Source organism: Hylobates moloch, unplaced genomic scaffold, assembly GCF_009828535.3.
Source record: "Hylobates moloch isolate HMO894 unplaced genomic scaffold, HMol_V3 SCAFFOLD_15, whole genome shotgun sequence".
Taxonomy (NCBI): domain Eukaryota; kingdom Metazoa; phylum Chordata; class Mammalia; order Primates; family Hylobatidae; genus Hylobates; species Hylobates moloch.
Genome location: NW_026652290.1, coordinates 32,986,016 through 33,057,998, shown reverse-complemented (window position 1 = coordinate 33,057,998; position 71,983 = coordinate 32,986,016). Strand labels below are relative to the sequence as shown.

General features: G+C 35.1%; 1 protein-coding gene across 2 annotated transcripts; it reads right to left on the bottom strand.

Annotated features, from left to right (window-relative positions):
* Nucleotides 1-12,038: 12,038 nt before the first annotated feature.
* LOC116483407 (ankyrin repeat domain-containing protein 36B-like) lies at nucleotides 12,039-36,594 on the bottom strand. Of its 2 annotated transcripts, XR_009210019.1 has the most exons (12): nucleotides 36,421-36,594; nucleotides 36,258-36,330; nucleotides 32,277-32,350; nucleotides 29,481-29,622; nucleotides 21,711-21,924; nucleotides 19,415-19,598; nucleotides 17,370-18,287; nucleotides 15,805-15,957; nucleotides 14,232-14,302; nucleotides 13,799-13,893; nucleotides 13,271-13,300; nucleotides 12,039-12,067 (listed from the first exon to the last, which is right to left on the bottom strand). XR_009210019.1 is itself a non-coding variant. In XM_058428753.1 (8 exons), exons 2-8 carry the CDS (start codon nucleotides 36,283-36,285, stop codon nucleotides 15,907-15,909), a joined length of 1,611 nt encoding a protein of 536 aa, XP_058284736.1. In that variant the 5' UTR covers nucleotides 36,286-36,330; nucleotides 36,421-36,594; the 3' UTR covers nucleotides 15,722-15,906. The 2 variants fall into 2 exon arrangements, 1 of the variants encoding a protein (XP_058284736.1); XM_058428753.1 differs by lacking the exons at nucleotides 12,039-12,067; nucleotides 13,271-13,300; nucleotides 13,799-13,893; nucleotides 14,232-14,302 and having other exon boundaries at nucleotides 15,722-15,957.
* Between the last annotated feature and the right edge of the window lie 35,389 nt (nucleotides 36,595-71,983).

Genomic DNA, 71,983 nt, shown 5'->3' with positions numbered 1-71,983 from the left:
AGACCTTAACAAGTACCTCACCAAGTAAATTACACAAATGGAAAATAAGCATATGTAATGAGGCTACACATAATATTTCCTCAGAGAAATGCAACCATTAGATGCCACTGCACATGTCTTAGAATAACCAAAATCTAGAACCACTGACAACATCAAATGCTGGCGAGGATGTGGAGCAAGGGGAAACTTCATTCATTGCTTGTGGGAATGCAAAATGGCACAGCCACTTCTTGAAAGTTGTATTCTATGTACCTCAACAGCATGGCCTTCACTGTTCATATTCCTGTTATCATTTTGGTCGACCACTTAACCAAGGTCTAATAAGTTCCACAAGTTTCCTCATCTTCCTGTCTTCTTTGCCTATTACCCAGTTCCAAAGCAAATTCTGCATTATCAGGTATTTTTATAGCAAAACCCCACTCCTTGGTACTAATTTCTGTGTTGGCAACACAGAATAACACAGAAAAGAGCAACATGGAAGAGCACAAATTTTTGTGTTGCTATAAAAAAATACCTGCGACTAGGTAATTTATAAGGAACAGAAATTTGTTTGGCTCACAGTTTTGCAGGCTGTAGAAGAAGCATGGCAGTGGCATCTGTGCAGCTTCTGGTCAGGGACCCAGAAGGCTTTTACTTGTGGCTAAAGGTGAAGAGACAACAGGTATGTCACACATGGCTAGAGAGGTAGGAAGAGAGGGGAGAGGTGCCACACTGTTTTAAACAACCATCTTTCATGTAATGCAGTGAGAACTCACTCATTAGTCAAAAGAGGGCAAAAAGCTATTCAGGAGAGATCAACCACCATGACCCAAACACCTCCCACTAGGTCCCACCTCCAACATTGGGGATCAAATCTCGACACAATATTTGGAGGGTACAAATTTGCAAACAGTATCACTCTCTTTTTGTCTTTAACTTTGGACAATTTGATTATAGTGTATCTTGTTGTGAGTCCCTGGATTCACCTTATTTGGTTTCCTTTGGGCTTTCTGGATCAGGCTTTCTGTTTTCTTCCCCATACTTGATAAATTCTCTGTCATTATTCCTTTAAACATTTTTCTGTTCCTTTCTTCCTCTCTTCTCCTTCAGGCATGCCACTAATGTGTGAGTGGTCCTGCTTGATGATGTCCCATAACTCTCTAAAGTTGTCTTCACTCCGTTTGCATTATCTTTTTTTCTGATCCTCAGATTAGACAATTTCCAGTGACCAGTCTTAAAGTTCACTGATAGATTCTATTAATGGACACCTCTATTAAATTTTTTCAGTTCAGTTACAGTACACTTTAGATCTATGATTTGTTTGACATTATTGTATAACGTTTTTCCTTGAAGTTCTCAGCTTGTTCTTGCAAAGCTGTCTTGACCTCAGTGATTATTGTTATGACCATTATTTGGAAATCTCTATCAGATAAATTGCATATCTGTACTTCACTCAGGTGCTGGAGATTTATCTTGTTTTCTTACTTTGAATATATTTCCCTGTTTGTTCATTTTTCCTCGACTCTCTCTGTTGGCTCCTGTGCATTTGATAAGACTGGCCTCATGTAGGAAAAGGATCTCACCAAACTTTCCAGCCAGAGATCTTCGGGCACCTCTAAAATCCTTGTGTGCTATAGTGTTGTCTGTTTTTGGTGGCTCCCTGGAACTTAGGATGTGCCACGCCTTGTCAGTAACCAGAAACTGGTTAAGGTAGGAGCCAGACAATCCAGATGTAGCTAAAAAGTTAGAAGGCTGGATGAGTGTTTCAGTTCTTTCTAGCTACATGATGAAGATTAGTATGGACATTTATCTCTCACTCTGTCTCCATTAAGCTTGGGAGAGGATCTGTGACAAACACACGTATGCACACTCTGGATGCAGCCTCTGATCCTGAGGAGATAGCTTCTGAATGTGGGCCCATTGTATGCTTACTTCTTTGTTTTCTACGGTCTAAATACATTCAAAAATACAAAATCCTGTCGACTCACAGAGCAAAGTTGTTAAGAAAACAGTTCCTTGGGCACTAACTATAGAGATTGTGGAATTTGATGCATAATCAAGCTCCTTCTGGGAAGAATGGGTAGGCTTGGATTTATTACTGGGTTGAGCCCGACATAAGACTGGTAGTGTCAAACTATGGTTCCATCTGCCAGATGAATTATACTTTGTATGCCACATTAGGCCCCACGATGCCAGTATTTAAATACAAAACTAGAAATGATTAATAGAGTGAGAAAAGAATGTTGAAAGCTCAGATAGGCTGAAAGCTAGGCAACTTACATTAAACAGTAAACTAAGGTGTGAATGCAAAAAAAAGTTCTTAAAGGAAATTAAACAGGCTACTCCAGTGAATGCACAAATGATAAGTACAATGGTATTACTGCTGATGTGAAGAAAGTTTTAGTGGTCTGAATAGAAAATCAAATGAGCCACAACATTTCATTAAGTCAAAGCTGAATCCAGAGGTAAGCCCTAACATTCTTTAATTCTATGAAATCTGAGACAGGTGAGGAGGGTGGAGAAGACAAGTTTAAAGTTAGCAGAGGTTGGTTCATGAGGTTTAAGAAAAGACTCTTCATAACATAAAAGTGCAAGGTGAAGCAGCCAGTGCTGATAGAGAAGCCACAGCAAGTTATCTAGAAGATCTAGCTAAGATCATTGATGAGGGCAGTTATGCTAAATAACAGATTTTCAATGTAGACAAAACAGCATTATACTGGAAGAAGAGGATACCTAAAACTTTCACAGCTATAGAGGAGAAGTCAATGCCTGGCTTCTAATCTTCAGAGGACAGGCTGACTCTCTATGTACTGGCTAATGCAGCTGGTTACATTAAAACATTAAAGGCAGTACTCATTTACCATTCTGCTACATTTTTAAGTTCTTCTAAACCTATGCTACCTATACTCTATATATGAAACAACAAAGCCTCGATGAAAACACATCTGTTTACAGTATGGTTTACCAAATATCTTAAGCACACTGTTGAGACCTATTGTCCAGAAAACATGTGTGTGTTTTGTATACGTGTGTGTGTATACATGTATATGTGTGTGTGTGTGTGTGTGTGTGTGTGTGTATCTTTTAAAATATCACTGCTCGTTGACAATGTACTCATAACCCAAGAGCTCTGATGGAGTTGTACAAATAGATTAATGTTGTTTTCATACCTGCTAACACAATATTCATTCTGAAGCCCATGGATCAAGGACATTTTATTATTTAAGAATACATTTTGTAAGCCTCTAGCTGCCATAGACAATGATTCTTCCGTGTATCTGCACAAGGCAAATTAAAAATCATCTGGATTTTTTTTAGAAAGCAATCACTATTCTAGATGAAATTAAAGATATTTGTGATTCCTTGGAGGAGGTCAAAATATGAAGTTTGGAAGAAGTTGATTTCAGCCCTCATAGATAGCTTGGAAGGTTTCAAGACTTCAGTGGAAGAAGTAACTGTGAGTGTGGTGGAACTAGCGAGAGAACTAAAAGTAAAATTGGAGCCTGAGCCTGTGACTGAATTTCTGCAGTTTCATGATCAAACTTGAATGTACTAAAAGTTGTTTCTTATAGCCCATCCATCTGAGATGGAATCTATTCCTTGTGAAGATACTGTAAACACTGTTGAAATGACAAAAAAAAAACAACAAAAACAAACCTATCTTATTATACAAACTGACTTGATAAAGCAGTGGCAGCATTAGATAGGATCGACTCTCATTTTGAAAAGTGTTCTACTGTGAGGTAAAATGCTATCCAACAGCATGGCACACTACAGATAAATCTTTCATCAAAGGAGTCAATTGATGCAGCAAACTTTACTGTTGTCTTATTTTAAGAAATTGCCACAGCCACCTCAGTCTGCAGCAACCACCACTTAATCATTCAGCAGCCATCAACACAGAGGAAAGGCTCTTTATCAGCAGAAATTAAAATTCACTGAAGGCTCAGATGATCATTTGCATCTTTAGCAATAAAGTAGTTTTTAAAGTATGTAATTGTAGACATTAGGTTATTGCACACTTTATAGACTATGGTATAGTATAAAAAACTTTTATATGCAGTGTAAAACCAAAAATTCAAGTTCTTGTTTTATTGTGGTTGCCTGGAACCATACCTGCAATATCCCTGAAGTATGCCTGTACAAGAAAATATGGATAACATACTAAAATAAATTTGGGAAACAACTCATTAACAGAATGATAGTTCTGAAGTAGAAATAGATATTATAACAAAAACAAATAGAAATTCTAGATACAGAGAATACAACAAACTAAAAATTTCATACAATGCTTCAGCGGCTGATTTTATTGGCAGAAAAAAAGAATCAGTGAGCTTAAAGAAAAAACATTTGAAATGATTCCATCAGGGGAAAAACAACAACAACAACAAAAGAGTAACAAATGCATATGGCAATTATGGGACTCAATCAAACAACCCAACTTTCATATAATATCAGTTTCTGAAGGAGAAGAAAAAGAAAAAGGCCTAGAAAGCATATTTAATGAAATAATAACTAAAAATTTCCCAAACATGAAGAATGATGACAACATCGAGGTATGAAAACTGCAGAGGTCATGAATCCATTTCAATCCAAGAGGAGTTTGTCAACACACATCACAATGAAGTTATTAAAAATGAAAAACAAAGAATACTGAAAACAGCAAAAAAAACAAGAAATATATCACATTCAAGGGAGCTTCAATATGGTTTTCAGTGGATTTCTCTGCAGAAAACCCTACGGTCCACAAGAGAGAGGGATGATATATTCAAAATGCTAAAGCAAACAAACAAAAATGCCAATCAACAATACTGTGCCCGGCTGGGTGAAGTGGCTCATACCTGCAATCCCAGCACTTTGGGAGGTCGAGGCAGGTGGATCAGGAGGTCAGGAGTTCAAGACCAGCCTGGCCAACATGATGAAACCCCATCTCTACTAAAAATACAAAAATTAGCTAGGCATGGTGGCATGGGCCTGTAATCCCAACTACTTGGGAGACTGAGGCAGGAGAATTGCTTGAACCTGGCAGGCGGAGATTGCAGTGAGCAAGCTTGAACCGGGGAGGCGAGATCACACCACTGCACTCCAACCTGGGTGACAGAGCAAGACTCCATCTTGAAAAAAAAATGCTGTGCCTAGCAAAGCTGTCCTGTAGAAATGAGGGAGAGGGAGATATAAAAACCTTTCTATACAAAAAAAACTAAAAAAGTTTATAATCAATATCCCTGATTGATCAGAATTACTAAAGGAAGAGCCTTACATTGAAATAAAAGCCTAAATAGTAAGAAAAAAACATATAAAAATAAAAAGCTTCAATGCTATCAGTAACAAACAGTCATGCTCAAAATGCTCTAATATTCTAAGGGTGGTTTGTAAAACAATTTTATCCCTATTAGTAGGGTTAGCGGACAAAGCTACTGAAAATAACTGTAGCTACAATAAATTGTTAAGGTATATAAATATGAAATAAAAGTGTAAATTTTGACATAAAATTGCACAATTGTATGGGAGAGAGAATGAAAATGTAGACTCTTGGATGCAATTAAAGAGAAGTTGTTATCAGAAGTTGTTAGAGTAGCTTGTTATAAGAATATGATATTTTATGTAAGTTTCATGATAACCACAAAACAAAACCTATAGTAACTGCACAAAATAAAAAAGTTTATTTTGCAATTTATCCAAAATTTTAAAGCATACCACTACAGAAAGCCATCAAGCTATAAAAGAGTTCAGCAAGAGAGGAAAAGGGAACAAAGAACTTATAAAACAATCAGAAAAAAAATTACAAAGTGGCAGTAACAAGTCCTTCCCTATAAATAATTACCTTGATAGTAAGTGCATTACATTGTCAAATAAAAGGACATAGAACATCTCAATGGATAGAATAAAAAACAAGATTCAATCATGTGCTGCCTACAAGAGACCCACTTTACTAGTCAAGACATATATAGGCTGAAATTGAAAAGATGAAAAAAGATATTCCATACAAATGGAAACTAAAATAGAGCAGGGGGAGCTATACTTATTATCAAAAGAAATAAACTAAGTCAAAACCTATAAAAGAGATAGGGTTCACTGCATAATGATAAAGGAGTTAATTCATCATGAAGACATACATAATACTTGTAAATATATATGCACTCAAGGTCAGAAGACCTAAATTCATAAAGCAATTATTAAATAATCTGATGAGAAAAATATACTGCAATACTATAATAGTAGGAGATCTCAATACCCCAATTTCAACCATGGAAAGATCATTTAGAAAGACAATAAATTAAGAAACATTAGATTTGAATTACACTTTGGAGCAACTAGATCTAACAGACACACCCAGAACATCCTATCCAACAGCAGAAGTGTGCATGTTCTTCTGAAATGTGGGTGGACCATTCTCCAGTGTATATCATATGTTAGGCCACAAAACAGATCTTAACAAATATTAGAGAATTGAATTACAGAAAGAAAATTTTTGCATCCCAAGGGCATAAAGCTAGAAATCAGTAACAGAAGAAATCTTGAAAAATACATAAAATGGCAAAATTTAACATATTCATAAATGGCCCATGAGTTACAGAAAAAATAAAAAACATATTTTAAGACACACAAAAGTGAAAACACAACATACCAAAACTTATAGAATGCAGTTAAATCAATCATTATACCTCAATGAACTAGATGAGAAACAAAGCCAAGAATTAGCAGAAATAAGAAAATAGCAAAGATTAAAGTGGAAATAAAGAAAATAGATATGAGAAACCCAATGGAAAGAATTAATACTGAATTTTTTTAAGGCGATAAACAAAATCAACCAATCCGTATCTAGACTAACTAGAAAAAAGACTATTCCAACAAATAAGATCAGAAACGAAATAGGAGAAATTACAACTTTTAACTCTAAAATACAAAGGATTACAATTGTTCATATAATGAACATTTGTATGCCAACAACTTGGATAACACAGAAGAAATAAAAACATTTCCACAAATATACAACTTACTAAGACTGAATCAAGAAGAAACAGAAAATCTGAATGGACTAATAAATAATAAAGAAATTGAAGCAGAATTTTTTTTTTTTTTTTGAAGCAGAGTTTCGCTTTTGTTGCCCAGGGTGGAATGCAATGGCACAATCTCGGCTAACTGCAGCCTCTGCCTCCCAGGTTCAAGCAATTCTCCTACCTCAGCCTCCCAAGTAGCTGGGATTACAGGCATCCACCACCACGCCCAGCTGATTTTTTGTATTTTTAGTAGAGACAGGGTTTCACTATGTTGGCCAGGCTGGTCTCGAACTCCAGACCTCAGGCAATCCACCTGCCTCAGCCTCCCAAAGTGCTAGGATTACAGGTGTGAGCCACCACGCCCAGCCTGAAGCAGAAATTAAAAGCCTCCCATGAAAGAAAAGCATAGGACCAGAAGGCTTCACTGATAAATTCTGACAAACCTTTAAAGAACTAATACTAATTATTCTCAAACTCTTTCAAAAAAGTGAAATAGAGGAAATACTTCCAAACTCATTTTATTAGGCTACCATCATTCTGATACCAAAGACAGACAAGGACACTACAAGAGACAAATATACTAGGCCAATGTCAGTAATGAACCCTGATGCAAAAATCTTCAACAAAATATTAGAAACCAAATTTAAGAATATATGAATGGAATCATTCACCATGATCAAGTGGGATTTATCTTTTGGATGCTAGGTGGTTTCAACATATGCATATGAATACATGTGATAAAATGCACGAACAAAGTCAAAGACAAAAATCATATGATTCTCTCAATACATGCAGAAAAAGCACATGACAAAATTTAAAACCCTTTCATGATGAAAGCTCTCAACAAATTAAGTGTAGAGAAAATGTATCTCGACACAAAAAAGAACCATGTATGACAAGCTCTTAGCTAACCTTATTCTCAACAGTGAAAAGTTGAAAGCTTTTCTCCATGTTCAGGGACAAGACAATGATGACCACTCTCACCACTTCTTTTCATCGTTAGCAGTGGAATTCCTAGGCAGAACAATTAGACAAAAGAAAATAAAAGCATCCTACTCAGAAAAAAAATAAGCGAAATTATCTCTAATTGCAGACAACATGATCCTGTATACAGAAAACCCTAAATATTCCACCAAAAACTGTTAGAACTGATGCATGAATTCAATAAGGTTTCAGGATATAAAATAAACTAACAAAGATCAGAAGTGTTTCTGTATACAAATAACAAACTACCTGAAGAAATTAAAAAAAAAATCCCAAGTACGATAGCAACATAAATTAAATACTTAGGTGTAAATTTAAGCAAAAAATTAAAAGTCCTGTATATGAAAAACTATAAAACACCAATGAACAAACATTTAAAAACACAAGTAAATGAAAAAAAAATTCATGCTTGTGGATGGGATGAATTAATATTGTGAAAATGAACAAAATACCAAAAGCAACATATTTGATGCAATCACTATCAAAATTCCAACGCCATTCTTTTACAGAAATGGAAAAAAAATCTTGACATTTGTATTGAACAGACCTAAAATAGACAAAATAATCTTGAGCAAAAAGAACAAAGCTAGAGACAGCATGCTACCTAATTTTTTTACATATTGTAAAACAATTGTAATCCAAATAGCATGGTAGTGGCATATAAATGGACAAATTGGCTAAACAAAATGGAAAACCCAGAAATAAACCCACACACAGTCAACTTATTTTTGACAAAGGTGCCAAGGACGTACAATGGTTAAAGGATAGTCTGTTCTACAAATGGTGTTGAGAAAACTGAATATCCACAGGAACAATAAAGTTAGTCCCTTAACTTACACCACATACTAATATCAACTCCAAATGAAGATTTAAATAGAAGGCCTGAACTGTAAAATTACTAGAAGAAAATATAGAGTTAAAGCTCCACAACACTGGTCTCAGCAATACTGTTCTTGATGTAACCCTGATAGCAGTCAACAAAAGCAGAAATAGACAAATTTGTTGTGGCTTAGTTTTGAATTTCTGGTCATTTACTCAATCTGGTCATTACTTTCCCACACTTCATGGTTACAAGTACCAGCCACGAGGTGGATCCACCTTCCTACTGCAGTATCTGAAAATCACTGTCTGTTCTATCCTCTGCCTGACCCTCTCTGGCATTCTTGGGATCTACATTTTGATGGAAATACAATGCTCTGGAACCCTAGGCATATATGAACCAGAAACATGCATGCAGACTCTACTTACAGACAGCAACATAGTTGGAAATATAGTAATCACAGTTGGATAGGAACAAATATTTTATATCTGTTTCTTAGAGATCTGGATTCCACTAAAATGGATTCATGGGTGTCAGGGCATTAGGGGTGTGGGCTGATAACAAACCTCTCCATTTTCAGTGCCAAACCAACTTAGAAATAAAAACAAGAGGTCAGATCAATATCCAAATACATTATTCCTTGTAAAGCTGATTTAGAAACTATGGCTTAATGTTGACCAAAAAAGACTTCTAATATTTTCCCCTAGCCTTGACTTTAGAACCTGAACAAAAAAAAGTTCATCTGAAGAACAGTCAGTTACCCACCCAGTGTAGGGAGGGTCTTCGCCTGCCTTCCACTTCTCCTGTTCAGAATCCAGAGGAGAAAGAGAGACTAGATGTACTCATTGATCACTGAGTAAGTTTGCCTTACTAATAGGCAAACGTGGACCAATGGATCTGATGGGACCAATGGATAAGATTCCCCATCCACCAAATAAGTCACATCTTCTCCTGGCTCTGGGAATGAGACAGATAAAGGTAAAGAGTTGGCAGTGTTTCTACTCAATATTTGTGAGAAGACTGAAGGTGTTGTCAATGGGTAGATAGAAATGGAATGAGGTGGGAAAGTTTTACTCATTACCAGCTTCTTTTCATTCATGTAGTATATGCTGAAGGTAGCCGCTGGAAGAATTGACTTCTGGAAAGATGATTCCCCTCACAATTGCTTGATCTTGAGTATTTTTATTTTTGTGTTAAAGAACTGATGTTGGTTTGTGTACACTGAAATAATGGGGGGAAGCTCTGTATGGAAGGAAAAGCAAGTTTCCTTTCTTCTCTAGAGCCTTCTGTTCAGGTTATCTGAGTCTCCTTATTCGTGGGATGAGTGTCCACAACAAACTCCACAATCCTGTGTCTGATCATTGAAGGTATATATCAGAGTGACACTTGGAAGCATGGTATAAAGAGGAAATATGCATTTGTCAAATGAAAAATTAAAGTGTAAAAAAAGAGTTTTAAAGGGAAAAACAGAATGAGAAGGGCAGGGACTTGATTAGAATTTTGTCAACTGAGACAAACATTGCAGTTTTAGCCAAATATTTGCCATCTTTGTAGTGGAAGACTTTGACATGTAAGTTCTAGATGATACTTTCATTTATAAATAACTGTGTAGCTTAATGAGATGGCCCCTGTTAGTATCTTAGGCCATCTATTGAAGGTTTACTAAATTCTTCCAAGGCATGTAAGTCAGTGCTCCTAAGCAAAGCAGTGACAAACCTGCTTTTCCCTGGTTTCCCAAACTGTGTAAAACCTTATTAAAGAATTCCTGAACAATATAAAGTTCCCTCAGCAAGACAGAACTTCCCAAGCTCTTGTCTCAGGAGAGAATGTGGATTATAGAAAGATTGTGGGTGTGAGTGGAGTGGGAAGTTACTTAGGTAATAAGATTTTCAGGCTCGGTGCAGTGGCTCGCGCCTGTAATCTCAGCACTTTGGGTGGCCAAGGCGAGCAGATCACAAGGTCAGGAGATGGAGACCATCCTGGCTAACACGAAGAAACCCCATCTCTACTAAAAATACAAAAAAAAACCAGCCAGATGCCTGTAGTCGCAGCTACTCAGGAGGCTGAGGCAGGAGAATTGTGTGAACCCAGAAGGCGGAGCTTGCAGTGAGCCAAGATCACGCCACTGCACTCCAGCCTGGGCGACAGAGCCAGACTCCGTCTCAAAAAAAAAGTAATAGAAAAATAAAAAGTTAAAGAGGCCAAGAAACATCATTTAAAACACAATATAAATTTTCATCAGATATAAAAGATACAAAAATATTTTCATTTAATAAACATCTTTGCATGTCACACATTTAATGGGAAACAAAATATCATGTTAACAGCCTAGTAATACAATTTTATTATCTTTTAGATTTTTTTGTCAGCACGTATTCTGTTTTGTTTTGCGTTTGAGATGGAGTCACTCTGTCGCTCAGGCTGGAGTGCAGTGGCACGATCTTGGCTCACTGAAACCTCTGCCTCCCGGATTCAAGTGATTCTCCCACCTCAGCCTCCCAAGTAGCTGAGACTATAGGCATGTACCACCACACCCAGCTAATTTTTGTATTTTTAGTAGAGACAGGATTTCACCATATTGGCCAGGCTGGTCTTGAACTCCTGACCGCAAGTGATCCACCCGCACTGGCCTCCCAAAGTGCTGAGAATACAGGCATGAGCCACTGCAGCCAGCCAGCACATATTCTTGTTATGCTTTTAAAACTAGTTATTGATTTAGATTTTACTCATTAGTAGATTCTAGTGCAGAAGCTGTAGAGCAGCAGTCCCCAGCCTTTTTGGCACCAGGCACCAGTTTTGTGAAAGATAATTTTTCCACAGATGGGGGTTTGGGGATGGTCTCAGGATGATGATTCAAGCGTATTACATCTATTGTGCACTTTATTTTTATTATTACTATATTGTAACACATAATGAAATAATTACACAACTCATCATAATGTAGAATCAATGGGAGTCCTGGGCTTGTTTTTCTGTAACTAGATGATCCCATCGTGAAGAGATAGGAGACAGTGACATATCATCAGGCATTAGAGTCTCATAAGGAGCATGTGACCTAGATCCCTTGAACGTGCAGTTCACAATAGGATTTTCACGCCTATGAGAATCTAATGCCTTTGCTGATCTGACAGGAGGCAGAGCTCAGGTGATAATGTGAGCAACGGGGAGTGGCTGGAAATACAGATGAAGCTTCACTCGCTTGCCTGCCACTCACCTCCTGCAGTGCAGCCTGGTTCCTAAGAGGTCATGGACCTGTCTGTGGCCTGGGGGTTGGAGACCCCTGCTATAGAGGATTCAGATTTAAATTCAGAAGTTAGAATGAAAAAGAATTATATTCTTTATCTAAATGATTTCACAGTTAGCTAAGAGAAAGTCAGTATAAGTTGAAAAGTTTATCAGTGTTAATAAGAATGAAAAATATGTACAATATGCAATTACTATTAAATATAATTTGCCCATAGTTGCACACTGAATTCATTATCATGGCAGTTAAGTATCAGAGCTTCTGGTTTCTCACTCTTCATTCATGTATTCAGCAACCATGTGCTAAGGTACTAGGACAAGCACTGGAATAACAAGATAAAGATACGGTCCACCCCTCAACAACTGTATGCTATAATCTGAAAAAACAAAGAGGCAATTCCCATACAGAGTCATACATACAATGACAGGCATAAGACAGCACTTATTGGAAGACATAGAAGGGATACTAGCTCAGGTTTGTGTCAATATTGTAGGCTTTTTGGTAGAGGCAATTCATAGGTTGATATCTGAAGGGGAAGGAAAACACACGTAGGCTAGAGGGAAGAAGTAAATGCAAAGAGCTGGAGGTGAAGACGATCACTGTGGAGCTCCATGTAGTCTAGTTTGGCTGGATGCTAGAACAAAGGGGCAGAGTATGGCAAGTGGTGAAAGATAAGGCTGAATAACCTGATAAGAACCACACTGATGTGAGAGTTTTGATTCCATGCTAAGAAATTTTCAACTTTTCCCAGGGGCAAAAGTAAACCAATGACAAAGTCAATGACTAGAGATTTAAAATGTCACTGGTCAAGTGACTGCTTGTGACCTGTAGTTGCTTAACTAATTATTATCACATGAGTGTGGGGTCTGTTAGCCTTAAATCACTACCTTAACCTTGAGAAGCTGATGATGCCTTTGTTTTCTGAGAACAGTTTCAGTGTGCAGGCTGACAGTTCTACAGGGGTGGCAGAAGAAAAGTGGAGGGCCAGAAAAAAAGGGATTCACAGACTTCTAGTGATTTTTTTAAAGCTATGGAACATGATAAATTAACAAAGCACAAGTATACTCTTCACTATGAATGTTTATGTTTTCACATCTTTCACTAGATGTGTGTAAGAAAAAATATTTAATGTAGCATTTATTAACCAAGCAATTGAGAGGAATACCGTTCACTACTTAGAGTTTATTTCAGAAATCAATGATTTGAATTTTTGAATTTAATTCATAAATTTTGGCAACATACCTTCATCTAGCTCTTGAACACCTGCCGCATCTGAAATAAATTCAATATTACTTATAATGTTTCAGTCAAACAAGAGACATTATCATGTAAACCCACTGTAAGTCAAGGAGCATCTGTACTGTAGATTGATCATCCCTAATCTAAAAATCTGAAATCCAAAATGCTCTACAATCTGAAACTTTTTGAGCACGGACATGACACCACAACTGCAACGTTCCACACCTGACCTCATGTGACAGGCTCTGGTGAAAACAGTAAAAACTTTGTTATCTGCAAAAAATTACTGTAAAACATTGTAGAGAATTACCTTCAGGCTATGTGCATAAGGTATACATGAAACATAAACGAATTTCATGTTTAGACTCAGGTACCATCCCCAAGATATTTCATTAGGTATATACAAATATTCCAAAATCTGAAAAAAATCTACTTTTGGTCCCAAGCATTTTGGACAAAGGATATTTAACCCGTCCTACTGGAAAAATAAAATTCCTTTTCAGTATGACAGAAATTAAGAGATCAGCTTACCAAACTTAAATGCTGCAGGATTTTCTCAAGCCGCTCAATTTGGTCATCCTGTTTTTTTAATAGTTTTTCTCATCATGGCATTTTCTACTTCAAGCCTAAAATGTGCATTTTAAAATAATTACTCTCACACATCATTTTTTTTAAATCATGTAAATTCTAAACAAACTTCTGAAGGTATAATTACACAAATTCTTAGCGATTGCAAAAGTAGATGATTGGGCTACTGTGTCATTTTTCTACCTGTGTTTTGTTGATAATATGCAAAATTTAGGAATAATGTAGAAAAATGATGTATTTCAATATAGCTTACAGATGAAACTTTTTTGGCTTCACAAAGACACACTTATTATCATAACTGATACAATTTTCATACTATAGTGCTCTTTTGCTTTATAAATACTCAAGTTATTTTGTGTGCTGCTTCAAATTTTACTTTTGTGCGTCGCCTTCCATCTCCTCAGTACATCTCATAGTAGCTATAAGTTGATCCTGTATTTCTTGAAACTAAAACAAAGAATTAAAAAAAATTACATTTGGAAATGACCTAAATGTCCATCAGTAGATGAATGAATCAACAAAATATATATAAAATATTTTAGACTATCACAATCTTTTTTTATTTAAAAAAGGTCATAATCTAGGAGAAATCATCTCATTACCTGTTTTTTGTAATTAATTTTAGTGGGACACTGCTATACCCCTTCAATCTGCATATTGTTCATGGCTACTTTTGTGCTATAACTGCAGGGCTGAATTATTGCAACAACGATCTTATGGCTCACAAAGCCTTAAATAATACTATCTGATCCTTTACAGAAAAGCTCACAGACCCCTGATCTAGGACTAAAACACAACATTTTTCTTGCTTTTGAATTACATTTTATCAGTTAAATACTCAAACTTACAAACTGGTAAAATGTGGAAAGACTAAGCATTTATATTTTGAATTCCAAACACTACCACATCAACTATAATTTTATTTTTTGTATGTATGCATTTAGTTTTATTATAGCAAAGCAGTTTGCACATTTTTAAATATTTAAAACTAAGCGTCATCTTTCCTTTCTAGGGAAACAACAAGAAAATTTAAAAACAAGCAGTAACAAAATTAAAATCGACAAAGTCAGTTCCAAATAAGATCCTACAGGATCTTATTGACTCTCCCATTGAATAGCAGGACTCAAGTCATCATCAGGAGAGAACTAATTTAAAAGCATCATCTTAAACTGCAAAGATGTCCATTAAACAGGCCAAAGGAGAAGCCTTGTTGTCTAAATGCCCACTTAACCAACCCAAACATCTCAAACCCATCCTTTGCTGATCTTCTATAACCCCCTTTTTAGTTTAGCTTTTTCTATAAATAAGAGAAAATAGATACATGGTGGCAAATGCTAACTGTCCATATTCATATAGAGACAGAGTGTGCTCTCTGAGCCCAATACAAAGAGAGTAAGGATTTTCATCGAAATAAAAATTTATTCAGTAAAATGGCCTTTCTGAACAAGTTAACCTGAAATCTATGAAATAAGTATACACAGATTCTTTATACATTCAGAAAAGTAGAGACTAAAAATAAGATAATTTTCTGAAACATTCCATTAGACATTATCCTCTGCATTAATCTGGCTTGCCTCACCATGCCAACAGAGAAATCATTAAAAATAGACTGTTTAACAGGAAAAAAAACTCTCTCAACTTCTGTGAGAAAGGATGCATAACTGTCAACTTTCCTAAGGTTAAATATTTAAGAAAAAAATATGTGTATAAAAAATGGCAGAATGAAAGCCAGAGATTAAGATATAGGTGTGTTATAATAAAATTTTAATAAAATTAATAAGGAAAATACAAAAGAAAGCCATCCACTATAAAATTTTAATAAAATTAATTATAATAAAAATACAAAAGAAAGCCATCCACTAAAATTAGTACCCCAAAACACTTTATATTAGTTAACTAGCTACAGATTAACAGTTGTTGGCGTGCAAAATTTCATACATCATACATACTTGAGTTCTCATCTGGCCTAATTTCTTCCTTGAATCCTGCATCTCATTTTCTAAATAGATGCAGTGACGCGATGAAGCATCCAGCAAAGCTTCTGTTGCTGATTATTTGTTTAAGATATCATCTCGTTTTTGTTGAAGCTGTCTCACAGCTACCTGATAAGATGTTATTTTTGTTACTGATTTTACAAATCACCTTATTATTAAACCATTAATAATATTTAACTCTAAAGCATACACTTTGAAAAATATCACCATACAGACCGATTCACCTTCTTTTCCTCATGTGTACACATCCCTGTGTATTACTGAATCCAGTTAAGGATACAGAAGGTGTTATCTTCCTGCCAAACTGGTATTGTTATTCACACAACATATTCAGCCCACTAGTCATTCCTCCCCTGATCAATCTGCAATGCTTAAAAACCTTCTGAAGTCTCAAAAAGAAATGAATATGTGGGTGAGACTGATGGTAGGAAATTACACATTGTGGAATGATTTCCCTCTTTTTTTTTTATTAGAAACTCAAATCAACCTCAGAGTTCCTCACATTAAATCATCTGCTTAAATCCTTCCAATAGACGTCTATCTCAGAAGAAAAGTAAAATTCCAGTGGCCTTAGATCCTCTAAGTAACCTGCCCTCCACCTCCTGTCCTGACTCAGCTGCTATATTTCTCCTCCCCACTCACTCCATTCCTACTCTACGTGAATCCTGCCACTCCTCGTTAGTCTGAAATCCTCCTTAGTCTGAAAATGGGGATCCAGTGTCAAACTAATAAATCACAGATAGCTATGCCTCTCTTTGTCCTGGACAAAGTTATATCCAAATGATAGTAATTGAGCCTTGAAATAAAAATTATGAGCAAATTTTTTATTTAAAAACTGAAAAAATTATAAATGCCAGTGGGAAGATTAAATCAAAGATGATTTGGCTAAGATTTGCTGCATTTTCCCCATATTATAATATAAGTAAAATTAGATGCCTTTAAAGAATAGAATGATCATATCTATACATAATTTGAGATTGAAATGGTTTCAGATTTAAGTCAAACTGACATGAAGAAAAACAAAATTTTACCAACTAAGACATATTTAAAGCTACTGGAGAAAAGTAATTATGAAATAGGGAATACATTTCAGTTCATCTAGGAAATCTGGAATTAACTGTCAAAGTACCCCACTTAATTGAATCAATTTCAAAATACCATTCTAGGTATGAGCATTTCCATATATCTGACTTATCATGGTCTTAAAATGTTGCAACATAAATACATTAAAATTATTATTTCAGCAGTATAAGACTACATTATTAATATTAGTCTATATTAACATTTTATAACTTAAAATTTTATAAGTGACACATTGACTTTAATCAGAGGAAAGCATCTCTCAGTTCTAACTTTGACTTGCTGGAAACAAGGAATGTTTCTAAGCTGATATAGCAGATATATTTATCATATGTATCCTTTTTTATATTCAACTAGACCCAACATTCAGCTGTAACCAAATATTACTTTAAATTTTACTTCAGGAAGTTTGAAAAATACTTATTTTTCTTGATACTTACTTCTCTTTCTGCTTTCTCTTTTTCATATTGGCATTCTTGTTCTTTCAAATGATTCAATTCATTGACCAACATTTTATTGTCTTCTTCTAGTAAAAGACGGCGCTTTCTGCACTCAGCTTGAAGGTTTTGTACTCTAGCATCACCTCTGGCTTGAATATTAAGTATTGCTTTTTCTTGATTGTCAGCTTTGTTGCGAGCATCATCCAGTTGCTCTTGAAGCAACATATTTTGTTTTTTTAGTTGACAAAATCTTTCCTGCTTTTCTATGCATTTTTCCATCGTATCGTATCCACTTTTGTACATTTTTTCAATGTCCTTCATTAGACTCTGTTTTTGCCTTAGCTCACTTTGCACGTGTTCAAAAACCAAAGCCTTTTCTTTCAGAACCTCTCTTGTGTAATGGAGCTCAGTTTTGAGGACTCTGGACTTACTCTCAGCTTTAGAAATTTGCTGAGAAAGAATCAGAACACAAGAATTAAAATTGTCCAGTGAATGACACCATTTATCTACTGTGCCCTGGAAAGCAAGCTCTTGGTCTCTTTTTGATGAGTGACTTTGATCACGATCACATAGGGCAGCATTTGGTCTACAACGGTATGATTGCATTTCTGCTTCCAGTCTTTGCCTGCTGTCTCTTTGCTTCTCCAGATTGGAACGGAGTGTTGTGTTTTCATCTGTCAGAGCAGCAAGCTGTCCACTATAACAGGCTATTGTTTTTGCTAATGTTTCCTCACTCCATTTTACAGCCTTTTGAAGGTCTTCATGCTTTCTTTTCACAATTTCGAAGTCTTTTAAGTATTTCTTTTCCAGGTTTTGGTTTTTTATTGTGTCTATATCCAGCCTGAGCCTGGCAATTTCATCTTGCATCAAGCGGTTTTCATGCAGCAGGTCTTCTTCTTTTTCATCAGTTTCAGAAATCTAAGTAAAACAAAGAAAACTTGTAACTAGTATCCAACAGGATAACATACTGTGATTGCTTCTGAAATTAAATAATAACCTGTACATTTATACAATGAGAGGTTGCCATAACTGGATATCTAACTGGAAAAAAAGAAGTTGAGTCAAAACCTCAAACCTCATACAGCGTAAATTCCCCAAAGTTCAAAAGTTTATTTGAAGACAGTGAATCCATGAAAGCAAAAAAGAAACCATTAGATAATTTTTTTAAAATTCAGGATTAAAAAAAGCTTTTAATGAATTAAAACAAATTGCAAGGCATAAAGAATTAATAACTATGACCACATTAAAAAATTGGGTTTACACTCTAACATCCAAACTATACCTCTCCCTATAGTGAGAGCATTAGCTTGGCAGATATTTGGACAGATGAATGACATTTTCCAAATTCTTTAAGTTCCCTTTTTCTAAAATATTGTATAGATATTCTACTTTTCTAATATTGTTATGGTCAGTTTTAAGAATGACATTTATTGATAAATGATAAGTCTAGGCATTGTACTAAGCACTTTTACATGCACAAATCAATGAACTCATTTAGTTATAATTCTATAGCAAAAGGTTAAAAATATAAGCAAGCTGCAGGATTTTTCCCAGCTTTTCTGACTCTACTCCTAGTGCTCTTCCACCAAATCTGTAACTTCTGTGAGGTAGATATATACATACAAAAATAATCTTTTATTTCAAGACACCAAAAGTCAAGAAAATTAAATTTATAAAGCTCTTCTTAGAAAATCATGAGATTATTTGCTATTGTGATAACCTTTATTTCTTTTCCATAACATTTGAAATGTAATTAACAGGAAATAGGGAAAATATGCTGAACTATGTCACTAGGAACAAAATAGTTACAATATCATTAAGTATATATTATAGAATAGCATTGTTTTCAAAAGGCCTTTGAACTAAAATAAAGTATTTCAAGATTTATTACAAATAATTGTAGCTATAAATGCCATGATTCATTTTTAAGATGAAATAAAATTTAGGGATTGTTTAGGCCTAAATAATATACATTAAATGAAAGAGATATTATAAGTAATATTAATAAGAGTAGAAATATGAAGTTTTACCAAACATTAATTTACCTGATTTGAATTATTTCGTCCTGTCTTCAATTCCACCTCCGCTGATTTGATAGCCAGTTTCATTTGTTTTGTCACATCAGCTTCTATCCTATATTGCTCTTCTGTTATTCTTAACTTTTCCCTAACTTTTTGGTGCAACTCTTCAACATTTCTTCTTTTCTTTTTTTCTTGCTGTATGGCAAATCTGTAAATACACTTATCTTAGAATTTATCTTATCAGTGAGGACTAAGCTCTAATTTTTTATCTTGCCCAAATTCCTACCTAAGGGATCCAGGGAGTCATGCGCTACAAACCATGGATTCTCATCAGAAGGGTTTTATTTGACCCTGTATATTGTGACTTGCGTTTCAATCTGACTCTGGCATAACATTATGAGACAAGGAAGAAAATATTTAATCCAAAATATATTTCCTTGCCATGTCTTGAAACTGGACTGCAAAGTCTCTTGTGGGAAAAATCCACATTCTATAGAGAACCCCCTTTCCCCTTTGTTTTTCTTCCTTTCTATGCAGATCCAGGGGATAATCAGCTAAGAGCCAGGCACCCTTTTGGGTCCGACAAGAAACATTTTACAACCTGCTCTCTCTGAAGTCTGCTGAGAGATTCCTCTGCACAATGAAACTTGGTCCCCACAATCATTTATCTTAACCTGAACATTTATTTCCATTAATCCCAGCTCTTCAAATAAACTCAACCAATTGTCAACCAGAAAATGTTTAAATTTACCTATAGCCTGGAAGCCCCAGCTTTGAGTTGGCCTGACTTTCTGAACCAAACCAATGTATTTCTTAAATGTATTTGATTGATGTCTCATGCCTCTCTAAAATGAATAAAACCAAGCTGCGCCCGGACCACCTTGGGCACATGTTCTCAGGACCTCCTGAGGGCTGTGTCGGGGGCCACGGTCACTCATATTTGGCTCAGAATAAATCTCTTCAAATATCTTACAGAGTTTGACTCTCTTTGTTGATATTAGAAAATAAAACATTCATACGTTGGTTATTATCCTAATAAAGTTTCTATGTTCTTAAATACTGTTTTTCTTTCTAGTTCTCATGTTTTTAATTTCTCACCTCAATCTCATCCAAAGGACATGCATAAGTTGAAATGTATTGATAAAAGAACATCCTGCATAAGTTTCTGTTACTAGTAACTCTAGCAAATATTATGAAAAAGGATGTTGAAAATTATTCAGTAAAGTTACAAGATAAAAATTATCTTTTCTTCACACAGTAATTACTCCTCAATTAGGATGAATCATTTAGAGTTAATTAACATAAAGTTACTTTTTATAAACAAGTTGATACATTCACTAGAAATACATTTTCATCTTCATGAATTATTCATTTCAAGTATCCTTAAACATAATTTACATTGTAAGATAGCATTTTCGATGTCTTTATGAAACATGTATCAGCAGATTACTGTAATCCAAGACTAGGTTATCTTTTTAAGATTGTTTTTTTGGGTAACACTTTCAGTCTATCCTGTTGATTAGTATGTATTTTATAACCAATTTTAAAATCTGTTTTGGAACAACACAAGATCTAATATTTAATTAAACAATAAAGAATAATATATGTCTTCAGCATAAAACTGAATTAATTTTATCTACATAGCAGCACCTGGCTAATTTTTTGTATTTTTAGTAGAGATAGCATTTCACTATGTTGGGCAGACTGGTCTTGAACTCCTGACCTCGTGATCTGCCCACCTCGGCCTACCAAAGTGCTGGGATTACAGGCGTCAGCCACTGCACCCGGCTGATAATTTTTTAAATAATTATTCTGGGTAAAGAAAAATATCTGTTTCATACTCTGTTGGTTGAATTATAAATTAATATAAACATTCTTAAGAACAATTTAGAAATATTGATCAAAGATCTAAAACAGATCTAAAAAAGTTTCTATACTTTAACCAGAAGAATTTATCCAAAGTAAATAATTAGAAATGTAGAAAACTATGTGTATATAAAAGATGTTCCTTGTAGCATTATTACAAAAACTTTTTAAAACCTAAAATTCAATTCATCAATTAAATAATGAGATTTCCAAAGGGTAAAATTCTGTACAGCCATTAAAACTATGATTTAAAAGAATATGCATTTAATTATTAGAGAAATATTCACAATTAAGAACTTGTGATATTATATCCAATAATTTCACACTCCATAAGATTAAGAAGCTTTCTTCCCTGTTAAATCCTAGAAGGAAAGTTCGCAATTACAAAACTTCTCCTTATATGTCTTTAATATAAAACAAATAGTTCAAACATTTATTTAAAACTAGGTCATACCTGAAACTACAGAGTTCTTTTTCCAATTCAATTCCTTCATGCTCTAACTGCGATTTTATTTCTTCTTTTTCAGATAGTCGCTTTTGTAGTACACGAGCCTTATTTTTCATTTTTTGAATTTTTACTCTAAGTTGCTCACAGTGGTTATCTTTAAGTTCTATTGATCTTTTACATAAACAAAATGTATTTTTAATTTTCAATAGGCGAACACAATCTGTAACCAGGAAAAAACAAAGTAGAGATAAAATACATGAGTAGATTTTTGGATATAAAGGACCGTGCATTTTTAACATGTATTCATTCATACATTGAACAAGTATGTACATATTGAGTACCTACAAGGTGGAAGATACTATAGTAAGCTTTGCAGATAAGACAACACCTCTGCTATTGTTTTAGCTTAAAGTATAGTGAAGAACCAAGATAAAAAGGTGACAGTTATAAACTCAGATAGGTCCTGTAAAAAAAAAAACCATAGTTATGTGATTGCATAAGATAATTTGATCTATACTTCACCCAGGGAAGATTTCCCTGAGGAAGAGATGCTACACTGAGAAATGAAGGATGAGAAAGAAGCAGTTAAGCAAAGAGGAAAGCAAAGCACTCTGGCCAGTTTGCAGCATGTGCTGTGCTGAAGCTCTGCTGCAATCTGTTACTAGCTCTGATGGAGTAACAGATACTGATTTTTTGTCTTATCTGAATGAATAAAAAACAAAACAGACAAAATATATTAAACAATGATTTTCAACACAGTGGACTTCAGGCAATGAAGATGGTAGGTGATCACTGAAAGACAGAAAACAAATATAGCATGCCTTACAAATGTCCCAGCTCTTTTGAGAGAGTTTTGACAGAGGTTCAAGGCCATGACAAAGGGAGAAAATCTGACATAGAGCTGGGGTGATGAAGCTGAGAGGCTAGTAAAACCCAAGCAGATAGAGATCACAGGACAGAAAACTGGAGAGAAAAAAGCAGTACAGGAAACAAATCCTGGAGATGTACAGAGATTCCCTCTTGGGTATTTAGTGGAGTAGTGAAAAGTGCTTGTGTGCTAGGAAACTTCCTAAGAACAACGGAAAATAAAATAAAATAAAAAACAGTTAAAGAAAAGTAGCAGAAACTATGTCTAGGGTTCACACAATGACTGGAAGAGGGCCCATTCCCATGAGCCAGGCCAAAATACCACATACTTCACAGGACAATCAATATTCAGAAAGGTCTTGCCTCAGGAGTGAGGAATTACCCCAAATCTAAAAGCAAGAATGGAAAGATTATAAGTAAATCTCTGTACTCCAAATAAAACTCAAGACAATAAGTGGAGGCAGGGAAGGTTTTTTAAAAAAAAAAAAAAAAAAAAAAAACTTGTAGAGATGCAAATTACATTGTCAGAAGTAAAAACTATAGTGGATGGAAATAAACACAAATTAGAGATAACAAAGGAAAAATTCCTAAATTTGACACGATAAACTGCAAGAAACTTTCAAGCAGCTAATAGGTAACTCCCCAAATAAAAAAGAAGAGACAGAAAAAAAATTCAAGAAAATATGGCCAAAAATATTCTAACCTTAATACAAACCATAATCCCACAGATTCAGGAAGGAAGTGTCTGGGACAGAAAAAAATGAAAATGTATCATTGTCATTTTTTATACCATCTATGATGTATAATATTACTGAAGGTGAACTGTGATAAGTTAAAATTATATACTAAAAATCCTAAACACTAAGATAGCAAAACAGTTATTTCTAATAAACCCAAAAATATATATAAAATTGAATCATAAAAAACAGTTGACTAATCTAAAAGAAAGCAGGAAAAGAAGGGGAACAAAGAACAGTTGGGACTAATAGCAATCAAACAGCTACTAGACAAACATAACTATATCAGTAATCACATTATAAATGACACTTGTCTAAGAACCTCAACTATAATACAGACTGTCAGGCTCAGCAAGAAAGCAAGACCCAACTACAGGCTGCCTATAAGAAATGCACTTGAAATGTAAAGACACAAATTGGTTGTAAGGATGGAAAAAGATACATGCTAACAGTTGCCAAAGGCAGCTGAGCAGGAGTGGCTGTATTAATACCAAAGTAGATTTCATCGCAAAAAATAAATCCAGCAATAAATAACAAAAGGTCATGTCACAATAGTAAAAGGTTCAGTTAATCAACAAAACATAACAATCCTAAGTCTTTATGCCCCTAATAAAAAACTAGCCTCACAATATATGAGACCAAAGTGGATAGAACTACAAAAAGAAACAGACAATTTCTAAGTAATCTGAGGTTTCAATACCCTTTACTCAATAAGTGATAGAACAAGAAGGCAGAAAATCAGCGAGAATAGACTTGAACAACACTATGCTTTTCAAGTACCCAAGGAACACTTACCAAAATAGACCATATTTTAGGGCATACAACAACTCTCAAAGGATTGAGTCAGAAGGATTTAAGTCATACAAAGTATGTGCCCTGACCACAAATCAATCAGATTAAAGACCAATAACAAAAATAACTCTGGGAAATACTCAAATATTTGGAAACTAAGTAGCACACATCTAAATAACCCTGGGTCAAACAGGTAATGAAAATAGAAATAGAAATTAGAAAATATTCTGAACTGAATAAAAATTTGTCAACCAGAATTTGTGGAATGCAGCTACAGCTGTACTTGAATACAAATTTTTAGCACTGCCAAATGTCTATATTAGAAGAGTCTTAAATCAATGACCTTGACTTCTACCTTAAGCAACTAGACAAAACAAGAGTGAATTAAACCCAAAGCAAGCAGAGGAAAGGAAATAATAAACATCTGCTGTGGTCTGAATGTTTGTCTTCCCCAAAATTTATATGCTGAAAGCCAATCACAGATGTGACGGTATTAGGAGGGGGGATTTTTTATTATTATTATTGTACTTTAAGTTTTAGGGTACATGTGCACAATGTGCAGGTTTGTTACATATGTATCCATGTGCCATGTTGGTGTGCTGCACCCATTAACTCATCATTTAGCATTAGGTATATCTCCTAATGCTGTCCCTCCCCCTTCCCCCCACCCCACAACAGTCCCCAGTGTGTGATGTTCAGGAGGGGGGATTTTTACAGGTAGTTTGTCATGATAGCCAAGCCCTCATGAATGGGATTAGTGCTTAGTGCTCTTATACAACAGACCCCAGATCTCCTTCGCCCCTTCTGCCAAGTGAGGGCGCAGAGAAAAAGAATTCATTCATGAACAAGGACGTGTTCCCTAACCATACACCAAACACGACAGCATCTGGATCTTGGACTTTGCTGACCCCACAACTGCGAGAAATCAACTTCCATTGTTTGAACCAGTCTATGGTATTTTGTTATACTGTTGGTTCCAGAAGAAACAATAGAAAAAAATCAACAACACAAAACACCTTGAGGAGATCAATAAATGTGAAAAAGATCCATTTAGCCAGGCTGCTCAGAAAAAAAGAAACAATACAAATTACTAATTTCAGAAATAAACAATGTGACATTATTATAGATTCTACAGATACTAAAAATATAACAAGATATTATAATTTCTATGTAAGTAAACATGACAACTTAGATAAAATTAACAAATTCCTTTAAAAATGAAAATTAGCAAATCTCGATCAAGAAGCAATAGATAATGTGAATTGCCCTATATCTATAAAAGAAAGTTAAGTTATAGTTAAAAACCTTCCTAAAAGAAAACTCCAGACCCAGCTAGCTATGCTGGTGAATTCTACAAAACATTTCTGGAAGAAAATAATACAATTATACATAAACTCTCCCAAAAGAAACAGAAAGAAGGAATATATCTCAACTCAGTCTGTAATGTTAGCTTTACCCTGAACCAAAACCAGAAAATATTACCAACAAGAAAATTCCCTCATGAGCACGAATGTAAAAATTCAACCAATTTGTGATGCAACGAAGGTATCCTCCAATAGCGGAGTGAATAAACTGTGGTTACACAGCCATACAGTGGAATATCACTCTACACATAAAGAAATGAGCAATCAATTCATGAAAATATGTGAAGGAACCTTAAATGCATATTACCAAGTGACATAAGCTAATCTGAAAAGACTACTTACTGTATGATTCCAACTATATGATCAGGAAAAGGCAAAACTATGGATAAAGTAAAAGGGTGCCAAAGGGTAAGAGACAGCAGGAAAAGATACATAGGCAGAGCACAGAGGATTCTTAGGGAAGTCAAAATAATTTATATAACGTGGATACAGGTCATTGTACATTTGTCCAAATCCATATATGTACAGTACCAAGAGTGAACCCCAATGCAAATTATGGGCTTTGGGTGATTGTGATGTGTCAATTTAGGCTCATCTATCATAGCAACTACCACTATGGTGAAGGATACTGGTAATGAAGGAGGCTAAACATGTATTGGGTTGAGGGTATACAAAAAATATCTGAACCTCCCTCTCAATTTTGACAGGAACATAAAACTGGTCTAAAAAATAAAAGTCTTTATAATAAATTCTAAATGAGACTTTAGTAAATTGTATCCAACAGTATAATAAAAAGGTAATACATCATAAACAAATGGGGTTTATTCCAGAAATGGAAGGTTGGCTTACCATTGAAACATCATCATTATTTACCATAAAATGAACTAAAAGAGAAGACCCATAGGATCATCCCAACAGATACAGGCATCTGATAAAATTTACTCCTGATGTTTCAAAGAGAAAAACTCTTAGCAACATAAGAATCCAAGGGAAGTTCTTCAGCATGATAAACAACATCTATGATGAATCTACAGCTAACGTGCATCATAGTGAAAAACTGAATGCATTTCCCATAAGATGAGGAAGAACATGGGAATGTCTGCTTTCACTACTTGTTTGTTGCATTGTTCTGAAGATTCTAGTTAATGCAGTCAGGCAAGAAAAAGAAATAAGAGGCATCCAAGTTTAAAAAAAGAAATAAAATTGTCTTTATACACAACCATCACCATACAATAGGTATGGGTAAACCCCAACCTGTGGACCAGCTTCTTGTCTGATAAGCTTTTATTGGAACACAGCTGTGTTCATTAATTTATGGATGATCTATGGCTGCTCTCACACTAAAATGGCAGAGTTTATCAGCTGCAAAAGAGACCCTTTTGCCACAAGTCTAAAATATTCACTATCCTTAGTAAGAGGGTAGTTTGAGAAAGAAAGGTTTAACAACCTTTGGTCTATGAAGAAAATCTGATCAAATCTACCAACAATGTGCCAGAACTAATAAGTGAGTTTAATAAGATTGAAGGATACAAATTCAATATAGAAAAATTAACTGTATTTCTATATGCTAGCAATAAACAATCAAATGAAATTTTTAAAACTATCATTTTCTATAGTTTTATAAAAATGTATATTTGGATTAGCAATGCTCAACCTGTATAAAGAAAGTCAAATACATCTACACTAACTAAACTATCATTTACAACTTCATCAAAAATGAAATACAGATAAATTTGATAACATATGAAAACACCTATAAACTACAAACTACAAAATACTACTGAGAAAATTAAATATTACCTCTATAAAAGCAGACACTTTATTGAGTAGATTCAGTATTGTTAAGACGTCAATTCTCCCCAAATTAATCTATAAATATGACACAATCCCCACTTAATTTCCAACAAGCAAGCAGTCTTTATATTATTGATAAGCTGATTCTAAAGTTTATGTGAAAATGCAAAGGATCTAGCATAGTCAAAACAGAACAAAGAACAAAATTGGAGGATTCATTTCAAGAATTACTATAAATCAATAGTAACCAAAACAGTGTGCCATAGGTACAGGCTGAGTATCCCTTATTCAAAATGCTTCAGACTAGAAGTTTTTCAGATTTTGGATTTGGAATATTTGCATATACATGATGAGATATCTTGGGGATAGGACCCAAGTCTAAACACAAAATACATTTATTTTTCATATTTACCTTATACACAAAGACTGAAGGTAATTTTAAACAATACTTTTAATAATTTGGGGCATGAAACAATGTTTGTATACATGAGGTCGGATGTAGAATTTTTCCACTGTGGTGTCTATGTTGGCAATCAAAAAGTTTGGGGTTTTAGAGTATTTCAGATTTGGGATATTTAAATGAGCAATGCTCAACCTGTATAAAGAAAGTCAAATACAGACAATCCCCAATTTAAGGTGGTTTGACTTATTGACTTTACAGTGGGTTTACTGAAGTATTAAATTGCTTTTGACTCAAACACTGGGTTTCCCACAATTTGGGGAGCATCTGCAAATTAATAAAATTCAATAGACAGTCCAGAAATAAATAACACATATGCAACCAGCTTATGACTGACAAAGGCAGGATGGCAATGCAGTGGAGAAAGGATAGCCTTTTCAACATGTGGTGTTGGAACAATTGGCTGTCCACATCCAAAAAGTGAACTTGAATCCATACCTCACCTCACTCCATATACAAAAGGAAACTCAAAATGGAGCACAGATTTAAATGTAAGATCCAAATCTATAAAATTTCTAGAACAAAGCATAAGAAAAATCTTTGTGACCTTGTGCTAGGCAAACATTTTTTACATATGACACAAAATGCAAAATCTGTAATTCAACAATTAAATTGGGCTTCATTACGATTAAAATCTTCTGCTCTTCAAAAGATACTACAAAGCAAGTGAAAAGTCAACCCAAAAACTGGCAAAAATACCCTTGTAAAAAAGTAGCTAAAAAGTAATAGTATCCAAATACATACAGAATTAATAAAACTCAACAAGTAAGAAAACATCAACCTACTTTTTTAAATGGCAAAAGATTTGAAAAGACAGTTCAACAAAGAAGATGTACAGACGGCAGATAAACACATGGAAAGATGCTCAACATTTTAGTCATTAGGATCGTGTACATTAAACCCACAATAATATACATAATACACCCATCAGAATGACTAAAATTAAAAAAAATAAACACGGCAGTAGTGTGACAACATAGCAACTGGAATGGTCATTTACTGCTGATGAGAATAGAAAATAGTACAAATATTTTGGAAAACCATTTAGCAGCTTTTAAAAACAGGAATATAAAGGGCCATGAGGAGACGTTAGTGGGTGATGGATATATGTTGACTATCTCGATGATGGTAATAGTTCCACATGTGTATACATCTGTTAAAACTTATCAAATGGTAACTTTTACATGTGTGCACTTTATCGCATATCAATTATACCACACTAAAGCTACTGATTGTAGGAGCAAACACCTAAGGCACTGGCTGTGGCACAGAGAAGGGTAGGCAATAAAGCTCAAGGACTGAGATCCATACCTTATAGCAATAAATGGCAGCTGGGTTTTCAGCAAGCACGTAACATGATCCGGTGTGATTTTTTACAACTATATAGTTATGATTGCAGAACAGGCCGTGGTTTTGGAAGGTGGAATAGTAGGAAAGACAGTTAGAAGGTTATCACAGTATTTCAGGTGGGAGGAAATGGTAACCTGACCATGGGTAAATGGGTAATGGCATAGAAGAGAAGCAGAGTAAACTAACACATTGGGTGTGCCATTCACACTGAGAAAAGTACAGTGAAATGATCATAGCTCTTTGGCTGAGAAGGTAAAAGATACAGTTGTTTTCATTCTATTTTAACATAAGGCATATTTCTGAGATGAACATTCTTGTAACATATCAGTACTCTATGGTACAGTGCTAAGCAATGTGTGCATACATTGCTATAGGATTTTTAAAACGCCTTATATTTATGCATTGGTCCTACCTTTACACTTCATTTCATATTGATCAATGAGTAATATGACTTTCTTACAATTAGAGCAAAGCAAATCATCATCCTCTGAGGCTATTTGACATGACTGAATTATGTCATCAAGGTCATCCCTAGAATGTATTTGGTTTTTCACCTACAAAATAAATAACACTGTTTCAAAATGTCCCCAAAATATTTATAGCATATACTAAATGTACAGAAGTGGGAATTGCCCATCTGTTTATATGAGCACAAACACAGGTTCTTGTTCTGTACTTTTTTTTAAGCAATTTCCTTTATGTTGACTCTAGTTAAGAAGACCACATGGTCTATGGATAAATTAGTTTCCCAGTTCCTATGCCATTTAGAAAACTGACAGAGAGACTTGGGTTAATTAAGGAACAAAGATTAAGAGAATGTCTTTCTGAGCTTGAATTATTTTAATTGCAAAAACAATCTATTTATACATACAATTATGTATTTAGATAACCCCATTTTACACAAGAGATTTTCATACGTAAAAAATTCAAATGGATCAAATAATTGGTGAAGAGAAAAATCAGAGTAGCAGCAAGTGACCCTCTAAGTCTTTTTGAAGTTGAACTTTCTCCAAAGCCAGGAACTCTACTTTACTTGTAATATGCTAACCTCATTCTTAAATCTTTGCATATATCACTTAATTCCACTTCTAGACATACTGCTGATGTTCTGTCATCATGTGGTGGAGAATAATGCACATTTTCTAATTCAAGTTTTATGCTTTCATACTTATTTGCACTACAGCTGTCATATAACAGCTTCTGGAACACATTCTGTATTGGTTTTGTACTGTGGTGTTTTAACAACAGAAACACCATAATTTTTTTTTTTTAATCACATGCTTCATTTCTTTGGAGCAGGTAAGCCACATATCTAAAAGGCTTTTTGAATCACTAAATTGAGGCATATGTCTGATGTTTAATTTCCAATTAGTGGTGTTTTGGTTTTTTGTCATTTGCCTAACAATCTATTTGTCTTCTTTTATTTCAACCATAACTACTTCTGGGTTTCTTGCTTTCGTACTTTCTGTATCATTATAAAAATTTTCCTTGTCTGGGTTAAAAACATGTTCAGTATCTGGTTTGTTGTCATTTTCACAGTCTACTTTATTTCCATTTAAACAAAGCTCCGAAGGTGACTGGCAAGCATATTCTGGGGACCCAGAGTATGAATGAGATAGAAAGGCATTTTTGAGACTGGGTTATTTATGTTCAGGAAATATCTGGACTACTACAGAGACAGACATGCCAGATGCATCACTTTCCTGACAATCAGGTGAATCATTTGCCAAATTAGAGGGTATTTACTTAAGTTTGTTCTTCCTGTAGAATTATTATGTAGTTGCTCTTCCTTAATACAAGCAGTTTTGTAATTTTCACAAATTTCACCAAAACTGCTTTAACTTTTTTGTGATGAATTTTAAAGTTTTTTTACCCTAATTTGTCTTGTTTGATCCACATTCTCTCATATTTTTGTGCACAAGTAAGTCCTGCATATATAAAGAGGTCCTTTCTATCACAACACTTTTTCACTACTAGTTGTTGAGACATTTTTGCACATGCAAAAGTGGAAGATAAATTTGCTAGTTTTGTTTCTCAGATGTCTTTTCTGTCAGAGTACACGTTTTAAAAATAACTTTATCTTTAAATAATGAAGTGTAAAAAGAGAAAAATTTAAAAATAATTAAAGTTTAATATTAAACTTCTTAATCTATGTTTACCTACTCCCAAATCACTGGATTGTAACTAAGAAGTGAAAAATAATTTGCATTAGCCTAAAATAAGTGAAAAACATAAACCATGAAACTTTAATTTGTCACTGTTTGTTTGGACTAAACTTGACTAATTCATTATGTGTTAAATTTCCCAAAAATGAATTAGGAGATGACTTGTGGTACTATAAAGGCACTGTCACTTTAAAAGATTTTATCACTATACATACAGTGTACACTTGAGTGCTTTTTCCAAAGATTACTCACTAATGATTAGGCAAACTTTAAATTATTAGGAGCCAAAATCAACACCAGTCAGTAAGAAAAGCAAATTCTTACATTTTAATGCAAATTACATATTGTAATATGATTGACAGTGTTATATATTTATATTGATTATAGGCTTAAGTTCTAAGGTCTACTAATGACAGTGGATTTAATAAATTTAACAATATTTATAGATTTTCTATATTGAAATACATTAGGCAGTTATTGTTTGTACGTTAATACCAAAGGTGCCAATCTGCAAGGTATAATTCTCTTGATAGCCAGTTGGGTTGATTTTATGACCCATTCTCTCCCTGAACATAGAAACTGAAGCCAGAGATCAAAAGGGAAAATAAATTATTAACCTTGGTGTTAGTGACTGGCAATTAAAAAAACTGCAAAGTTTGAACCGCTAGTAATAATTACTCCTTTAATCTGAATCCAATACGGTGGTCATCATGTTAAATTGTTCATAATTTCTATTGCCTAAAATTGTAATTCAATATTTGATGTTACCTTATTATAATAGGAAGTTATAAAAATAGAAGTGCAAACAATATCAGGAACTTTTTAACTCAATTCCAAGGGTAAAGATTAGATATAAGTTGCTATAGATTCCAACACTATTTTAAGTTTTATAACTAGTTAAATGTTTTTAAAATTAAATATTAAATTATAATCAACTGATACTAAAAGGCTAATCCAAAGGTAAATTCATTTCAAATATGCTGTATTACCAAAGCAAGGAAAACAAGATTAAACCAGAAATTTGATTTTAAATTTTTACATACCTGTGGCTGGTTATTTTCATATTCTTCAAGCCTCTTTTGCTCTCCCTCTGATGCCATTTCTAAGTCTTGTTCTGCTAAAAAGATTATATATTTAGTTAAAATGAGCTACACAGAACAGCTAGATAAAAGCCACGGTCAGCCACGCGTGGTGGCTCACGCCTGTAATCCCAGCACTTTGGGAGGCCGAGGCAGGCAGATCACGAGGTCAGGAGATCGAGACCATCCTGGCTAACAAAGTGAAACTCCGTCTCTACTAAAAAATACAAAAAATTAGCTGGGCGTGGTGGTGGGCACCTGTAGTCCCAGCTAGTCAGGAGGCTGAGGCAGGAGAATGGCGTGAACCCAGGGGGCGGAGCTTGCAGTGAGCCGATATCGCACCACTGCACCTCCAGCCTGGGCAGCAGAGCGTGACTCAGTCTCAGAAAAAAAAAAAAAAAGCCATAGTCTTTCTAAAACCAGAAAATAAATGTGTTTAAACAAAGCTTAATCTTTAGTATAATATTTACTTCTTTAAGAAATGCTTTTAATCCTCCAAAACTTCAGCAAACCACTTGGGGAGGCACTAGATGTCACCAGGTTCAAGCCATGCAAACATGGTCAAAGATTCACTCACAAATTCATCCACCCAACATCAATGAACAAAACCATCAGAAATAAAACAAAATGTAAAAATCCAATAGAAACAGAAAAAGTAACAGCACACTGTTCTTTACTTCACAATAGTACCTTTGTAACAGCACATTGAGCCTGCTGTTCATTATTAATCATTTCCAAAATGACTGCTACTGTTTACACTTTCATCAATGTGCCGTCTCTTCTTTATATCTAAAAAATTTTCCTCAACTATTCTGACAAATTTCTTTCATAATTTAAGACTCAGACAGCTATGTGAAGTCTTCCTTGATTCTGGTTATCTTTCCTCAGATAAACAGTTTTATTTAATACAGGTTTTATAAAATATGTAGTTAAGGTTTCAAAAGTGAGATTATGTCTCAACTAACTGTAACTAAAATAGAAGAGTGTATCTATTCCAATGTAAACATGTTGACTGATAATGAGAAAAATGATCCTTATAAATAGCAAATCATGATCCTGAGAGAGTAAGTGTCAAAGCTGATGGGAGGATGCTATGGCCTATCTTTAATGCAATACATCAGATTCAATTACACCATTATACTACAAGCATTTATCATGTCCAACTATTTTTCCTATTATTTAGGAAGTACAAAGTTGTGAAGGCACTTCCAGTAAATATATAATTTATTTCTCATCAGAGAAACTGTTTAAAATTAATCAGCTTAGATGGACAGTTGTAGAAGAAAAATTAATAAAACTATTCATTTTTTTCATTCCTAGGTAGGCTACTGCTATGTCTACATTGCTTGTATCCTGCAGTTTGGCCCTGTCAAGAAGTTTCTGAATCCACTCATGCAAGAAGATATATAAACCACATCAAAAGTAGTGTATAGGCTGGGTGTGGTGGCTCACACCTGTAATCACAGCACTTTGGGAGGCTGAAGCAGGTGGATCACAAGGTCAGGAGTTCGAGACCAGCCTGACTAACATGGTGAAACCCCATCTCTACTGAAAATACAAAAATTAGCCGGGCATGGTGTCATGTGCCTGTAATTCCAGCTACTCAGGAGGCTGAGGCAGGGGAATCGCTTTAACCTGGGAGGTGGATGTTGCAGTGAGCCGAGATTGTGCCATTGCACTCCAGGCTGGGAGACAGAGCGAGACTTCGTCTCAAAAAAAAAAAAAAAAAAGTGTAAAATAAGCTTTCAATGTGTAAATAATTGTCAAAAATGAAAAAATTAAATTTCCACAGACTTATTAATAACATTTTATAATTCAAAATCAGTGCAATGTTCACTGATTATTTTGGTTTTGTTATTCAAAGAATGAACGCTGTAACTTTTTGTTTCTAAAATTAGTTTGATTTGATATACCATGCTAATCTCTAAGGCACTTTCATGGAACTGTGATCCTATTAAAAAAATAGGTTTCTTAGTAAAATCAGTCAAAGTTTCTTAGTTCAAATAAATTTCATTTGATTAACTAATATCAACACTTCTATATAGCTCTCATAAATTATTCCCACCACAAATAAAGAGCAAAGCCTCTTAATTTAGCAGTAGTATCTTACATGTATAATTTCTATTTCCTAAACTTGTGTTCCTTTCCCTCTGGCTAGAAACATGCTCAGAAATAGTAGCAAAATGACACTGTTATGTTTCAAACTGCTATCAGATGGCAAACAGGTGTATGGAAAGGTGCTCAACATCACTGATCGTCACAGAAATGCAAACCAAAGCTACAATGAGGTATCTTCTCACCTCAGTTAAAATGGCTTTTATCCAAATGGCAGGCATTAAGAAATGCTGGTGAGGATGTGGAGAAAGTGGAACCCTCATACACCATTGGTGGCATTGTGAATTAGTACAGTCACTATGGAGAACAGTATAGAGTCCTCAAAAAATTAAAAATACAACTACCCACATGATCCAGCAATCCCATTGCTAGGTAACTACTCGACAGCAAGAAAATCAGTATTATAAAAGAGAAATCTGCCCTGACATGTTTATTGCAGCACTTTTCACAATAGCCATAATTTGGAATCAACCTAAATGTACATCAACAGACCAATGGGTTCTAAAAATGTGATACATATACTGCTCAGCCACATGAAAGAATAAGATCCTCTCATTCGCAATGACATGGATGGAACAAGAGGACATCATGTCAAGTAAAATAATCCAGGCAAAGAAAGGAAGGATTCACATGTTGTCAGTCCTTTGTAGGTGTGAGAAATTTAAAAAATAGAGCTCATGGAGATGAAGAGAAAAATCACCATTACCACAGTCTAGGAAGGGAGTGGGGGTGGTTGGAAATGAGGATGCTTAATAAGTACAAACTATAGTTAGAAACAATGAATAAAATGTAGTATTTTATGGCACAAAAACATGACTACAGTGAGCAATAACTTGTTGTACTATTTAGCATTACTGAGGAAGTACAAATTAAAAGACAGCACAAAGAAATGGTTAATGCGTGAGGTGATGGATAACCCATTAACCATGATGTCATTATTACACACTGTATGCCTGTATCAAAATATCTCATTTACTCCATAAACATAAACACCTACAATTTACTCATTAAAATTAAAAACAAAAAAATAAAGTAACACACACAGACACACAGTGTGCTAATCAGAACATCGGATTGGCTTAATATAATAAGCATAACAAAATTGACTAGAACCAATAAAAGTTAAAACAAAACAAATATGTTATCAAATAAAACATTTCATTAGCTAAAAGCCATAATTTGAACTGACTTTTAAAGCAAAACAAATATTTTACAGTATCAAAATGAACCTCTTTAAATCGCTAAAAACTATTGAAATTCCAAATCGGAAACTTCAGAGTATCAAAATGTAAAAGGAGAAACATCTGAATAAAACCTTATATTTTTAGGCCAGGCACAGTAGTTCATGCCTGTAATCCCAGCACTTTGGGAGGGCGAGGCGGGAGGATCACCTGAGGTCGGGAGTTCAAGACCAGCCTGACCAACATGGAGAAACCCTGTCTCTACTAAAAATACAAAATTAGCCGGGCATGGTGGTGCATGCCTGTAATCCCAACTACTCGGGAGGCTGAGGCAGGAGAATTGCTTGAACCAGGAAGGTGGAGGTTGCGGTGAGCTACAATTGAGCCATTGCACTCCAGCCTGGACAACAAGAGCAAAGCTCTGTCTCCAAATAAAAAAAACAAACCTTATGTTTTAAAAATATATTTTCCTTATGCATGTAAATCTCATTTTTGAAAACATAAATAAAAATGATAACAGCTGCATTATTTAGATGTAATCCTGAAATAAAATATAAAAAGTGAAATAATTGAGAATAGAAAGACTATGAGCATTAGAAATAGATTAATGTACTTCTTTCCAGAGTTAAATCTGCATTGCAAAGTTTACCTGGTGTGGATGTTTGTACATCCTTCATTTTGGTGGCTGTATTCAGAACAGAATCTTTATTTTCAATTGTGGCCTGAATGGGTTTTAAAACAAAATGATTAGCACATGATGTATATTGGTATATGCAGTTAATAATTAAAAATATAAATGTAAGAGTAATTACCTTCAAGGTGGGCAGATTCTCAGGATACTCTAACAAGCAAGAGAAATATATAATCAATCATATGTAAATATGGTAAGGCCAACCATACATTCATGGAGTGTTAGCATCAGACTGAATACTCTTGCCTGTATTAGTGTAGGGTTTCATGTTTTTCTAGTTTGTTTCTTTGGGACAGTAACATGATAGAAATGCAATGAAGAAAATAGGAATACAGGCTTCAAAAAACATACAGTTACAAGTTAAAAAGTGAGATTATGCACCACATCTATTGCCAAAAAAAAAGTGTTAATATCAATGTGGATATGCTGATTAACAAGGAGAAATGTGATCTAAAATCAGAGGAGCAAATCATAACCCTAGAAATAAGTGTAAAAGCTGGTGCTAACTGCGACCGCATGACTTTCATGCAAGACATCAGAAGGATTTATACCATTGTAACACAAATATTCATCATGCTCTTTAACTTGTTCGGTAACTGAGAAGGTACACAATTACAACGACACTTCAGTTGAACGTACACTTCACGTCTCTTCAGTGTAAGTGTCCTGAATTGATATGCTTGGATATATGTTTGGTGAATCCTAGTAGCTAATATTCATTATTTATCATGGCCATGTGGTGTAATAATCTGCCTATGTTTCTTATATCCTCTAGCCTTCAGAAAGTTTCTTCATCCACTAATGGCAAGAAGGTATAATATAAAAACCCCATCAAAAAGTATAATAAATTATACATATTTATACAAAATGGAATTGCTCCAGGCATTAGATATTAATAAACTTATACATTTGGAAATCAGTCCAATATTCATTGAAAATAACCATTTCAGGATTCAATTAATGCATTCAACATTATTTTTGTCTGTAAAATTAGTCTGCTCTGGAATATCACTTTACTATAAAGAATTTTCATTAAATACCTATTTTAACAAAACAGCCAGCACTTTGGAAAAAAACTAATATATTCATATTAAATTTCAACTCATTTGAATAACTAATAAAAAATATATGTCTGGGCCGGGCACGGTGGCTCACGCTTGTAATCCCAGCACTTTGGGAGGCCAAGGCGGGCGGATCACGAGGTCAGGAGATCGAGACCACGGTGAAACCCCGTCTCTACTAAAAACACAAAAAAATTAGCCGGGCGTGGTGGCGGGCGCCTGTAGTCCCAGCTACCCAGAGAGGCTGAGGCAGGAGAATGGCGTGAACCTGGGAGGGGGAGCTTGCAGTGAGCTGAGATTGCGCCACTGCACTCCAGCCTGGGCGACAGAGCAAGACTCTGTCTCAAAAAAAAAAAAAAAATATATATATATATATATATGTCTGATGTCTGATAGTAATAAACATGAATAATGAGGCACTGTGGTTTGTCCCAATTCTAGCACTCCTTACTGATTCCAGTAGTCATTGGAGCAGCCAGAAATCAGATCTTCTGGTATGCAAATATTCTAAATGCATCTGAAGTGAGTTCACTCAGGTTTCCTCAGCAGAAACCCCAAAATTACCTAAATAACTTCTTCCTTCCCCTCTTTCTTGCCTTGCAATCCCTCTTTCTTGATGAAAATAATTAATACATCAGTGGTCACCTTGCTCCTCATTCTCCAGTGTTTATGGGTTATTATAACAACTTCCTCCCTCTGGTTTTAGCAGTACCATCTGACATCTATAATTTCTATTACTTTTTTCTCCTTCTCCTTACCCTTTCCATAGAAACGTGCTCTGAAATAAGAGCAAAATTATGCTGTCTCCTGATCCTCTTATCTCTTACGTCTTGAACTGCTTTCCAACAGTTCTTCTACACAATTTCAATGTAGGGAACTCTATAAGCTTGTTACTAAGATCATGGCCAAGGACCGATAGCATCAGCAACACCTGAGAACTCACTAGAAATGCACAATCTCAGGCCTGCTGAATCAGAAAGTGCATTTTCAATGAGACCCCCGCTGATCTATTCAGGGGTGGGACGTTGTCTTCTGTCTTGAGTGCCCTCACAGAATCTTTCTCGTCACTCGTAGTCTGAATGGGATTTGAAACAAAATAATCAATACATGAAGTAGGTTTCATAGACTATACAGTTAATAGTTCAACATATAAATGAGACTTTAATTACCTCCTCAGCTGGTTGTTTCTGAGAAGACACTGAAAAGCAAAAGGGATACATAATCACTCATATGTACGTATGATAATGTTATCCATACATTAATGCATGGATAGCATGTTAGCATCAAGTTATATCCTCCTGCCTGTATTACTGTAGGCTTTGATATTTTATACTTTGTTTCTTAGGACTAAACATGAAGGAAATACACTGAAGAAAATAGCAATACAGGCTTCAAGAAATATACACTGACAATATCAAATGTGCTATGACTTGCTCCATATGTCTAAAACTAAAATAAAACCATGTCAATATCAATGTGGATATGCTGAGTGATGAGGACAAATGTGATCTAAAATCAGAGTCCAACTCATACACCTTGGAATCAACGTCAAAGCGGGTGATACATGCACCCGCATGTCTTTCATGCAAGATATCAGAATGATCTGGAACATTTTACTGCAAACATTCATCATGTTCTTCAACTTGATCGATCAGTCAGAAGGTACACAAATATAATGACACTTTAGTTGAATGTACACTTCACATCTCTTCAGTGGAAGTGTCCTAACTTAATCAGCTTGGATATATGTTTGGTGAATTCTAGTATGTAATATTCATTATTTCTCACACCCATATGGGGTAGTAATATGCCTACATCTCTTGTATCTTCTAGTTTAGCCTTCTGAAAGTTTCTTCATCCACCCATGGCAACAAGGTATAATATATAAACTTCATCCAAAAGTATAATAAATTACCAAATTTGACATACTTATACAACATAAAGTTGCTACAAGCATTAGATACAAATAAGCTTTTACATCTGCAAATCACTCCAATATTCATTGAAAATAACCATTTGAGAGTCAAGTAAAGAATTCAACATTATTTTCACTTCTAAAATAGTCTGGTTGAAGTATCATGTTATTCTCTAGAGAATTTTTATTAAATTGCTATTTTATCCAATAGTTAGCTCCTTGAAAAACAAAGCCAATGTATGCATATTCACGTTTATCTCATTTGAATAACTAATATCAACAAAACATACAGCTCTGGTGCCCAATAGTAACAAAGAGGAGTAATGAGTCACTGTGGTTTATCCCAATTCTATCACTCTTTCCTGCTTCCAATAGTTCCTGGAGCAGCCAAAAATCAAATCATCCTTTATGCAAATATTCTAAATGCATCTGAAGTGAGTTCACTTAATCTTAGAGTCATAATTTAAAAAATCATTTTCGTTATACTCATGAAGACTCCTGAGGTTTTTACATTTCCTGGATTCAGCAGTTCGGCATTCTCACTGTCTCTTCGTCCACTTTTGCAAAAACATACACGTCAATGAAATAATGTGTAATCAGATTCCTATGAAAATAAACTAATTTTCTAAATCACTAGAGACTTCTTTTCTTATAAATAACCAACCAATACGACATAATGCATATATATATATATATATATATATGTCATGATTGTCATGATTATTGGCAGTTATCCGTTTAGTACTCTAAAAATGCATTCTTTGATTCCTTTTTTCTAAATCTAGTTTCATATGATATACCATAGGGGTCTCCCAGGTTCTTTTACGAAGTAACTACCTCAGCAAACACAGCTTTCAAAAAAAAACACTTTTTCTAGATTAAGCTGTATCCCAATATGCTAACTGACGTGAACGAAGCATGTATCATTGATGTGCAAAACTTCTAGGGAGGAGAAATGAGACCCTGTGGGTCACCCTCATCCTTCCAACTTCTGCTTTCCATTAAGTGACTTCCCACAAGTCTCCTCATCAGAAACCTCCAAATTACCTAGCTAGCTGCTTTCTTTGTTTACACCTGCCCAATTTGACATACACACTTTTTCGTTCATAAATCTAATATCCATATTGGTGGACTTGATTCTTTGACCTCCACATTCGTTTCTTCATTATTTCACCAACACTGTATTGTGACATCTGTACAATCCCATTCTGACACACGTGAAGGTAAGGTTTTGCTTTATTAAATTGTTAAATGTGTCAGACACTTGACTAATGTGTACAAATTCCTTCTTTACAAAAGCAGCCCCATGGCCTCCTCTCTCCCATAGACACTGTTTCACAGCTGTTCTTCACTCACATCGGTTTGAGTATCTATCATCTCTCATTTTGTCTCTATGCTTTGACATCATATTATGAGTTATTATCATAGGCTCAGCAGCCTGTCTTACCTATTTTCCTCTCCAGGAGACAGTACTGAGCAGTAAATTAGAATTTTCCAGGATATGAACACTTTTATATACACAACACTTTGTGGAGCTATTTTATGTTTAACTACCCATAACACCACTATGTCTATGCTTTCCAGAGAAACAAGCTCTGAAATTTTATTGAATATAACCTATTTAAAAACTTCTTTAACTACAATGACAGTCTCTCCTTGATGCACCAAAATCTTCAGAAATAACTTGTGAAGACTTGAAAATATGTCAGTAATTGACATGAAAAATGAAGCATTGACATAATTTTTTGCAGGTATAAATAAGACAAGCTGAGATCCTTACTAGATCCAAGAAGAGCAAAGTACATTAGACCGGAAATAAATATGGAACAGAAACATTTTCATTTGTAATGAAAATTCCTCTATTTACAGTTTTCAGTAGAGAAACACACACACACACACACACACTCACACACAAACACCAGAGCAACATGGCTTTACAGGGTTTTTCTTCATCAAAGGCCTATTTGTCATTTGACATCCAGGAACACTCTATAGGGATCAACAAAGGGGTTCTACATTGTGATCTGAGTAGTTTAGAGTTTAACATTCATGAAGGGGAGCCGAGAGGACAAGTAACACTTTGATCATTGGCCATTTCCTCTCCTTACTGTTATTCTCTGAAAAGCACACACTGGATTTTCTCAGAGTCAGGACATGTCAAAAAGACATGCTTTAAGGGGGAAACAGTTGCAATCAACACAGCCATGGGAGAGATACAGCTATGCTTGCTAGGATTTCCAATACTTCTGTTTCATTTCTAATATAGTACAGATCAATAAAAGCAACCACGTAAGCATATCCATGTTGGTATGTCATCATATTTAAGTCCATATGGTATCAGCATGAAGAGAGCATAATATGCTGTAGTCATCACATGGCATATCATGAGATCATACAATAAATCAAGAAATACCTCACTGGGTCAATGTGGATAGATCTGAAATATACATCACTGATTTTACAAAGACCAAGTTGCATTCATTAAGTGCACTGCCTGCACTTTTCTACAAGTTTTTAATACACAAAATCAAGTTCTACATGTTATCTATGAATGTGCACATATGTTGTAAGGGTTTTTAATGTGCATTTGGGTAATTTCTTTTTTTTTTTAATTAATTCAAGCTCTTAGTTACATGTCGGCAGTAAGCTTTAGTATTATAGAAAACCCAAAACCATAACAGCTCAGAATCACCATCTTAAAAGGCTGTGTCTACCAAAGAGTCAGGAAAGCATGACTACTTACTTTCTTCATTTTTAAAACTCAGAGGTACCTCATGCACACTCCCAAATAAAACTGCACAAGTTCCTTAGTTTAATTAGATCCTATTTGTCAATTTTGGCTTTTGTGGCCATTGCTTTTGGTGTTTTAGTCATGAAGTCTTTGCCCATGCCAATGTCCTGAATGGTATTGCCTAGGTTTTCTTCTAGGATTATGGTTTTAGGTCTTTCTTAAACATTTAAGTCTTTAATTTATCTTGAGTTAATTTTTGTATAAGGTGTAAGGAAGGGGTCCAGTTTCAGTTTCCTGCATAAGGCTAGCCAGTTTTCCCAACACCATTTATTAAATAGGTATTCTTTTCCCCATTGATTGTTTTTTGTCAGGTTTGTCAAAGATCATATGGTTGTAGATGTATGGTGTTACTTCTGAGGCCTCTGTTCTGTCCCATTGGTCTATATCCCTGTTTTGGTACCCATACCATGCTGTTTTCATTACTATAGCCTTGTAGTATAGTTTGAAGTTAGGTAGTGTGATGCCTCCAGCTCTGTTCTTTTTGCTTAGGATTGTCTTGGCTATATGGGCTCTTTATTGGTTCCATATGAAATTTCCAGTAGTTTTTTCTAATTCTGTGAAGAAAGTCAATGGTAGTCTATAGCACTGAACCTATAAACTACTTTGTGCAGTATGGCCATTTTCATGATATTGATTCTTCCTATCCATGACCATGGAATGTTTTTCCATTTGTTTGTGTCCTCTTATATCCTTAAGCAGTGGTTTGTAGTTCTCCTTGAAGAGGTCTTTCCCATCCCTTGTGAGTTGTATTCCTAGGTATTTTACTCTCTTTGTAGCAATTGTGAATGGGTGTTCACTCGTGATTTGGCTGTTTGTCTTTTATCAGTGTATAGGAATGCTTGTGATTTTTGCACACTGATTTTGTATCCTGAGACTTTGCTGATGTTGCTTATCAGCTGAAGGAGATGTGGGGCTGAGACGATTTGGTTTCCTAAATATACAATCATGTCATCTGCAGAGACAATTTGACTTCCTTTCTTCCTATTTGAATACCCTTTATTTTTTCGTCTTGTCTGATTGCCCTGGCCAGAATTTCCAATACTATGACCAGAGTGAACAGGCAACCTACAGAACAGGAGAAAAATGTTTGCAATCTCTCCATCTGACAAAAGGCTAATATCCAGAATCTAAAAGGAACTTAAACAAATTTATGAGAAAAGAACAAACAACCTCATCAAAAAGTGGGTGAAGGATATGCTCAAAAGACGACATTTATTCAGCCAGTAAACACATGAAAAAAAGGCTCATGATCACTGATCATTAGAGAAATGCAAATCAAAACCACAATGAGATACCATCTCACGCCAGTTAGAATGGTGATCATTATAAAGTCAGGAAACAACAGATGCTGGAGAGGATGTGGAGAAATAGGAATGCTTTTATATTGTTGGTGGGAGTGTCAATTATTTCAACCACTGTGGAAGCCAGTGTGGTGATTCTGCAAGGATCTAGAACCAGAAATACCATTTGACCCAGCAAACCCATTACTGAGTAAATACCCCAAAGATTAAAAATCATTCTACTATAAAGACACATGCACATGTATGTCTATTGCAGCACTATTCACAATAGCAAAGACTTGGAACCAACCCAAATGCCCATCAGTGATAGACTGGATAAAGAAAATGTGGCATATACACATCATGGAATACTATGCAGCCATAAAAAAGGATGAGTTCATGTCCTTTGCAAAGACATGGATGAAGCCTGAAACCATCATTCTCAGCAAACTAACACAGGAAAAGAAAACCAAACGCCACATTTTCTCATTCGTAAGTGGGAGTTGAACAATGAGAACACATGGACACAGGGAGGCGAACATCACACACTGGGGCCTGTCAGGGTGGTGGGATCCTAGGGGAGGGATAGCATTAGTAGAAATACCTAATGTAGCTGATGGGTTGATGGGTACAGTAAACCACCAAGGCACATGTATACCTATGTAAAAAACCTGCATGTTCTTCACATGTATCCCAGAACTTAAAGTATAATACAAAACAAACAAACCAACATTAATTCAGCTTGTTGGTTACCTGTTGGCAACAAATTGTAGCAGTATAAAAGATTCTAAGGCTAAAACAGCTCAGAATCATTGCTTTAAAACCCTGTATCTACCAGAGTCACCAAAAAATGATTAATGACTTTATTCATTTTCCAGAATCAGAGGTATCACACACACCAAAACTCACAAACGAAAGCACACACGCACATACACATGCAGAAATTCAAGCTGGTAATCAGAGCATGTGACTGGGTGAAGATTCGAAGGTTCTCAATGTGACAACACCGACATAAAGAAGTTGAAGTTCTAACACAATTGTAATGTCAGCAGGTATAGCTTTTCTCTAGGTAAAGGACAGTATTGAAACCAGAAATTGAAGCACTGAAAAATATTTATAGTTTCAAAATTCACCTCCTTGAACCCCTAACATGCATACAAATTCCACATTGGGATCTTTATCACAACCTAAAAGGAAAAGCATCTGAGCTAGAGCTCACATTTTTAAAATTTCTTTTCCTTGTTCTTCTAAATATCATTTTATAAGCATAGACACTAACAACAGCATCAGCATCATTTAGATCAAATCCTTCTATCTCATTGGGGTAAAAGAAGTAAGAATCAGAAGACTATGAACATTTCCAATATATTCATGTCCTTCTTTCCAGAAGAAATTTGTATCGGTAAATTTACCTTTTCCTGGAGGTGGTGAATCCTTCCTTCTCATGGCTACTTTTGAACTGGGATCTGCTTCTTTCAGGGTAAGCTGAATGAGTTTTACAACATAATGATTAATATATCATGTATATGTCACAAAGCATTTTGTTAATTAAAGATGAAAATACATTTGTTTACCGTGGATAAAGGAGGTCGCTCAGAAGATTCTACAAAGCAAAAGGGACACATAATTAAGTACATGTAAATATGACACAGCCCACCATCCACTATGTAGTGTTTGTATCCAGCTGAAATCTTCACGCTTGGTCTTGAAACTGTTACCTATTAGGCTCTGGGTTGCTTTTGCTCTTGTTTTGGTTAGCATACAGACATGACAGGAATATACACATGGAAATCACAATATAGGTTTCATAAAACATGTAGTCCAGATTTCAAGAGAGAGATTAGGTTTCACATGACTACAACTAACACAGAAAAGTACTTCTACCAATGTGATCCTCTTAACTGAAGCCAAAAAACGTGATGTTAAACAAGAGGACCAAATAGGACCCAGAAGGATAAATGTCAAAGCCCATGGTAGAACGCTATGGTGTACCCTGAAGAAATCACCCAAGAACCATTTATACTATAATACTACAAAAGTTCTCCTGTCCTTCATTTTGTCCTCTAACTTAAAAACTATCAATTTCATAAAAATGTATCATTCACTTCCGCTTGCAGGATGTATTCTCAGTTCATTAGTTCAGATATCTACATACAGAAGCATAGTTAACAAAAATACTCATGTTGTCCACAGTCATGCAGGCTTCTGGTGTTTTTCCATTTCCTGGATTCTCAACTTTAGCCCTCCTGCCATCTCTTCATTCACTTATGCAAAAAATGTATACATTGCACTCCAAATACCTAATGTGTAATTAGATTCCCATAAAACAAACCTAACCAAAATATTTGAAACATCAGAGGCTTTTTTCATCTTAATCACCTTTTATATATCAAAATATTTGCCATGATTATTGACAGTTACATTTTAACAAACCTGCACGTTGTGCACATGTACCCTAAAACTTAAAGTATAATAATAATAAAATTTAAAAATAAATCAATAATACTTAAGAAATATATTTCTTGATTGTTTTGCTTCCACAGTCAGTTTGACGTGCAGTGCATCGTATTTTGCTAACGTGAAGCACCTATCCTATTGTCGATGTGTGACCCCTACAGAGAGAAGAATTGAGTCCCTGTGGTTTACTCTCATTCTTCTACCTTCTGCTTCCAGTAAGCTCTGAAGCAACAATAATCCAATATTCTGTTCGAGTGTGAATATACTAGGTCCACATAAAGCGAGTTTTCTCAGGTTTCCTCATCAGAAACCCCCAAACACCTAGCCAGCTGCTATCTTTATTTACACCATCCCACCCCACTTGCACTCTTTTTTGTTGATAAATCTAATCTCACTATCTGGTCTTCATTCTTTGCCTTCCACATTTTGTTCTTCATTATTCTCACCATCCGTGTGATCAAACCAGTAAAATCTCATTTTTATAAATATGAAGATATGGTTTTCCTTTATTAGAATATAAAAGTTACAGAAAATGGACTAACTTGTACAAATTCCTTCTTCACAATAGCAGCCCCATGTCCTCCTCTCTCCCATAGACACACTGTTTCATAGTTTCTATTCACTCACATCAGTTTCATTGAGTATCAACTCTCATTTTATCTTTACGGCTTTATTTTACACTAGGGGTTATTATCAAAGACTCAGCAAACTATGTTACATATTTTCTTCTACACGAGAGATTACTGAGCAGTAAATAAGAATTTCTTTGGATATAAACACTTTTATGTACACAAACTTTTTGTGAAGCTAATTTATGGTTAAATACACATTACACCATTATGTGTTATGTGTTCCAGAGAAACAGGCTCTAGAATTTTATTAAACATATTTAATTTAAAAACTTCTGCAATTACAATGACACAGTCTCTGCTCAATGCAGCAACATCTTCAGAAATCACTTCTGAAGACTTGGGAAAATGTCAGTCATTTACGTGAAAAATGAGAGCATTAAGTGACAACACTGCTCGCTGGTATAAATAAGACAAGGCTAGATCCTTACCAGATTCAAAGAGATCAGAGTGCCATGAGACAGAAACAAATACATAAAACAGAAAGATTTTCATTTCTACCAAAGGACAAAATATAAGAAAACACAGCAGTGAGGCGTTATAGAGCATTTCTTCATCTGGAGACTATTTATCATTTGACATCTGGAAACCCTTTATAGGGCCCAACAAAGGGGTTCTAAACTGTGATTTGATCATTCCTGGAGTTCAACATCTATGTAAGGAAGCCAAGGTACCAAATGATACTTTGGCCATTTCTTCTTTCCAATGTCATTCTCTGAAAAGCATACACTGGAGTTTTTCAGAGTCATAACATGATGGAAAAACATGGCTCTAAGGGGTAATGAATGTAGTCAATACAGCTATGGCAGTGTATATAGCTATACTCAGGGTGTCTGAAATACTTCTATTTAATTTCTTATATAGTACAAATCAATAAAGGCAACCACATAAGCAAATCTATGTTGGCATGTCATCATATTTATGTTCATTTTGTATCAGCATGAAGAGACTTTAATTAATTGTGGTGCAGTCATAAAATGGCATACCACAAGACCATACAACAAATCAAAGATAACCAAATTGTGTCAACCTGGATAGATCTGAAATATACACCACTGATTAGAAAAGCCGAGTTGCAGCTATTATGTACGCTGTGCGAAATCGTATAGAAGACTTGATACTTGGAAACAGATATATTCTACATATTACCTATGAAAGTGCAAGTATCTTGTATTTTTAATGTGCACTGCAGTGATTTAAAAGTAAAAAACGTTAATTCAGGCTGTTGGTTACCTGTAGGCAATAAATTGTAGTAGAAGAAAATATTCTAAGGCCAAAATAGCTCAGAATCCTTGTTTTAAAACACTGTATCTACCAAAGAGTTACAAAAGAATGATTAATCATTTTATTCATTTTTAATCAGAGATACACACACACATACACATGCAGAAACTCAATCTGGTAATCAGAAGATGTGATTAAGTAAAGATTCTCAATGTAACAACACTGACATAAAGGAGTTGAAGTTCTAAAACAACTGTAATATCAGCAGGTATAGCTTTTCTCTAGATGAAGAAGAGAGAAGAGTATTGCAATCAATTCTGAAGCACTGAAAATATTTAGTTTCAAAATACACCTCCTCAAATCCCTTGCATTTGTGCACTTTACTGTGCACTTTACTGTGAATTGTTGCTTCAGAGCTTACTGGAAGCAGAAGGTTTTCGGAAGAATGAGAGTAAACCACAGGGACTCAATTATTCGCTCTGTAGGGGTCACACATCGACAATAGGATAGGTGCTTCATGTTAGCAAAATGTGATGCACTGCACGTCAAACTGACTGTGGAAGCAAAACAATCAAGAAATATATTTCTTAATGCATGCACAGGAATTGAAAACTGGGATCTTTAGATGATGACAACTTTAAAGGAAAAGCATTCGGGCTAGAGCTCACAGTGTAAAATGTCTGCCTTATGCCTTAAAAATCATTTTATAAACAAAGATATTAACAAGAACATCAGCATATTTACATCAAATCCTTCCATCTCATTTGGAAAAAGGTGGGAATCAAAAAACTATGAGCGTTTTCAATATTTTCATCTACATTTTCTAGAATGAAATTTGTAGTGGCAAATTTACCTTCGCTGGAAGTTAGTGAATCCATACTTCCTAAGAATCCAGTTGAAATGTGATCTCTGTCTTTCACCGTATGCTGAATGGGTTGGACAACATAATGATTAACATATCATGTATATATCACAGAGCATTTTGTTAATAATTAAAGAAAATATGTTTACCGTGAATAAAGGCAGTTGCTCAGGAGACACTACAAAGCAAAAGGAACACATAATTGACTACAGGTAAATATGACACAGCCTACCATCAATCATGCAGTGTTTGCATCCAGCTGAAATCTTCGTGCTTGCCCTTGAAATTGTTACCCATTAGGCTTTGGGTTGCTTTGCTCTTGTTTTGGTTAGCACACAAACATGACAGGAATATACACATGAAAAATCACAATATAGATTCTATAAAACATGCAGTCCAGATTGCAAGGGTGAAATTAGGTTTCACATGACTACAAGTAACATAGAAAAGTATTTCTACCAATGTGAATCTGCTGGATGAAGCCAAAAAAAGTGACGTCAAATGACAGAACCAAATCGGATCCCAGAAGAATAAATGTTAGAAACTATGAAGTTGCAATGAGAGTGCATGAAAATGTATCATTCGTGGCCGGGCGTGGTGGCTCATGCCTGTAATCCCAGCACTTTGGGAGGCCGAGGCAGGCAGATCACGAAGTCAGGAGATCGAGACCATCCTGGCTAACACGGTGAAACCCTGTCTCTACTAAAAATGCAAAAAATTAGCCAGGCGTGGTGGCAGGCGCCTGTAGTCCCAGCTACTCGGGAGGCTGAGGCAGGAGAATGGCGTGAACCCGGGAGACGGAGTTCGCAGTGAGCCAAGATTGCACCACTGCACTCAAGCCTGGGTGTCAGAGCAAGACTCCGTCTCAAAAAAAAAAAAAGAAAATGTATCATTCGCTTCTGCTGGCAGGAAGTGCTCTCAATCATTAGTTTAGATATCTACTTGGAGAAAAGTCATTTCTAAAAATACTCATGTTATCCATAGTCACGAAGACTTCCGACATTTTCAACTTCTGGATTCTCAACTTTAGTTCTCTTGCCATCTTTTCATTCACTGATGCAAAAAACGTATGCATTACACATCAAATAACTAATGAGTACTCAGATTTTCATTTACAAAATGTAACCAAAAATCTCTGAATCACCATTGACTTTTTTTCATAATAATCAACTTTTTTTTTTTTTTTTTTGACACGGAGTCTTGCTCTGTTGCCTAGGCTGAAGTGCAGTAGCACAATCTCGGCTCACAGCAACCTCTGTCGCCTGGGTTCAGGTGATTCTCATGCCTCAGGCTCCCTAGTAGCTGGGACTACAGGAACATGCCACCACACCTGGCTAATTTTTTGTATTTTTAGTAGAGATGGCGTTTCACCATGTTAGCCAGGATGGTCTCCATCTCCTGACCTCGTGATCCTCCCGCCTCAGCCTCCCAAAGTGCTGGGATTACAGCTGTGAGCAACTGCACCCAGCTTAATCAACTTCTACATATCAAAATCTTTGCCATGATTATTGACAGTTACACTTTTAGTACTCAAGAAATAAATTTCTCATTTGTTTTTTCTAAAGTCAGTTTGATATGCTATAGCATAGCAGCCTCTGAGGTACTTTTATACAATGGCTATTTCATTAAAAACAGCATTGTTTTTACAGAAAACTGCCAATGTTTTGATATCCAAGTGCATCCCAGTTCACTAACAAACATGAATGAAGCACATATCATTGATGTGTAACCCCTATAGAGAGAAGAAATGAGTTCCTGTGGTTTCCTGTCATTGTTCTACCCTCTGCTTCCAGTAAGCTCCAAAGCAGCAATAATTTAATCTTCTCTTTGAGTGGGAATATACTGAGTCTACATAAAGTGAGTTCCCTCAAGTTTCCTCATCAGAAATCTCCAAATTACCTAGACAGCTGCTTTCTTAATTTACACCATCACGCCTCACATTTTTTTGTAAATCTAATGTCCATTTCTCAACAGTGAATATTATATTTTGATCTACAAGTTTAAATATTCACCAAAGTTTTAAGAATATGTTTAAATTAAATTATATTTACCATTAAAATTAATAAATTATATTTATAATTTAATTAAAATTAGGCTTCTAATTTAACGTAATTTAACAATTAATTTAATTTCAAATTAGTTATATTTATTTTCAAAAATTTTATTAAAGCATAGAAGATTATTCAGCTATATTTACTACCTCACCACCTTTTTTTTTGTACACAAAAAATAGCATTATCATTATTTGATTGCTCTCATGGAGCACTTTTTATAATACCAATACCATTTGCTTTTTGTCCAGTTGCTGGTAGTGCTTTTCCTTCCTATTTAAAAAAAAAACAAAAAGAAATCTTCAGAAAATGTTATATTTACTACTCAATCAGTCAGTAATTCAAGAAACATTTTCTGTGTCTATAAATTCATAAGGTCTATCCTGGAAAATCTGATAATATGAATAAAATACTAATTTTATTTATTTATCAAGTGAAAAAAGAAATTTATAAAAACAAACAAAAGAAGAAAGACACAATACATTATTTCTGCAATTCAAGTCAATAAAATACAGTGACAGCACAAAGACAGTAACAATTATTTCTACTTGGGAAGCTTCTGAGACACTGCAAATTTAGGGTTCTATTTTTAAAGCAGACAAGTGAAGAGTAAGAGTGTGAAGGGTTTCTAGTGAGGGCAGCATGTGCAAAAAAATAAAGCATGAAACAGCATAGCCAATAAGAAATACCACAATAACGTGGTAAAACTTGGACACAGACAGAGAAAGTGGGATGGAGAGATAAAATGGGAGAAACAGGCCAAATCGCAAAATAAGTGTTATGCTAGAATGTAAATGTTTCCTTCATGTAATGAGGATCCAGCCACAAGCAGATGAGTTAGATAGATCAAAGTAAACATGTTTAAGAAAGGTCACCCTGAAAGACATATATAGATAGATAAACATGCGGAGAAGAGAGGAACAAAAATGAACATTCCAAAAGTACAGGGTGGACAGTGCATTACAGTAACAAGATATGAGAAATGGTTAAAGGTAGAAAATAGAAAATTTGGTGAGTCACTGGACTGGCAATGTGAGGGAAACCTGGAGTGCAGTTTTTCTGCTTCAATGTTTCATTGCTACTCTCTTGGTGCTATTTACTAAAATTGGGAAGCCAGATGACAGAGTAGATTACAAAGAGTCAGGAAAGAATCTGGAAGGCAGTTTGAGACCTATCAAATTTGAGGCACAAAGGGGACTTAGAAGAAGAAGAAGGGTAAATATATTTGGAGTAGAAATAGATGACCTTACTCAAGAAAACCATATGTTGTTGAGAAGGTCAACATTTGTAAAATATACTAAACTAGTAGGATTCAATAATTTAAACCTATGAAGAACTCTGAAGTTTTGGAAATAAAAAGAAAACAAAACATGGGATTCAAAATTTCAATTATATATTTCTATACTGGATTAAAAGATATAAAGTATATTTTCTTAATGTATGCAGATATTTATTTCTGGAATATTATGGTCATCTGCATTTTTGAACTTAATGAAAACAGTTATCTAAACCAGTAATTCAAGGTATCCTAAGAAAGTTCATTTTTAAAAAATCATCTGACCGGGCACGGTGGCTCACGCCTGTAATCCCAGTACTTTGGGAGGCCGAGGCGGGCGGATCACGAGGTCAGGAGATCGAGACCATCCTGGCTAACACGGTGAAACCCCGTCTCTACTAAAAATACAAAAAAAAAATTAGCCGGGCGAGGTGGCGGGCGCCTGTAGTCCCAGCTACGCGGGAGGCTGAGGCAGGAGAATGGCGTGAACCCCGGGGGGCGGAGCCTGCTGTGAGCCGAGATCGCGCCACTGCACTCCAGCCTGGGTGAAAGGGCGAGACTCCTTCTCAAAAAAAAAAAATCATCTTAAAAGTTTTTAACTTGTAGAAATGTTTATTCTATTATAGAATTATGAGGCATTTTAAGTACTACTAAAATATAAGAGAGAAATGTAAAACCCTATTTTAAAGTTCATATGGTTTTCTGATTCTCCGTAAATGATACACTAATAGCTCTAATTGCCTACTTATGCCATAAAGATGATAGTTAAAAATCAGAGAAAGGATCAAGTAAAATAATCATATGAGTATGCAAACTGAAGATTTACATGTCTTCAAATACACTATGCCTGTCAATCAGGACCCAATACTCACATGAAGAGAGAAGAAATTTATTTTAAAAATCAAGTCAAAAGGATTCCTGAGTTTTAGAGCTGAATAAATTTATGTGCAAGGTATAACAACTATAAATACTAAAGTTAATAATGCTTCCAGAGAATAATACACGTAGATGAAATGCGTGTAATTAAGAATCAATAATGCTTCCAACTGTAGGAGATAGTTTTAAAAGTAAAAAGTAATATTCCAGAGATAATTCTGTGTACTCTGTTGGCAATATTCCTTTCCTTATGATTCTATAAAAATAGGTACTTTGATTAGAAAACAATGAGTGTTGATTGCATTCATCACATGTGTGTTCTTAAAGTACAGATGTTATCAGCACAAGGTAAGTCAGACTAGCTCCAGAAATAAGTAATAATTTATTTCTTTAAGAGGGTTCTAGGTTAAAAATATATATTTCTCATTCAATGAATATAAATTAAAAACCTCCTTTAAAATTAACCAGAAATGGCCGGGCGTGGTGGCTCATGCCTGTAATCCCAGCACTTTGGGAGGCCGAGGCGGGCAGATCACGAGGTCAGGAGATGGAGACCATCCTGGCTAACACGGTGAAACCCCGTCTCTACTAAAAATACAAAAAAAATTAGCCGGGCCCGATGGTGGGCACCTATAGTCCCAGCTACTCGCAAGGCTGAGGCAGGAGAATGGCGTGAACCCGGGAGGTGGAGCTTGCAGTGAGCCGAGATCGCCCACTGCCCTCCAGCCTGGGCGACAGAGCGAGACTCCGTCTCAAAAAAAAAAAAAATTAACCAGAAATTTTAATTTTTATTAATTTATGTATTAATTTTTATTTTTTATTTAATTGCTTATTTATTTTCTCTCTTATTATCAAAAAAAGACTAAAACAGCTGCCAAGATTATGTAAAAGTGAAATAAATTAGTTAAGCAACTTAGGAATATACCAAATATTACTTTAAAAACCTTTTAACAAGGGTCAAAAATTAATGATTCATTCAAAATCTGATATAGCCTAAAACAGATTTTACTTTGCATTATCTATCAACACAGCATTTACTAGATAAAATATAAGACATCACTTTACTGAAATTTTAAAAAGTGAGGATTAAATTTCTTTCCATTTAGAATTTTTTAATTAATAAATAGATGCATATATTTTCAGTGTCTATGTGATGATTTGATCCATCTATATAATCTAATAAGGGTAACAGAGATACACACTACCTTAAATATGTGTGTTTTATTTAAACTAGAAATATTCAAGTTATTCTCTCCTGGCTATTTTTAAATGTAAAACAGAATGTTAAATATAGTCACCCATAAATTTTCTTTCAATCCTTTATTAAAATCACCCGTAAGTCACTCAGAAGAATCTGAGCATTTTTTAAATTACTTGGCCTTCTTTTCTTAATCTGTATTTAAAATAATTCTATAATACGATATGGAGACATTCTACTCTCATTTAAATTCACCATTTTTGAGGTGTTTTATACTAATCTTTGTCATCTTGACACTCTTATTCAACCTCTGTGTTCTTACTTCTTTCCCCTCCTCACCTTTGTATTTGTGGAGCTGTTCTTTCAGGTTGCTTTCTACTTCTTTCCTTCCCTAATGGCAAACCTAAGAATCATTTACTCCCACCACCTTCTAGGAATCCTAGTCCCATGCATATATTTCCCTTGTTGTTACACTTCTTTTCTATTATTATCTTGAGAACTTCCCTTCCTTTATAGGATCCTTGTCATCGTTATAAAGACAGGGAGATGGCAATGAATAAAGCGTGGGAAAAATATTTTCCAAATAAAACAATTTACCCTTGTAAAATTAGAGATTATTAACAGATAAGAGGGAGTTGGTGAACAGGACTGGAATCTGATTATTCTATGTTGGCTTTTAACCACATCTTCATTTACCTTATCAACATTTTGGTCTTCAAACAAGGTTCCATTTTCTGTTTTTTCAATGCCACATGCAGCATCTACTACAGTAAAAACAAAGTCAAGAGTAGATGAAATGCATGTAATTAAAAATCAATAAATAAGAACCGGGTGTGGGGGCTCACAACTTTAATCCCAGCACTTTGGGAGGCCGACACAGGCAGATCATATGAGGTCAGGCATTCAAGACCAGCCTGGCCAACATGGTGAAACCCCATCTCTATTAAAAATAAAAAAAATAGACAGGTGTGGTGGTGCACACCTGTAATCTCAGCTACTCGGGAGGCTGAGGCAGGAGAATCACTTGAACCCAGGAGGTGGAAGTTGCAGTGAGCCAAGATCACGCCACTGCACTCCAGCCTGGGCAACAGTGAGTAACACTCTGTCTACAAAAAATAAGAAACAAAAAGAGAAAAAAAAGAAGCATCAGTAGATAATACAATAGTCAGGTTTCAAATAGCTTACAATTTTCTGCAGATTGTTGAGAAGTAGTCCTTCTGTTCGTAAAGTATGGTTCTGAAATATTCTAGAAGAAAGACACAATAGGTTTAAGAATAACACACAGCAAGTTAAAATAATGATAATTGCCACCATTACTACATGGCCTAACACAAAAAGGATAGACTTTGAAGTCACTCATATGTAGATTCAAATCTCAAGTCTGCCATTTACTTATCTACATATTCTCATGGGGTGATGGTTATGACTGGTGATACAGATATTCTCAAAATGTTACTCCTTTCAACCCTAGTTGATTACTATACAAATACTATGATATCCATTAGTTTCTTTTATTAACCACAACAAACTAGAGCAAAAATGTACTCATATGTAATTCAGAGTATTACTGAATAAAACTAATAATAAAAAAGTAAATTAATCACATTATTTTTCAAAATAGGTATGCATGATATATATTTGTGTGAATTGCATTTTGTGGGAAAAAAATGTGAGAATGTAGTTTTTAGTAGTACTATATTTAAATGGGTTGGCATCAGAAACAGTACAAGTTGCTTCTGTGTGTCAAAAGCTAAAAACAAATTATTGTATAACCTCAGCTCCTTCCAAAAAAGACAGAACGAAGCAACCATCCACCTTATGGAGCAATGATTCATGAATGAAGTCCACACACAGCTACTAAATAGAAAGCTGTAACTATGTATCCTGACAATAGAAACAGAGGTGAAATGAAAGAATAGACACTAAAGACATGTGGTCTGCAAGGAAAAAGTTAGACTGAGGTAAATCATTTTTAAACAAAGGGGAAGGAGGGTGAAACAAACAAAAAAAGAGACATGACCAGTCAATCAAATACGAGCTTAAAAGAAAAGCTTGTGTTCATAATATATGCCTAATAATCCTGGTTAGCATTTACTCGACAATTTGTTTTGTGTAAATACTTATGTAATAAAGAGTTTAATTTTTTTACTATAAAATAACACATCCCAAGAGTTAACCATGATCACTCATCTGAAAACTGACACATTCTTACCACAGAGAGAGAGAGGGGAAAAAAAAACAATAAAGTTCCAGGAACTTAACACCTGGAGAAAGAATTTTTATTCAGAATTCGAAAGGGTAATGTATGTCCTGAAAAATATGTATTTAATAGAACATAGTTGGGGCTTTAAAAATTTAAGAAAATTTAATCTAAAATCCTAATCCAAGCTTCCAGTTGGAAGATATTAGAAAATACGCTGTATCCACCTTTCCTATTTCCTTTTCATCTTTTCTAAATTTTATTTTCTTCTATATGACATATTTTCTCAACATAACTCACCTCAACTTATAGATTCTCACCATTAGAAGATAAATTCAAAACATTCAAGAAATTTAATAGATTTAATTATTAGATATGTCATGCATATTATGTTACCTGTAACATTCCATTATAAAAAAGCCCATTTGCCTGTTTGTTGATTCACATTAAAAACTATTAAAATGTTTCTTACATGCAAGACCTTATTCTGTGTATTCCAGGATACATACAAATAGGTTTTCTAGCTTCGAGTGGCTCATAGTAATGCAGGAGCTTTACAATTATTTTTTCAATAACTTAGCACAAAAGCCTCTGAAATTTGAAATTCAGAATGAGATACAAAGACCCTGAGTGGATTCTTTTTAATTACAATGCACAAACCTTGTGAAATTAAAGTCTGACCATAGGAATATGAAGAGTCTCTGCTTATCAAACAGGTTATTTTAAACAAAATGCATATTTTTCAAATAAATAAAGAGTTGAAAATATACTTAGTAAAAAAGACTTGGAAAACACAGTGTAAACCTTCTCTAATACAGATTTAGAACAGAATTTAAATTTCTAATCTCCCACAACTTTTTAAAACTAGAGATAAGGTCTTACTATATTGCCAAGCTTGGTCGTAAACTCCTGGGCTCAAGAAATTCTCCTGCCTTGATCTCTTGAATAGGTGGGACTATGATACCATGGTCATGGACATGATACCATGTCTAGTTAAATTTCCACAATTTCTAATATTATTTTAGTCTAATTATAGAACCAAGAATAAAAATAAAGAAATAGCTGTCTGCAAAAATACTGTATGATATCAAAATAGGTGTACAAGAAATAAAAAGAAACTAGATGCTACGTGTAACAGGGTGATTGCATGATTTCTATGATAAGGCAACTGATGTGTTAAAGATTCATTTAAACAGAGGTATTATTAGTCATACTCACATGATATACAACTCAAAGTAAAAACACTCAAATAAGCCTAGACCAAAATTTGTATCTCCTCTATTGTGGGAAAGCGTTCCCGAGCATCATTTTTCTGTCACTATGTATTTTCCAGCAATTTTTTTTTCAGATCACACCTCTCAAAGTATTTATCAACTATTATTTGCCAAAGTAAAAAAAATTAAAATTAACCCCTCCTATTTCTTTAAAATGGTTATCTCTAACAAAAGTTTTAATACTAACATTAAACAATGATAGGTAGACAACTGCTAAGTTTTAGAATAATATAAAAAATTAGATTCAGAGTGAGAAAATTAATTTCACAAGAGAGTACTCTACCTCAGATTCCGAAGTAAACTCATTCTTTGTCACAGGCTGTGCAACACTATCCGGTCTGTAGAGACTCCTACAGAGCAAAAAGATACAACAAAAATGAGCACGTTCATTTCTTAAAAGAAAACTAAAACCGTCAGTCTATGCATGCATGTCACCTCCAAAAAAATGGTAAAACAAAGTCTGAGGAAGGTCAGTTATCCTTATATTAAATAATATTTCTTGGTATAATTAAGATATGGCTTCTGTTTTAGAAAACATATCAGTAACCTATTTCTGCGTCCACCTCTCCCAACCTATAAAATATCCAATGCAGACTCACCCTTAAACCCGTAACAAACAGTGGCAGGCTATATAATGGCACAGCCAGACACTAATTTGTCCTTATAAATTATCTACCCTAAAGGCTAAACTGAAAATCCAATTGATATCTGACACAACTTTTGTTACTGAACTGGAGTAAACCTGATAACCTAAAACAAGGTAGAAAAGGCACTGTCTCTTCTCCATTATCTATTTCTGATTCAAAGACTAATCTGTGTCACTGGAAAATGGGAGTCTTGGATCCTCAGCATGTAAGCTACTTAGATTGCCCATTGATTCTCTTCACCCTAGAACACTACGGGGAGCCCCCTGAAACACTGCAAATGTCTGAAAGCTGAGTGTACAAAAGTCAAAGTACAAATATGTATGTTGTTATGTTGTTATTGGGAATATTCTTCACAGAAGATTAAAACATAAAAATTTTTAAAATCCAATTATTGTCATTATATAGATCCTGCCTTATTGAGATCCACAAAAACCAGCAAGCTTAAGAACCTTCATGGACACTCAGATACCCGAGAGAGAGAATGCTGGAAAAGTCTCCCTCCTAAGTACTTAAAGCTCCATTTCATTCATCACTATCTAAATATCTTCCTTCCTATGGGCTCCCACTTCTGGATCCCTCTTCTGCAGGGATCCATGGCAATCTCCAATCTATATCTTCAGCCTAGGAAAGCCCAGATTCCTCAAAAGATGGGCTAACATAATTGAGAGTAGGAACTCTCTATTCCTCTGCTTCTGGAAAGTAAGTTAGTCTCAGTCATCTACCCCAAGCATACGCATGTTCCCAACTACCCAAATGAAGCTTCATTTCTGATTTGCCAGCCAATCCTACATTTGCCCTACCCTACATGTCCATGAGAGAATTGAGAAAAGAGTCAGAAAAAAAGAGACATCCACGCTGGGTCACAGATCTATGTACTTAAGCAATCTCCAGCTCCCTAGTTCTTGAGGGATTCTAAGCCCTCTGTAAGCTGGGATGGAAGATGATACCACGTTCCTATCTGCTCTGGAGACTCTTTCCAGTGGCTCAAATTCTTTTAACATTTTTCAATAAAACCTTGAATTTTGTCAGTTCCTCCAGTTAAACAAACAAAAAGGCAGCAACCTCTTTAGAACTCGTGAACGCCGTATTCTAATATGCCTTTCTTGATAACTCCCAACATCCTGTATTTTCAATTCTCTTATCTTTATCAAACTTGTAATAAACCAAATATTCAGATTTTTTCCTAAAACTCTCATTTCTATCCAATTAAGTGTTTGTTTCTCTTCAAATTTGGCTGTCCCCTGCAAATTCCATTCTTATCCACTTTCATTGGGTTCAACAGCTCATTCCATTCTCATCCTCTTCCACTGCGTTCACTAGAGCCACTCCCTCTTTCTAAAACTAAAATCACTCAATGACAGAATGATGTAAAAGAAGACTGGGTTTTGAACTAAGAAACCTGAGTGCAATTCTCATTTCTCTGATTTACTGTATCCAAATAATTTTCTCTCTTTGAGTTTCAGGTTCTCCACCTGAACAACCACTTGATCAGGATGTTAAGCAAGGATTCAAGTACTAGAGGATATTTTGTTTAGTCTCTAGGATTTCTTAACATTCTGAAATTCTATGCACCTCTGATTTTGTCTGCAGGAAAACGGGGAATATTTAGCTGCCATACATGAAAACTATAATAGAAGATGATAAACCCTAAGAAAAGCAGAAGACAAAGTGAAAAGAAATCAAGAAAATATTAAAATGTCATGGAAGGAAAAAAGAAGAATCCAGAAAATAAGAAAAAGCTTCAGTGAACTAGTCAGGGTACTCAAAGAGAAAACCTAACTGGGTAGGCAGTAAGTAGAGAAATGAATTAGAAATATCCTTTTAATATATGCTAAATATAGTTAACATAACATGGACTATATGCAGATATTCTCCATGCATAGTAAGATACTATTTTTCTAGGACTGGCCTGGTCTTGCTTACGAAAAACTTAGGGTCCTGTGGTCACAGGTAACTGCTATCTGCCTTTAAAATTTTGATGGTTAGAAAACAAAATGTAATATGGTTACCACTGCCATTTCCAAAATATTTGGACAAAGTTTTGGAGTAGCCAGGCTTCTAAGGAACACTCTAAAGAGAGTTAATATATAACAAAATGTGACTTTCTGAATTGATCTGATTTAAACCAGTACCTTGATCGCATTGCTGCATAGGTTTCTATCCATCTATGCTTAGGGGCAAAAGAAGTGATTTGAGAGCCAGGCAGGATGATGGGTCAAATCATGGGTTGGCTACCTGTTAACTGTGGAATCATGAGCCAATATTTCAACCTCTTTAAAGCAGAGTTGCCTAATTAATAAAAAAGCAATAATAGCACGAATAGTTTGTAAAGCTGTGTGGAGATGACATGACATGATAAATGTTAAGCATGTAATAAGGTGTCTAGCACAGAGTAGAACACTAAACAGATACTAGTTTCTATTCTCTCTATTCACTAAGTTAACATATCACTTTAAAAAGTCTGTGAAATCATACCTGTCAAAACACTCTTCAACAGGAGGAAGCCCTATTAAACAAAAAGTAAAATGTATTTTGAATCAACAATAGGAACCTATAGAATATTAAAAACATAAAAGAGCACAGTGACTTCTTCCTATAATCTCAGCTACTCAAAAGTCTGAGGCAGAAATATCACCTGAGAACCCCAGGAGTTTCAGACCAGCTTGGGCAACACAGAAACACTCTATTTTTATTTTTAAATAAGTTAAAAAAAAATTTTTTTTAAATCACATAGGCAGAGCTCAGTGGGTCACACTTGTAATCCCAGCACTTTGTGAGGCTGAGGTGGGTGGATCACTTTAGGTCAGAAGTTCGAGACCAACCTGGCCAACATGGTGAAAGCCAGTCTCTACTAAAAATACAAAAATTACCAGGTTGATGGCACACACCTGTAATCTCAGCTACTCAGGAGACTGAGACAGGAGAATCATATGAACCCAGTAGGTGAAAGGTGAAGTGAGCCAGGATCACGCATGTCTTTTATATAAGACATCAGAAGGATTTAAAACATTGTACTACAAAGATTCATCATGCTCTTTGACTTGCCTGGTAATTGAGAAGGTACACAACGACAATTACACTTTAGATGAATGTACACTTCAAAACTCCTCAGTGGAAGTGTCCCGAATTGGTCAGCTTGGATATATGTTTGGTGAATCCTATTATATGGTATTCATATCCATGTGGTATAATAATGAGCCTACACTTTTGTATTTTCTGGTTTAGCCTTCAGAAAGTTTTGTCAATCAATCATGGCAACAAGGTATAATATACAAACCTAATCAAAATGTACAAAAAATTATCAAATTTGATATACTTACACAAAATAAAGTTGCTACAAGCATTAGATACGAATAAGGTTTTCCATTTGGAAATCACTCCGATATTCATTAAAAATAACCACTTTAGGAGTCAGTTAATGAATTTAACATTATTTTTGTTTCTAACATAGTCTGGTTTGAAGGATCATGTTATTCTCTAAAGAATTTTCATTAAATTGCTATTGTATCCAAAAGTTAGCTCCTTGAAAAACAAAGCCAATGTATGCACATTCATGTTTATTTCATTTGAATAACTAATATCAATAAATCTATGTCTCTGATTCCCAATAGTAACAAAGAGAAGTAATGAGTCACTGTGGTTTATCTGAATTCTAGTAATCTTTCCTTCTTCCAGTAATTTCTGGAGCAGCCAAAATCAAATCATCTTTTATGCAAATATTCTAAATGCATCTGAAGTGAGTTCAGTTATACTTAGAGTCATAATTTAAAAAATCATTTTCTTTGTACTCATGAAGGCTCCTAATATTCCTACATTTCCCAGATTCAGCAGTTCAGCTCTTTTGCCATCTCTTTTTCCACTTTTGCCAAAACATACATGTCAAAGAAATAATGCATAATCAGATTCCCATGTAAACAAGGTAAACAAAATCTCTAAATCACCAGAGACTTCTTTTCTTATTAATAACAAACCAAATATATACATACATACATATATACGTACGTATGTATTATATATCTATATATATCATGATTGCCAAGAATATTGGTAGTTTTTTTAATACTCAAGATATACATTCTTTTATTTGTTTCTAAAGCTAGTTTGATATAATATACCATAGGGGTCTCTCAGGTGCTTTCATGAAATAACTACCTCAGCAAACACAGCTTTCCTAAAGAAAAAAAAAACACTTTTTCTAGATTAAGCTGCATCCCAATATGCTAACTGATGTGAATGAAGCACATATCATTGACGTGCAAAACTTCTAGGGAGGAGAAATGAGACCCTGTGAGTCACCCTCATCCTTCTAACTTCCGCTTTCCACTAAGTGACTCCCCACAAGTCTCCTCATCAGAAACCTCCAAATTACCTAGCTAGCTGCTTTCTTTGTTTACACCTGCCCAATTTGACATACACTCTTTTTCGTTCATAAATCTAATATCCATATTGGTGGACTTCATTCTTTGCCCTCCACATTCATTTCTTCATTATTCTCACCACTACTGTATTGTGACATCTGTACAATCCCATTCTGACACATGTGAAGATAAGGTTTTGCTTTATTAAAATGTTAAATGTATCAGACACTTGACTAACGTGTACAAATTCCTTCTTCACAAAAGCAGCCCCATGGCCTTCTCTCTCCCATAGACACTCTGTTTCACAGCTGTTCTTCACTCACATCCGTTTGAGTATCTATCATCTCTCATTTTGTCTCTATGCTTTCACCTCATATTATGAGTTATTATCATAGGCTCAGCAGCCTATCTTACCTATTTTCCTCTCCAGGAGACAGTACTCTGTAGTTAATTAGAATCTTCCAGGATATGAACACTTTCATGTACACAAGACTTTGTGGAGCTGTTTTATGTTTAACTACGCATAAAACCACTACGTCTATGCCTTCCAGAGAAACGGGCTCTGAAATGTTACTGAACATAACCTATTTAAAAACTTCTTTAACTACAATGACACTGCCTCTCCTCAATGCACCAACATCTTCAGAAATAACTTGTGAAGACTTGAAAACATGTCAGTAATTGACATGAAAAATGAAGAATGACGTAATTTTTTGCAGGTATAAACAAGGCAAGCTGAGATCCTTACTAGATCCAAGAAGAGCCGAGTGCCATGAGACAGGAAATAAATATGGAACAGAAATATTTTCATTTGTAATGGAAATTATTCTATTTACAGTTTTCAGAAGAGAAAAAAATACACACACACACACACACACACACACACACACACACACACATTCACACACAAAAACCAGAGCAATACGGCTTTACAGGGTGTTTTTTCTTCAAGGGCCTATTTGTCATTTGACATCCGGGAACACTCTATAGAGATCAACAAAGGGGTTCTAAATTGTGATCTGAGTAGTTTAGAGTTTAACATTCATGAGGGGGAGCCGAGAGGACAAGTAACACTTTGACCATTGGCCATTTCCTCTCCTTACTGTTATTCTCTGAAAAGCACACACTGGATTTTCTCAGAGTCAGGACATGTCAAAAAGACATGCTTTAAGGGGGAAAACAGTTGCAATCAACACGGCCATGGGAGAGATACAGCTATGCTTGCTAGGATTTCCAATACTTCTGTTTCATTTCTAATATAGTACAAATCAATAAAAGCAACCACGTAAGCATATCCATGCTGGTATGTCATCATATTTATGTCTATATGGTATCAGCATGAAGAGAGCATAATTAAATATGCTGCAGTCATCACATGGCATATCATGAGATCATACAATAAATCAAATACCTCACTGGGTCAACGTGGATAGATCTCAAATATATATCACTAATTTTACAAAGACCAAGTTGCAGTCATTGTGTGCACTGTCTGAACTTTTCTACAAGGTTTTAATACACAAAATCAAGTTCTACATGTTATCTATGAATGTGCACATATGTTGTAAGAGGTTTTTAATGTGCATTTGGGTGATTTATTTTTTGTTTTTTTTTTTTAAATTTAATTCAAGTTCTTGGTTACATGTTGTCTATAAGTTTTAGTAGTATAGAAAACCCTAAGACCATAACAGCTCAGAATGACTGTCTTAAAAGGCTGTGTCTACCAAAGGGTCAGGAAAGCATGACTACTTACTTTCTTCATTTTTAAAACTCAGAGGTACCAAACGCACACTCCCAAATAAAACTGCACACAAGTTATTTAGTTTAATTAGATCCCATTTGTCAATTTTGGCTTTTGTTGCCATTGCTTTTGGTGTTTTAGTCATGAAGTATTTGCCCATGCCTATGTCCTGAATGGTACTGCCTAGGTTTTCATCCAGGGTTTTTATACATTAAGAACTTACTTTTAAGTCTTTAATGCATCTTGGGTTAATTTTTGTATAAGGTGTAAGGAAAGGGTCCAGTTTCAGTTTCCTGCATAAGGCTAGCCAGTTTTCCCAACACCATTTACTAAATAGGGAATCCTTTCCCCATTGCTTTTGTCAGGTTTTTCAAAGATCAGATGGTGTAGACGTATGGCATTATTTCTGAGGCCTCTGTTCTGTTCTATTGGTCTATATATCTCTTTTGGTACCAGTACCATGCTGTTTTCATTACTGTAGCCTTGTAGTATAGTTTGAAGTCAGGTAGCATGATGCCTCCAGCTTTGTTCTTTTTGCTTAGGATTGTCTTGGCTATATGGGCTCTTTTTTTGATTCCATATGAAATTTCCAGTAGTTTTTTCTAATTCTGTGAAGAAAGTCCATGGTAGTCTATAGCATTGAACCTATAAATTACTTTGGGCAGTATGGCCATTTTCATGATATTGATTCTTCTATGCCAAAAAGTAATGAATACAGCTACCTGGATGCTCTCCAAATCCAATCCTTTTGGGATTTTATGAAAGCTTCATTACATAGGCATGACTGATTAATTGAACATTTAGCCCCTCTCACATCCCAGGAGGTGAGGGGTGGGGCTGGAAGTCCCAACCCTCTAATCACACCCTGATCTCTCTGATGATGAGCCCCACCCTGAAGCCATCTGGAGGCTGCCTGCCATAAGTCAATCATTAGCATACAAATGATATCATGTTGGAAATTCTGAGGATTTTAGGAGTTGTATGACAGAAAATGCGGTTGAAGACCAAATATATATTCCATAATATGACATTGGTGGTTTTATTGCTGCAGATTCAGTTACCCATGGTCAACTATGGTCCATAAATAAAATTCCAGATGTATATACATCATAAGGTTTAAATTCCATGAGATTCTGAGTAGTATGACAAAATTTGAGCCATTACATCCCAGTCTGCCCAAGATGTGAATCGTCCCTTTGTCAAGTGCATACACATTATATATGATATCTGCTCATTAGTCATTGACATAATCTGTTCCCAACATCCAACCAACAATATCATCATGGCTCACGGATCCAAGATCACGTGAAGCAAATGATCTTCTTTCTGACATATAGTCAAATAGAAGGTCAATAGTAGCCTAAGACTACATGGCAATGCCTACTGCATTTGCCTCACTTATCACATAGCCATTTTATCATCTCACATCAGTGCAGAAAGTAGGGTGACTATAGTACATGATATTTTGTGAGCTCACATTCACATAACTTTTATTACAGTATATTGTTACAATTGATCTACTTTACCATTAGATATTATTAATCTCTTATTGTGCCTAATTTATGCATTAAATTTTATTATAGATATATATGTACTTTTAAAAATTATTGTACACATAGAGTTCAGCACTATTCATGTTTTCAGGCATTCACTAAGGGTCTTGAAATGTATCCCCCATGTATAAGAGGAAATTACTGTACTTATTTTGTTGAAACACAACAGTTTCTCCACCTCTTCAGTTTAAACTATTCAGGATGAAGCACTCTAATACAAAAAATCTAGGTCTATGAAAACTGTACTCTATTCTATGGCAAAACACAGCATACAGACCAAGGTCAAGGATCCCTGCAAAGGCTTTTCAGCTGCCAGTGCAGAAGAGCCTAAGAGAGATCAGTGTCCTTACTCTCACTAATCATCTCCTAGGGAAGATTCTGGTAAGTTTGCTTAGTTCTAGCTATTCATTCACCCTATGTAGGGCACAAACAATGCTTAAATTCAGCTTTCATTTTAGCTCCTTCAAAAAAACACACACAGAGGAAATAGCACTCCCTTAAAAGCTTATCCAATCTGAGTCTTGTCTCCTTGTCAGAGAGAAGCTTATAAAGAAACACTGGGGAGGTATGGCAAGTTGCCAAGGAGGACTTTCTAATATATAAAATATATATAAAGGAACCATAAACTCACTGGAGCTACTAAGATGTGCCAACAGTTGTCCCACTACCTAGTGGGAAAAACAACAACAACAACAAATCTTTGTCACTTTAGGTAAACAAAAATAGTATGACTCTCTTGGCATTTTTCATGACGGAGAAACTAGTTATAAGTGAGTCATGTTATAATAATATAGACTGTTTTCAAACTGATCCCTCAAAGAAAGAAGGTCAATAAGAAACATATTTGTATGCCTATAGTATTCACTAGCTGGTCTTATTTCCAACTGCAAGGTAAATAGGAAAGACCTTCTGACTCCAGTTTTATAAAGTACAGCCTCTTGAGATTGTCCCTTTCCACTTCTAGTCTATCTGGACCCATCTCACAGAGAAGGATGATCCAGTTAGTGCTGTGTAGTACACAGCATGAAGTCATTTTCCTCAACCCTCCCTATTATGTGGCAAATGTCTATATAAATTATGCTTTTTCAACATGTAAAGCATATGCCATTAAATCCTACATTAATAAACTAAAAGCAAAAAAGCACAATGGATAGCTTAATTGAATACATTCAATTATCTTGGAAATTTATGTTTTGTAATATTGAAGATATCCACTATATTATCCTTAATATATGACTATGCCGGACATATCAAAACTATGGAGACAGCAAAAATATTAGTAGTTGACAGGGGTTAGTTGGAAGGGAGGAATAAAAAAAGAGAGACGAATTTCAGGGCAGCGAAAAGTATTCTAACGGCAGGTACATCTATTATACATTTGTCCAACTATATAGAAGGTACAATACCAAGAGGGAACTTAAATATAAAGTATGGACTTTGGGTGATTATTATGATCCAGCAATATAAGCTTCTCAGTTGTAACAAATGTACCACTCAGGTGGGAGATATTGATAATGGGGGGACCTATGCATGTGAGGGAGGATGGCATATATGAAAAATCTCTTTAGGTTCTTTTCAATATTGCTGAGAATATAAAACTGCTCTTAAAATAAAGTTATTAATTTTTTTAAAAGATTTTCACTGAATCTTCTATTACTAATATATTGCTATAATATATTGCCATATATTATAGCAAGATGTACTCAATTTGAAACACAATATGAATATTCTCTCCAGAATTATAGTATATAAAAGTACATAAAGCAAATAACTGTACTAACAGACAAGAAAATAACTGATAAATGATTGATTTTTTAAATTTCATAATTATAAACAGAAATTTAACAAAATAGAAAACAAAACTGAACCATCTATATAATTAAAATGAAACAAATTTATTTTAATTTTAAATCAGAAATCATTACTTATTTTATCTAATCATTTTACTGAAAGGTTAATCGAATAAGAACAGATTATAATTACCTAATATTACCATAGTAACTTCTGTAGAGAAACCTGTTAAATATTCACCAAAATTCCAAAATCTAACAGCACAGAAACTTAATATTTCATATTAAGTTGCAACTGACACAAATGAAATAAGCACCATGCTATGTTATATCACCATGTTATTCACTATTAAATAGAATTTTTAAGACACTAAAATTAAGTTGGGGCTGTAACTGCTGTGAAGAAAATAATTCATATAACAATCATAAGACTGTCATTCTTAGAAAGGCCTACATGCAAAACTGGCCCTTCGCTGGTGTTTGGAAATTTGCATTTTAAAAGTTTGTCACCATTTCCTGAGAAAAGTAGCTCACTGTACCTAAACTGTTTGCACAAACAATGTGGTTGACTCTTAACGGCTGCTTTTCTTCTGGAAGTGTGGAATTTTTGTATATGTGTGAGAGAGAATGCCTATGTAACTAGCTTCCATAAAAACCCTGGATACTGTGTAAGTCTCTAGTCAGACTCATACTGGTAGACAATACTGCCCATGTGCTGTCAAAATTCAAAGCTACAGGAATTCAGCACATCCTGGTAACTCCATAGGAGAGGGCTCCTGGAAGCTTGTGCCTGGCTTCCCCAAGACTTGCCACATGCCCCTTTGCCCTGAGCCAATTTTACTTTGTATTCTTTCACTGTAACAAATCAAAGCCCAGAGTAGGACTGTTTGCTGAGTCCTTACAAGTGAATCACCAAACACAGAGGTGGTCTTGGGAAACTCTGACATAATGGCATTATATGAAATTAGTTTTCTTTAAGGTGATGTGACCTGTGACTATAATCAGATGGCTGTTTATAGAATACCTTTCCCTAATCTGTTTTCCTTAACAGTTGCCTTTGAGATTCCTGTATTTCTGCACGAATAAATCCATAAAGGAATAGAAATAATTATGCCAAAAAAAATGAAAAACAAGCAGCAATCCTATTTTAACCAGAATAAAAAATTGAGAATATGGATGATTAAAAATATACCCCATAGTATGAAAGCTTCTAGAAGAGAAACAAAAAGATCATAGCCAATTGTCTTCAACTCACCAAGGTTTCTTTTATAATAATTGGGGATCAGGCCAGGTGCAATGACACGCACCTGTAGTCCCAACTACTCCAATGGCTGAGGCAGGAAGATTGCTTGAGATCAAAAGTTTGAGGTTGCAGTGGAGATTGTGCCTGTGAATAACCATTGCACTCCAGCCTGGGAAACAGAGTGAGACCCTGTCTCTAAAATGTATTAGTAGGCTGGGGGCGGTGGCTCATGCCTGTAATCCAAACACTTTGGGAGGCTGGGGCGGATGGATCACAAGGTCAGGAGATGGAGACCATCCTGGCTAACACGGTGAAACCCCATCTCTACTAAAAATATAAAAATTAGCTGGTCGTGGTGGTGCATGCCTGTAGTCCCAGCTACTTGGGAGGCTGAGGCAGGAGAAGCGCTTGAACCCAGGAGGCAGAGGTTGCAGTGAGCCAAGATCACGCCACTGCATTCCAGCCTGGGCAATAGAGCGAGACTCAGTCTCAAAAAATATATATATTAATAAAAACATACGTAAAATAATTTGCATCATTCAGGTCATTGTGATAATCATAGAAATACATGTAGCCATTGGATATAATACTGTACTATCGATCATAGAGATCATTTAATTTGTTTCTAATCTTTTTTCTTAAGTTCTTATAAAACTAAAAATATCTATTAAAACTAAAAATCATCTGTTAAAGGCAGTTCTTCAGAGAACAGGTCAAAAAGTCAAAAACTGCATTTGAAATGTAGGATGAGTTATCCACTTCTCCTCCCAAACAGTGGGTTTTTATTATTAAGGGCCAATAGGACTTTAAACTCATTTTGGGGAATAAAGGAAGTTATGGACCAGCACGATGCCTCATGACTATAATTCCAGCACTTTGGGAGGCTGAGGCAGGAGGATCACTTGAAGCCAAAAGTTTGAGACTGGCCTGGGCAACAGAGAGAGACCCTTGTCTCTAAAAAATAAAAAATAAAAAAGTTAGCTTGGTGTGGTGGCATATGCTTGTAGCAGTCTCAGCGACTTAGGAGGCTGAAGTAAGAGGACCACTTGAACCCAGAAGTTTGAGGCTGCAGTGAGCTATGATCACACTATTGCACTCCAGCCTGGGAAACAGCAAAAGACTCAATCTCAAAAAAAAAAAAAAATCAAGAAAGTTATATATAGATGGTTAAAGGTGTGGTAATCCAACTGACCAAATATTCCAGCTAAGTAACAGATTACCAATATTTGAAGAAATATAATACCAGAAAACTGTTTTACATTAAAACTATGTCAAGTTTGAAAATTTAAAAGACACCTTAAGTGTCATAACTTAATTTGAAATTTTAAAAGACATTTAAAGTTTGAAAATTTAAAAGAAACTTAAAATCTTAAAGGACCAGCATCACTTACACTGTCATTGTGCTAAAGATATAAAGAAGTTTAGCATTAAAGATTAATAGAATACCAGATATACTTTAGAATAGGTAGCTAATTCTCTTAAAAGAAAATCATATATAGTTGTCAAAAATACCTATGTTAGAAATGTGTTCTAATAATATTTTCTTTAGGGATGAAATTCAAAAGAAAACAGTAAAAGCAGAGATATTAGAAGAGGTCATGAAAAGGGAACTGCACTAAAACAAAGTGTCCCAGAACACAGAGACTTGGTATACTTAGCATATCACCTTATATTTTTCTCCATGACATTATATAAAAGATGTCAGCTTCTCCAAACTGCTCGTCTGTAGACTACTTCCATTTGAAACTTGAAACTCTCAAAATGTGGCTGTGTTATGATTCCATGTTGGAGGGAGTTGGGATGTATGTGCTTTGGACAAGCTGGTTCCGGTTACTGCTGCCAGACTTTTGTTTCAGAATGCATCCAGAAGAACTTATCAGGGATTTCAGTACAAACTAAGTATTTCCACAAGGAGCAGATAAGAAGACCACAGTTTTTCTCACACATTACCCTTAGGTTTTGACAATTCTGTAAAAGTGTGGGCACATGTACTCAGAAGTCAAGACCATTTTCCCTGACCCTGTGCACGTAGCTTCTGCAGTTACAAAAGAGTTACGTAGGATCTTGGTAGATTTGTTCCTCCATACTTGGACACCAGACATACCAATCACATCAACAGCCCACATTACACCTCAAAAATGGTTCTTTTGAAAAGGGTACCGCCAAAGAGCTTTTAAAAGTTAAATCTAATTGGCTTTTTAGTAATCTTACTTGTTAGAATTGATACTCCCTCCTTAAAATTCTCACATTTTTTATTTTTGCCACATCACTTCCTCTGACTCCTCTCCTACCTTTCTCTAGCCACTGCTCATTCTCCTTTACCAACTCTTTTTTTCCTGGGGGCGGGAGGGAATGTTGACATTCCCAGGGTTTTGTCACTGGATGCCTCCTCATTCTACATCTGCATCATGGACAGTTGAGATCGATGACTTTGCCTAATAATTATAATAACATCATTCTACGTCTGCATCTCCAACCTCAGAGTTGGAGGGAAGGGAAGTTACTCTTCCCTGTTGACCAGCTGTACTTCTCCATTCGGTGAACACGTCCTACTCCTTTCTCGTGTGCAGTATAAGGGCCAGTACCCAACCTGGAAACCTATGACTGATCCAAGATTTCTCTCTCCCCACTAATGTTTTACATTCAATGTTCACTAAATCTTATTAACTGTACCTCTTTTCTGCTTCTGCTTTATATTTCTACTGCTACCAAATAAATATGTTTATATTTCCTAGATCAACATGGCCTCTTCATTGATGGTTTTCACAGGAAAAAAAAGTCCCTACCAACTATTATTGTTTCTTTATAAATAAAAAATTAAGTAAAACAAATGAAGAAGGCATAAGGGCAAGAAAAAGACCAACATTTTAAAATGAGTAAATGGAGTAAATTTACTTTATTTTACCACGGATGGATGAACACCTTACACTAGACTGATAGTAGTTCAAGCATCGAACTACAAGGAAACTACAGCTTTAACTACTGCAAAAGCTTCCTTTCTCTAGCTTACTTTCTTGTACTCAGAATACAATATATAACATACATAATATACCAAATATGTATTTTCATCAGCATGGGCATTGGCAGCACTAAATCCCATGTTGTTCAAGGGCCAACTGTAATTATTGATTCATTTACTAACTGCAAAGAATTTATTTTACAAATTAAATAGAAGTTCTAATTTTATAAAAAGTCTAATTCATTATTATGTGACTATAAAAAAACATGCAATGTAATAACTTAAAAATTTGTTTTCTT

Excerpts from the sequence above, each read along its gene's own strand:
- LOC116483407 (XM_058428753.1), bottom strand. The coding sequence starts at position 36,285 with ATGAAGGATGTACAAACATCCACACCAG. Across the intron at positions 29,623-32,276 it reads ATGAAAATAACCAGCCACAG|GTGAAAAACCAAATACATTC; the intron begins GTATGTAAAAAT and ends TTTATTTTGTAG. Across the intron at positions 15,958-17,369 it reads AAGAGAAAGCAGAAAGAGAA|GTAGCTGTGAGACAGCTTCA; the intron begins GTAAGTATCAAG and ends ACATCTTATCAG.